The sequence below is a fragment of the Lotus japonicus genome, chromosome 6, assembly GCF_012489685.1.
Source record: "Lotus japonicus ecotype B-129 chromosome 6, LjGifu_v1.2".
In the NCBI taxonomy this organism is placed as follows: Eukaryota; Viridiplantae; Streptophyta; class Magnoliopsida; order Fabales; family Fabaceae; genus Lotus; species Lotus japonicus.
In genome coordinates this window covers 47,798,389-47,870,477 of record NC_080046.1, presented here as the reverse complement: position 1 = coordinate 47,870,477, position 72,089 = coordinate 47,798,389, and the positions used below count along the sequence as shown (strand labels likewise).

The window sequence follows — 72,089 nt, the reverse complement described above, 5'->3', positions numbered from 1 at the left end:
GGGATAAAATTGATACTGAAGTTTGCAGCATGATGTAGTTTTATTTTTATTAATTGATTTAAAAGCCATTTCTTAAACTTGTAATTGATTTACTTGCCTAATATTCAAACCCACTGGCAGTTAAATAAAAGAGGGACCAATCAACATGTGCACACGTAATCACAAACTAGAGAAAGGGAGAAGGTTACCTGGTTGAAAAATCTTTTGTGTTGTGCTTGCTTGATGGTTCCTTTGCTATATTCCTCTATTGGTATATATTTTGATCGTCCCTCTTCTTCTTGCCACTCACAAATTTTATGAATTACTTCTAAACCTGCCTGTACCACAAAGAAGCTCATCTATTTATGACCTAGAGTTTCTTGCTCACAACTCCTAATCTTTAACTAGAATATTCTTTGGAACCAATCTTAGAGACAAAGAAATACTTGACCTAGAATCACCTAATTTACTTTTGGTATTTTATTATTATTATTTTATTTAATTAATTAGGAATTTTATAAATTCTGAAAAACTTTAATTTATTATTATTATTATTATTATTATTATTATTTTGGACTAACTTTAATATTATTAAGGTATGACAAAATTAGGTGTTCACAGTATTGAACTTCTCTTAATCATTGAAAAGGTATTAAATTTCTTTGTTTTCCCCACTTTCATGGTACCTAAACCAAGCTATTTATTGTTACCATAATTAAGTGAATTTTTTAAATTGTAGTTTTTCAAATGCTACTGTTTAGTGACACACTATGTGTATGACAAGTTTATGCGATTCAACAATTTATGGTTCAAGCATCTGCTAGAAAATATAGAGTCGCAAAGCACAAATATAAGATTACTTGAATGAACATCTCAAAAATTGAAGAGGTTACAAGTGACACTACTCTTATAGCAAAATATGATTTTGTACAATTTAATATAGTTGACATCATTTTCATGTAATCGATCATCTCTGAAGAAACCAAGGTTTATAGTGATAATTTAATATAGACTTATACTATTAACTTCAAATTATTTTAAATAAATTTATTATTATTTATTTCGTATGAGTTATGAACCTCAAAAAGACAAACTTAATATTTAAAAGCAAAATGTTTGGGAGACAAAGATGCATAAGAAATGACAGAGGACAAGGGATGTGTGATACCTTTGGATGAAGCCTTGAAGGAAGAATTGATGGCAGCTAAAGAAGGTGGAACAGTAAGCTGGTAGTCATGGAGATGAGCTGGTACACAACGAGAGCGAATGGAGTGTCGTGTGACAATTTCTGGAGCTGGTAACACCTAAGGAACTGGAGGTTGAGGTGTAGGAATTTGTCCTGTGGGTAATAAGGTGAAGTCTATGTCCTTAGTGCCCATAGAAGTAGGCAATGAAGGATTATCAGAAGGATCAAGGTTATGAGAAGTAACCTTAAATGGAAACTCGGTTTCATGAAAAACAACATGCCTTGAGAGAAGGACCTCTCTAGACTTCATATCAAACAACAAATAGTCTTTGGTACCATGCTTATAACCAATGAACACACATCGACGAGCTCTCGGATCTAGCTTTGTGCGATGGCGTGAAAGAGTAGAAGCATAGCACAAGGACCCAAAAATTTTAAGAAAACTGAAATCAGGCAGCTTATTGTACAGAAGTTCATAAGGTGTTTTGTTACCTAAAGTTGGAGTAGGTAACCTATTGATGAGGAAAGTAGCATGAGCTACTGCATGTGACCAGAAAACTTTAGGCAAATTGGCTTGGAAAAGCAAAGACCTAGTGACATTCAATAAATGTTGATGTTTTCGTTCAACAACCGAGTTTTGTTGCGGGGTTTCAACACAAACTCGTTGATGTAAGATACCTTTTGTAGAGTAAAACTTGGTTAAAAAGAATTCAGGTCCATTATCTGATCTAACTACTTTAACAAGGCTACCAAATTGGGTTTCAACCATGGCACATAAATGAGGGATAAGATCTTGAACCTCTGATTTATTTTTCAGTAGAAATAGCCATGTAAATTTGGAATAGTCATCAACAATAGTGAGAAAAAAACGATGACCATGCATTGCAGAAACAGAACAAGGACCCCAAATGTCAAGGTGAAGTAATTCAAACACTTTATTTGATTTACTTTCACTATCAGGAAAAGACAATTTCTTTTGCTTAGCTACATGGCAGGTATCACAAAAGTGATCCTTATTACATGAGATGTAAGGGAAAATTTTACCTAACTGACTAAGCCTATCAAAGGATGGATGGCCTAGACGCAAATGCCACAAACTTGGACATTTTGCTGTAGAAGCAGAAAAACAAGATGAAACACGAGCTGATGAAAACAAATGAGGTGTTGACAGGACTGGACTTGTGAGGTAATAGAGACCTTCAACCTCCTTAGCTGCACCAATCATCCTCGAGGCTTTGGTATCCTGTATCAAACACATTTTAGGGAGAAAGGTGAGTCTACAAGCAAGAGTGTTAACAAGCTTGGTCATTGATATCAAATTGAAGCGAAACTCTGGAAGATAAAGAACATCAACCAGATAAAAACAATCTGTAAAAACAACAGTGCCAGAAAAATGTGCAGTGAGTGAATTGCCATTGGGTGAATTCACAAGAACAGGACTGATGCGCTTATAAGAAACAAAAACTGATAAAGTGCAAGATATGTGATATGTTGCTCCTGTATCAATGATCCATTGGAGAGGTTTGAATTTACCGTTCTTGGTTGGAACATTCACAATATTGTGTTGAGCAACAACTGAGGTCTTTGTTGTAGGAGCAAAATTGACTTTGGCAGTGCGTTGATGTTCCTAATTTTGAGCAGGCAAGAGAGAAATCAGGCTGTTGTATTGTGCTTCTGTGAGAGTGAATCGAGAATGATCACCATGAGTTGAATTAGCATCCTCATCCTCTGTGCTCGCTCCTGAATCCGCACCCATAGCCAAATTGACCTGCTTCTGGTTTCCCTGAGAATTGGCATTCTTGGACTTGAAGCTTTGTGGATAATCGTGTTTCTTGTAACACACATCCACAATATGTCCAATCTTTCCACAATAGGAACAAACTCTGCGTGCCTGGTGACGATAACCATTGGAGCTCGAACTAGACTCTCCATGCGGATAACGATTGCCAGAAGAATTTCCAGAGTGATAGCTACTGGTTTTACCTCCATTTGCATTCTGTTGATGCTTCTGAGAATCTGAAGCTCCATTTGCATTCGCCATAAGAACTTTGGGAACATGCTCCACTGCGAATTGCCGTTCTTGCTGTGCCGCCAATTGAAACACACGATTGATGCTAGGAAGAGGATCCATGAGCATAATCTGTGACCTAACGCCTGAGAATTGTTCACTGAGGCCTCGATGGAATCGAATTACATGATCGGAATTACGCTCCTCTTGGATCTTGACCAAAGCATCACATGTGCAAGAAGGTAGAGGTTTCAGCACCTCCAATTCATCGATCAAGATTTTCATCGTAGTGAAATACTTTGTCACTGATAGATCTCCTTGCTTCAAACTGTAGATCTCTTCTTGAAGCTCTGAGATTCATAAGAGATCTGCTTGAGATAAACGCTCCTTCAACTCTTTCCAAACTTCGATCCCTCGTTCACGCCATAGGATCGATTGTGCGATTTCAGTGTTCATGGAACGAATCAACCATCCCAGAACCATGGTGTTGCATCGCTGCCAGAAATGATAGATCGGATGATCTGCTGCAGGTTCAGGCAAAGAACCATCAACCAAACCGAGCTTGTTCTTTGTGAGCAAGCTCATCTTCATCGATCTGGACCAGTTATGATAGTTGCCTTCGGACAACGGTGGTGAAACGAGCACCATCGACGGGTTCTCGTTCGGATGCACATACAGAGGGCAAGAAGTGACCAAGACATCTTCAACAGAGTAAAGATAAGGTGCATGCCGCCATGGCTGAATTGAATCACGAGCTCACGGAAGATTCGAGAACTAGAGGGGAAATCTCGAGGTAGGAGAAGACTCGTGAATCAAGAAGAAAACGGAAGAGAAATCAGAGTGCACAACAGAGAGCTCTGATACCATATTGAGAATTGAGAGAATTTGATGATTGTATTGAATGAAAAGTGAGAAAATGAATTGGTGGTTACATCACTCTCAGTTTTGAGTTTTTATACTAAGCTAATTAGCCTAATACTAATCTAACTGACTAACAAACTGATCTAACAGACTCTGTAACTAACCTAACTGACTAACAAACTAACAGACTTAACAAACTAACAGACTTAACAAACTAATGGTTATCCTGTATTACTTCCATTACAATCAGTTGACAAATTAATTAAAGGATGGATGAAAAATATGATGAAGATAATAGGTGTGTGTAGTGCAATACTGAAATGTGATTCTGCGTTTTAAAGTTTTGAGAATGTCGTTAACAATTATGGTATAAAATTGATACTGAAGTTTGCAGCATGATGTCGCTTTATTTTTATTAATTTGATTTAAAAGCCATTTCTTAAACTTGTAATTGATTTACTTGCCTAATATTCAAACCCACTGGCAGTTAAATAAAAGAGGGACCAATCAACATGTGCACGTAATCACAAACTAGAGAAAGGGAGAAGGTTACCTGGTTGAAAAATCGTTTGTGTTGTGCTTGCTTGATGGTTCCTTTGCTATATTCCTCTATTGGTATATATTTTGATCGTCCCTCTTCTTCTTGCCACTCTCAAATTTTATGAATTACTTCTGAACCTGCCTCTACCACAAAGAGGCTCATCTATTTATGACCTAGGGTTTCTTGCTCACAACTCCTGATCTTTAACTAGAATATTCTTTGGAACCAATCTTAGGGACAAAGAAATACTTGACCTAGAATCACCTAATTTACTTTTGATATTTTAATAATATTTTTTTATTTAATTAATTAGGAATTTTATAAATTCTGAAAAAATTTAATTTATTAATATTATTATTATTATTATTTTGGACTAAATTTAATATTATTAAGGTAGGACAAAATTAGGTGTTCACAGTATTGAACTTCTCTTAATCGTTGAAAAGGTATTAAATTTCTTTGTTTTCCCCACTTTCAAGGTACCTAAACCAAGCTATTTATTACCATAATTAAGTGAATTTTTTAAATTGTAGTTTTTCAAATGCTACTGTTTAGTGACACAGTATGTGTATGACAAGTTTATGCGATTCAACAATTTATGGTTCAAGCATATGCTAGAAAATATAGAGTCGCAAAGCGCAAATATAAGATTACTTGAATGAACATCTCAAAAACTGAAGAGGTTACAAGTGACACTACTCCTATTGCAAAATATGATTTTGTACAATTTAATATAGTTGACATCATTTTCATGTAATCGATCATCTCTGAAGAAACCAAGGTTTATAGTGATAATTTAATATGGACTTATACTATTAACTTCAAATTATTTTAAATAAATTTATTATTATTTATTTCGTATGAGTTATGAAATTCAAAAAAACAAACTTAATATTTAATAAGATCTTACAAAAAAATATTACTTCTATTTGTAAAGCACAATAAAATTGTTATATCAAATGAATAAATCCAATCATCAATTAGATAAACAAGGACAAACAACATAAATAAATAAAAAATACACTCATAAAAAAATCTACGACAAAAAAAAAACACAATTTAAAACATAAATTAACACTTAGACAAAATAACCTATTTATCAGAAAAATAAAATTGATTTTTCTCCTTTTCATACGAATAAATAATTTTAAAATAACCATAAAAAAACACAATACAAAATAAGAAAGAAGGCACCCGCGCAACGCACGGGTAAAAAATATTAGTGCTTTTATACAATATGAGTCTACGCACCCAACTATGTAATTGCTTAACTAACTGATTAACTAAGTGTTGGCCTGAAATTTCACACAGACGAAAATTCAGAAAAGACTCGCGTGAGCGTCGGAAAATAGCCATGACGAGAGCTGAAGGAAAGTTGAAAAAATGGCTAAGTATGGGGTCTCAAGGTTATCGACGGACAAATGTCAGGGTACGGATGAGCATGGGTGGTATATACCCACCACCCGCTACGCAGGGAAAAATTTATACCCTTCCCCGCTCCTACCCGCATGGATATCCATTAAGTGAGTTTTTACCGAATTTTAAAATATCCATAGACATTCATGGGCACCTGACACCCATGAACATATATGAATTTGCATATCAATATCAATATCAATATATATATTAGAAAAGAAGAACTTTTATCAGGCTGATTTAGTGACGTGTCATTCTCACGTTAATTCTCATAAAAAAATACATTTTTAAATTTCAGATTTGATTAGGATTTATGTTGTTTATTTCTTGATTTTATCTTAATTAATTTTTTGAGTATTAATTAATTTTTATAGTATTTTTATTGAATTTTTGGATTTTTAATTAATTCAGGATTTTATGAGTTTTTATTGTGATTTGCTAGATTTGATACTTTTTATCTATATATATTTAGTACATTTTTAAATTTTAGATTTGATCATGATTTAGGTTGTTTATTTTATGATTTTATCTTAATTTATCTTATTATTTATTTTTAGAGTATTAATTAATTTTTATGGTATTTTTATTGAATTTTAAATTTTTAATTAATTTAGGATTTTATGAGTTTTTATTGTGATTTGCTAGATTTTGTAGTTTTTATCTATCTTTATTTATTACCTTTTTAAATTTTAGATTTCTAAGATATTGCATCAGTCATCTCCTCCTATATATATAAATACATATTAGAAATGAATTAGATAACTTATATTTTGTTGACACGTGTTTCCTAATTCTAAAACAGTTATTGAAACCGAATTTTAAAAGATTTGCCATAATTATCTAAGATTTAAACAAACACGCATAATCACATTCATGATTAATTGATTTATCAAATGCAACGCACAGAAAAAAAACACCGGTAAACCTTTCAAAGAATCAGATAAATATGTGTGTGTGTGTGAGAGAGAGAGAGTATAGAAATGTCATGTCGAGATTAGATAACAATAATATTTATATATTTATATTTAAATTACAAGATTAAAAGCTCTCATGGGGACGAACATTTTACATAAAAATGCTTCTGCATAAACTTCAATGTAAAATTAATTTTAATAAGATTTCATAGGTTTAAAATTTAATTTAATTTTAATTTTTTATACATATTAGTCCATTTTCAATTTTTGTGCAAATTGTAGAGATAAAATTTTCCTACGGGAACGAACAGTTTAACAAGAAAATACTTTGATGTTAAACCTAATAGAAAATTAATTTTTATATAATTTAAGTATATTTTTTATAATTTTCAAAATTATTTTATGGTTAAAATATATAAAAAAAATGTTTGAAATTTTGGAGATTGTGTGATATTCGTTGTGGTTTTGTTTTGTTGAGTGGTCATAGTTTTTAGACTCTTAATTCTAGAAAGTAAAAAGAATGACAAATATTGGTTTTAGTATATCAATTTTGTTATCTTTCAAAAAAATATTGTTAAGAATCATTGATACATACCTCAATTATAATATCAAAATTTAGCGTGCAACGCACGGGTAATAAACATTAATACTTATTTAATGGGGAGGAAATTTTACATGAAATACATCTAGATAAAAAATTAATATAAAAATAATTTTTAATAAGATTTCATCTATTTATAATATAGTTTCACGCTAATTTTGTACTACAGAACAATATAATCAACTTTTATTTCTTATACAAATTACAAGGGAAAAACTCTCTTGCGGGGAGGAAAATTATAAAAAAAAAAACCTTTTCCGGTGGGAGAACTGCCCATTCCAGATTTTCAATACCTATCTCAATAAATGAAGTCTCCACTTGCAACCTCCGTCAGGGATCACCTAAAGCTGAATTACTACAAAAGGCGAGTCTCATTATATGGGATGAGGCACCAATGATGAACAAACAATGGTTTTGAAGCGTTGGACAGGTCTTTAAATGACGTTATGAAAACCAGAGCAAAATTGGGTCGTGACCGGCCTTTCGGGGGTAAGGTTGTGGTATTTGGAGGAGACTTTAGGAAAATTCTCCCGGTTATTTCAAAGGGAACCGGAGCTGATATTGTGGGGTCGATCGTCAACTCATCCTACTTATGGAAATATTGCAAGGTAATGAAACCGGTTGTTAACATGAGATTACAGAGTGCTTCATCCTCAACGTGTGCTGCAGAAATAAGAGAGTTCGCTGAGTGGATTCTTAAGGTGGGCGACAGAACAGTCAACACCATCGACGAGGCTGAAACCACGATTGAGATTCCGTCAGATTTTTTCATTGGATAAGGTCCTGATCCTCTTCTTGAATTGGTTGATTTTACTTATCCGGTCATAGTGGTGAACTTAAAAACTGATTCATACTTCCAAGAAAGAGCGATTCTCGCCCCGACCCTCGAGAGTGTCGAGCAAGTCAACAACTTTATGCTGTCAAAGCTTTCTGGCGTCGAAGAGAGTACTTGAGCTACAATACCCCATGTAGATCGGATGAAGAGTCCGATGTTGACATGGAGTGGTTCACCTCTGAGTTTTTAAACGACGTTCAGTGCTCGGGAGTTCCAAACCATAGACAGATATTGAAAGTTGGAGTTCCAATCATGCTTTTTCGAAACATAGACCAAGCGGTTGGTTTGTGTAATGGAACCCGGTTGAGAGTCACTCATCTTACTCAATATATAATGGTTGCAACTGTTTTATCAGGAATCAGGTTGGGTAAAACAGAGTACATTCCAAGGATAACCTTAACGCCTTCTGACTCTGGTCTTCCCTTCAAATCCTCTCAAAGGCAATTTCCGGTGACTTTATGCTTTGCAATGACCATAAACAAGAGTCAAGGTCAGTCTCTTTCTTATGTGGGTTTGTATGTTCCGACTTCCGAGGCCTGTGTTTACTCATGGACAGTTGTATGTCGCTCTCTCAAGGGTGAAATATAGAAAATGACAGAAGGTGCTCATGGTGGATGAAAAAATGATAATTTCAAAAACCACGCGCAATGTTGTCTACCAAGAAGTCTTTGAGAACATATGAGTGGGGAACCTACAAATTTTTTAATATATATCAAACTTTGTCCATAGTTGACTTCATATATATACAATGAGATCATACATTATGGTTTATCTTTCACAATCCTGGTTTTTGCTGCTAACACATTCATTTATTTACGATAAATATATTTATAATTCCTTATAACTATGATTTGTGCTATTGATATTGTCTTCATGGGATATTACCTATGATTTAATTTAGGGTGTTCATCTCAATCAGGCTTAAAAGAGAAGTCTTTATGTCCATTATGCTTACCATTTCAGACTTTCTGCATAGTTGACTTCCTCCAACTATGCGAGAAAATACTTATCATCATTCCTTGGTTGTGTTTATTTAGGTACATTATGCTTACCATTTCAGACACTTCTATTTCCTCTTTTGTTTAATATAATTTTAATAATCGAGGTATAGATTGACGTATCAAATACAATACACATATTCTCCATGCAACGCACGGGTAAAAAACACTAGTATTTGTTCAATTGAAAATAATATTAAAAATAAATTTAAGATTGGATTTTACAATTGATAACCCGGGAATAGAAGAGTAATTTTGTGGGTCTTTTAATTTATTTTATGCGTTTTAATTAGTTTTTATGGTATTTTTATATAATTTTCGTATTTTTATTTAATTTAGAATTTTATGAGTTTTTAATTTGATTTGCTAGATTTTGATAGTTTTTATCTATCTTTAATTAGGACTTTTTAAATTTTAGATTTGATTAGGATTTAGGTTTTTAATTTTTGAATTTTTATCTTATTTTTATTTAACGGTTTTTTTATAAGTAAAACTGTATTAGATAAGAGTAAAAGGGACACTCCAACAAAAAAAAACAAAAGAGCAACAAGATACAAATAAAAGCATATTCCAGACAAGGAACAAACAGATTCAACAAAAGAAAAGCTAACAATAACACTTAATTCCCACAAGCTAATGCACTCCCAACATAGTTGAAAGGCCCGAAGAATGTAGTTGTGAGTGTGTGCTCAATCCTGTATCACGTAAGATTTGCTTTGATGCGGTTTAGTCTGATATGTTGAAGGTTGCAGGAGCTGCAATGGATGAGCTGCAGGAGGCGCGACGGTGGTAATTAGCTAGGAATAGTGAAGGAGGCGTTGTTGCGGCCATGTGTGCTAAGGTGCTGGTTCAACAAGGTGCTGCTATAGTAGAGGCTCTCGGGATCCTATATATATGGCATGAGTTTGGCCCTTCAATCGCTGATCATGGAGGCTTGTGTTGAATCTAATTGTGATAAAAATTTAAGTTGTTGGGTAAAAATACATGAATTCTACTTAAATTCAATTTTTTATTACAATAATGTGAGTGTCACACAAGTAGCATCAAACTCCATGTCACTTATAGTAAATTTTTTTTTTGGGTGACATATGAAAAGCTTATAGTAGAGTCTTTAATACATATCATGAATTAATTATTCTAAAACTTTAAGGTCGTTAATAAAGAGACATGTATGGTCACTAACAAAGTATGGTCACTAACTCATATCATATCATGTTAACTTTCTTATATATATCCTACTGTCCAATAATATGTCATCTTTCATGAGTTGAGTTAAGTGATACGAGATTCTTACCTTAAGTTCTTAAAATAACCATTAGTTTAAGTTGGTTTCAGAAGTGAGATCTCCACGAATTAAGGCTGTGTCTGGTTATGGAAAGAAAATGAGAGGAAAGAAAAGTAGAAGGAAGGAAATTATTTCCTTTATTATAGAGGTGGGGGGGGGGGGGGACTTTCCCTGCTTGTACTTGAACTGCATAGTGCTGTCAAATCCAACCGTCATGTTTCTTTCCATATTCTACCTCTCAATTATCACCACCAATCTGATTCCATGCTCACGACTCCTAATAATTTTTCTCAGGAAAAGAACCTGAACTTTCCTGGTTTCTTTCTGAACAATATATGGTATATTTTTGTAGAGTAGAAAGCCATTAAGTTCCTAAATACAGGATTAGAGGGTCACTGATTTTCATGCGAGAGATTAAGATGATCACATTTCTCATTAGGGACAATTTTTTATTTTTTATAATTCAAGGATAAAAATGATAGTTTTCATTTTTCAGATACTAAAGTAGTTGACTCTATATATCTTCGAGGATTGAAATGACCAATTACCAAGACCTCTCCGTCACAGTTACAAGCAACCATGCATACTCAAACCCAATCCCACAAGAGAAAGATCCCGAACATAAGCATTAAAATTTATTTTAATCCATTTTGGGGAAGGGCAACATCAAGCCGAACCTGCAACCAAGGAAATACACGAGGACTAGAACCTAGAGTACGAGGCAAGGAGCGAATGGTAGCAGCCCGCATGAATACCTTAACACAAGAAAGGGCACCACTGTTAAAATCAAGGTATTACGAGCCTCCCAAATAACATATAACAACATCATAAACTTTTAATTGATGACATCGAATAATTATATTGTATGTATTAAAGATTGCAATCGGATACATATCCATTATGTTACCCAACCAAACCCACCACCTCATGTGCCAAAGTCAAACGGTTATTCTTCCTTTTTTCGCTCCCTCTTTTTTTAGAAATGAGGTGGGGCGGACTTGGAAAGTATGAAAGAGGTCTGAAAGAGAGGTGACCCTTATGCTCCTTCAGTACACTTTTTGAGCTTTTCTCGAGACAAGCTACTTATCTTCCCTCGAGCCCATAAGAGAAGAACTGCTCTTAAAAATTAATAAATATAATAATAAATTGTGTATGTGAAATCTTTTTAACTTGATATTAGACATTTATTTAAATTAAAATTATTGGTATTGAATTTTGTATTTAGGTTGGTGTTTTTTTAAAGGTGGTTCTTATTGTTCTCATTCAATTAATTGTTGTGCATGTTTTCATTAAAAATATATAAAAATTAAAATCTTACAAGTTCAAACTAATACATTTACTATCAGTTTTACTCTAGTTCATGTTATGGTGTGAGGTTATCCTTCATGGCTATAGTATGAGAGAGACATGACTATGGATATGTCTTTTTATAACCATATTAAATTAGTAGACCACATTAGTGAAGAATAACACATCTTTCACTTAAAATCTTAAGGTAATTTATGTATGAGTTTTTTCACTTATAAACTATTGAATACTTCTTTTTATCTAATATATGACATCTTTATTATTTATTTTTCACTTGAAGAACTCCCAAAAGGTCGATCGATCATCACCAACCTTAAAGTTAATTGATTTTCCATCGAATGACTCGGTTCCTGTTTCAACTCATCCACCTTTACAACTATACTAATTATTCAACAATTTTTGAAGTAAGGAAAGTTGTGAAAAACACCAACAAAGAAAATGGCAATATAGTAGAAGGAGAGATGGGTCCCAGAGGTGAAGATCTAACCAAAACAGAATTATGTAATTTAAGCCATCCAGATTGGTTGTATATGGGCTGTTTTCCCTTCTCACTCGATCTATACCCCACACCCATCTCTTTCTTGAAGTGGCAAGTTAGACAAAGACTGATACCTACCCTCACAAAGTTGCATAATTATTTGTGTGAAAAGATTGTGTTTATCTCATATTATATTCAGAAACTGAATGCAAAAATCATTTCCTGGTCTCTATAATCACTATATGAATCAGAACTAGATCTTCATACCCCACATAGCTAAATTAACCAACTGAAATATAAAAAAGTAATCATTGGAAAGTTTCACTTAATCATTGGCTTTCTATCTCTCTAATTATAGTTATGTTGTTGAATCAATCACAATGATTGACTTTTGCAATGAGTAAGAAACATAGAATATTTCGTTTAGCGCTTAAACGTTAAATGTTATCAACTTATTTATGCTTCTTTTTTCCCTAATTCTAAAATTCGGAAGCTTATACTGCAAACCAAATTTTAGAATCAGACGTATAATTTAGGTATTACAATGTCAGATTCTAAAATATAGATGCTTAGAGTTCATATTTAATTATAGGATCATAAAAGTCTAAGTCAGCTATTGTCACAGCTGGATTCTAAAATCTAAATATACTGCATGACTATCACATTTTAATTTTCAAATAGATGAAACTTCGCCTATGGCGAGAACTTTGCAAAGACGCTACATGCATGGGGAAATAAAAATAAAACAACCAAAGATTATAGAAAAATTGGAGCTCACCTTACTTGTTCAATGGAATGCAATGCAATTAGATATGTTGAGAAAGATGAAGAGAGGAATGTGAGAGATGGTGAGGATGAGTGAGAGATAGAAGGTGAGGAAGATGAAGATGATGGTCTTCTAGAAGAGGAAGAGAGGGGTGGTAAGGGAAGGGTTTAGGAGTATTTTTGGGTTTTTGAAATATTGGGAGTGATGTGTTTGGGGTGGGGTGGTATATTTATCAATCTCCTTTTTAATATAGGGCACAAGCCCAATGGACTGAAGCTTATTTAATCCTTAGCTTCCGTTGTTTTTCTTGTTCCAATCTTCCGCTTCCTTTTTCTGTTTTTTGTTGATAGTACACCATGGTACAGAAAACCTTTTTTGGTGGATATTACTCCAATCTTTATCCATTTGGGACCTTTTTAAAGTTGAGGTCTGCCTTTAAAAAAGAGAGAGTTGAGGTCTGCGACCAAAAAGAAAAATTGAGGTTAAACTAGCACTTCAACGTGTTAATAATGCTTCAATTACACATGGATAAACTTGACCAAAAAACAAACACATAGTTAAAGAACAATAGGAGTAAAAAGTCATGAGCTATTTTTTTTCAAAAGAATCTCATCATAGTTAAGTATCATTTGGCTCATCCTTGTGCGGACTTAGTTAGTGACATCCAATATCTGGCTGATTTGAATTGTGAGGTGTTTTTCCACTGAACTTATCATGGAGCTAATCGTTGCGCTGACCTTCTAGCCAGACTTAGATACGGCTCGGAACAGGAATTTGATAAGGATCATATCCCTTCATCTATGTTCCATTTGTTAAGGGATAATATCATAGCTGTTTCTTTCCAATAATGTTTCCTTAGTTTTGTTTCTGGTTCTATTGGGTTCCCCAACACAAAAGAAAAGTAGTAATACATCATTAAATTAGAATAACTTTCCTAATGTTATCCTCAAATAATATTGCCTTGTAACATATAAAAATATACAATATAGCATAAAAATAACACAGCTGAAGAAGTAAAGTAAAACCAGGAGCGCAATCAACAACACAAGAATATAACGTGGAAACTCCAAAACCGGAGAAAAACCACGGCCGTTGTCAAAACCGACAACCAGAGAACAAACACTATGTGAAAATTGTTACAACACATAGACTTCACTCTCAACCACACCCCAAGACCTCAGTACACCCGCACTCTCCAAAGTAAATATTTGAACTACATCTCACAATGCTCTAAAACAAGAGCATAAGAGAAAAAGAAAACACAAATATAAACTTAAAGTGTTTTCAGGTGCTACATCTTTGGTGTTTTTGGTGTGTTGAAACAAGGAGCCTGAGATCCTTATATATAGTCTTGAACCCTCCCACCCCTCACTAATCTAAGTGATGTGAGACTTCTCCAAGATGCATAACTTGATCTTTTTTCTCCTTCATTAGCAATGTGAGACTTACATTGCAATCAACCCCAACAATCTCCACCTTGATTGTAATGGTCTCCAGTCTTCATTGTCTACACCGACAATCATTGTCTTCACCGACAAACATAATTTTCATTGTCTATATACCGACATATTAAATTATCATACTCCACCATAAAGAGTACACTGCACTTGGAACTAAACCATTCCAAGAATTTTCTTCACTTGGAACTAAACCATTCCAAGAATTCCACATGCCGAAACCTTGCTGAAAATTTATGGTGCAACTTCCATGTTGGCTTACTCCGGAAGTTCATCAGCCATCGACATAACCACGTACCTTGCATCAACGCCAACCAATGCCCGCACGCTATCACCACACACCTTGCATCTATATCCACCAATGCCCGTGTGCCACCTGAACAATTTCATGCCCAGAACGCCTTGTGTAATCATGATTGCATCAACTCCTCCATTACAGCATCATCACAGTGCAGACCGACTGTAAATCGTGCACCAGGTTGGTTCCCAGAAAAGAGAGGTGTCTTTCCAGAACCTCCCAAAACAACACTTCACAATGTCACACTTCTTCAGCACCTTCGCAATACCACACAAAGTAATATCCATCGAACCGGAAGCTCTGATACCACTGTTAGGAAATAACACAGCTGAAGAAGTAAAGTAAAACCAGGAGCGCAATCAACAACGCAAGAATATAACGTGGAAACTCCAAAACCGGAGAAAAACCACGGCCGTTGTCAAAACCGACAATCAGAGAACAAACACTATGTGAAAATTGTTACAACACATAGACTTCACTCTCAACCACACCCCAAGACCCCAGTACACCCGCACTCTCCAAAGTAAATATTTGAACTACATCTCACAATGCTCTAAAACAAGAGCATAAGAGAAAAAGAAAACACAAATATAAACTTAAAGTGTTTTCAGGTGCTACATCTTTGGTGTTTTTGGTGTGTTGAAACAAGGAGCCTGAGATCCCTATATATAGTCTTGAACCCTCCCACCCCTCACTAATCTAAGCGATGTGGGACTTCTCCAAGATGCATAACTTGATCTTTTTTCTCCTTCATTAGCAATGTGGGACTTACATTGCAATCAACCCCAACAAAATATACAATATTCCCTAAGCGATCATTCCGTAATTGTGTCTCAATTATAGAAGTACATTTCAGATCCCTCACATGTTATCACCAGTGATGAAATCGAGTTAAAGGATAATTTAACCTTTGAGGTTCCACCTAAGAAGATTGCGGATCGAAGCATCAGGCAGTTGAGGAACAAGCAAGTTTCGCTGGTAAAGGTGATGGAATCAGACCACGGGAGACGCCACGTGGGAGCTAGAGGATAAGATGAGGAATCAGTACCCTGAGTTGTTTTTGGACCCTTAGTTTCGAGGGCGAAACTCTTTTTAGGGGGTAGTAATGTGAGACCTCGAATTTAATTCAAAGGCATTAGAGTCTTTTGAGGGTTATTACTGTTATTAAATAAATAATATTTAAACTGTTCTCTAGAAGGGAAAATTGGTTGCTTGAAAGTGGAGTTTTTGGTCATTTATCATATATGATCGGTTTCATAGTGCTTCATGTTGTCAGTTGAGTTGTTAAATGGAAACAGAATTCATTTTATTATGTTTTAATTTGTTTTAAACAAAAAAATGAAGCGAGGGATTGGTTTCAGAGAAGAGTGATAAAGTGGTTTTAAATTTGAAAGTTGGTTCCAGATTAGAATGAGGGTAAACCAAATGACTAGATACATTGCTATTGGAATAAAATTTAAACTTAACATAAAAGAAGGGAGACAACCATGTTGTTGCTGCAGAAAAGGGTGATGTTAAGAGGTTGTTTCTTTTAGTTGTCTTTCAGTAGCTTATATATAGCATTTTTCTCCTTGAGATTAATTCAACGACCATCTCTCCTTCTTTCTGAAAATTTGGTCCAGAGTGTACATGCGATCCTACCTCCGAAAGTGAGGGTGGTGCCGGTCTAGAGTTTGTGTCTATCTATGTGATTAAATTCTGTACTGCTATTTGAATTGTTACTGTCGTATCTATACGTGCTAGAACCTTTATATTCTAAATCAATTTGATATATATATGGTTATGCTATCTCACCTTTTGTTTTAATTGTAACCTTACTGCTTATGTCCAGAACGTGAACTTTTATTTACTGGGTAGAAAACTCGAGATATATGTCACAAATTCCTTAGTTTTGTTTGTCTTATGTGCTTTGCTTGAATGAAATCATTCTACTAGGACCGCGAGTACAACTTAGAAAGAACCGTGTGTGAACATGCTTAAATTTTGAGTGTTATTATTCTATTGGTCATGATCTGTTCTATTTAAGAATATTCTTAATGATAGTGAGATAGGTTGCAAGGTTTGATATTTGTTGCTCTCAGGTTAAATCAAATCGAGGCTAGGCCTCTTTCTTTTTTTTTGGTGAAATTTTAAGTTATGAGTGCCACTCCCCCTCAAGTATTACCATGCCTGATAACACCTCATTTTCTAATTATTTCTCAAGTTTGATACTGTTTCTGTTATTGGTTCCCTCTTACCATCTATCTGTGTTAGATTAAATTTACTGAATCTTGCTAAATGAATTATTTTTTATCGTGTTTACCTATTGCCTCTCAATTGACTGTGTTGTTCTCTCCCATAGTAAATTGGTGATATATTGGATCTTACTGTCAATACTCTATTTGGTTTCTAATGCTTGGAAAGAGGGCAGTTGTATACTAGGGTTGATTACAGGACGTGTTGACGTCCTGATTGAAGTGACAAGGTAATGACAGTTGTCTCATTGATTGTCCCGCCCTCAGTGGCGTTTGAACCGGTTGTTGGTAGCTGCATTTAGTTCTTAGGAATTAAACCTCTATTTGATATTCGACTAACTTTATACCTGACTTACCTTGTAGACCTATGTTCTGGCTTGAATTTATTGCTTAATCTTGCATGGACACTAACCCTTTCTTATTTGATATTTGTTATTTGGGCGCCTTTTCGCCATTAGATCAAGATGTTGCACCGCGTGAAGTATAATCTTTTTCACAAGGACTTGCCTGACGCGTGGGAGGTGGACCACGACACGTGCAAGGCAACCTACCGTGGTTCGTTTGCAGTCACTACTACATTCGCTGATGTACGTCGTGCTTCAGACTATCACATCGTGGAGTTGGAGTTCTCCTTGACCCCACCAGATGAGTCTGAGGAGGAAGTACATGTCGAGCAAATGGTGGAGACATCAGAGGAGGAGGAGCCAGAGGAAGACCTGGAAGAGGAGACCATCCCTGAGATGGTGGAAAGGATGATCAACGAGAAGATGGAGCCCTTCGGGGAGCAGTGTAACTTCGTCAGAATTAAAAACCCTGTTGGTGTCCGTGACGATGTTTCTTTATTTTCCACATTGTTAGTTGCTTTTCATTAGCACGGGGTGTGCGCTAGAATTAATAGTTGGAGTTTTATTGGTTTTAGTTTAAGCACTATTTTATTGGTGAAACCGAACGAAAAATTATAAAATAAACAGAAACTTCTCAATAATTTTCCAAAATACTTCTAGACTTATTATTCAATGAAAATGAAATGTTTCACCAATAAAATAGTGGTTAAACTAAAACTAATAAAACTCCAACGATTATTTCTAGCGCACATCCCGTGCTAAGGAAAAACAACTAACTATAAGGAAAATAAAGAAAAGATAAACGCCACGGACACCAACGGGGTTCTTTAATTCTGATGAGAAGCCAGAATCTCCGGGAAGAAGTTGTGCAACTTCTCCCCAAACGACTCTATCTTCTCGTTGATCATCCTTTCCACCATCTCAGGGATGGTTTCCTTCTCCGGTTCCTCCTCCTCTGATGTCTCCACCATTTGCTCGACAGGTGCTTCCTCTTGAGGCTCATCTGGTGGGGGCAAGGAGATCTCTTATTCCCCGATGTGATAGTCCGACGAGCGACGTCCATCAGCAAAAATAGTAGTGACTGCAAACAAACCACGGTATGTTGCCTTGCGCGTGTCGTGGTCCACCTCCCACGCGTCTGGCGAGTCCTTGTGAAAAAAATTATACTTCACGCGGTGCAACATCGTCTTTATCTATGGCGATAGACGCGCAAATAACAAATATCAAACAAGAAAGGGTTAGTGCCCATGCAAGATTAAACAATAATTTCAAGTCAAAACCTAGGTCTACCAAGTAAGTCATGTAGCCAAACTCAAGTGAATTAAATTCACGACAAAAGTTAGTCAAGTAGAGGTTCAATTCCTAAATACTATATGCAACTACCAACAACCGGTTTCAAACGCCACAAGAGGGGCGGGACAATCAATGGGACAATTTCATAACGTCATGGCCACTTTAATCAGGACGTCAACACATCTCATAATCAACCCTAATATGCATCTGCCCTCTGTCCAATTATCAACAACCAAATACAGTATGTCTTCCAATCACAAGATAAGATCCAATTAACTATGGCAGAGAACAATATAGACGGTTTAGAGGCAGGGATATCAGAAGACAGTGAAAATACATGAAACAACAATTCAAAGGTTAAACCACACTCTCAGACAAGTATATACCTTCATCTATCTGTATCACTTATTTTTCATATAGAAGGCATAGGCCCACGGACAGCATACATAAAGGAAAGATTCTCATGCAACACTGATCAAACTACAGCCTTATATTCCTCTCCAAATGAAACAAATACATTACAAGTTATTAATTATCAAAGTGATTCCATTTTAGAAAAGATTCAAAAACTGTTGCAGGTCTAACCTTATCAAGGCAAACTACAAGCACACAAAACAGATAGGGACACAACTAGCACAAGAAGAAAAAGACTACTTCAGCAAGGATTTCAAACTATTATACACAGTGTCATGTATATGCTCAAACGAAATTAATTATATTAATATAAGAGGTTATAGAATTTTCTCAAGGCAGCAACAAACACAAGGCAGGCATGTTACCCAATCTCATAACAGTTCACGTATTTTAGACATGAAAACAGTACAGGTTCCAGTTCCACCATAGTCCTAAGGTATAGTAGCCTGATTAAAATTCTGTGAGTGTTTGAGAGAAAAAGAAAGATTATTAGCACATGGAAAGGCATGGCATCAATTGTTCAGGTCACAGTACAAAAATTAAAATACACAGATACATGACACTCTAAACCGGCACTACCCTTACCTTCGGAGGTAGTATCCATGTGCACTCTGAATCGAATTCTCTAGAGGAAAGCAGAAACAACCAATGAATTTCTCCAAAAGAATGCGTGCTATTTATAAAATAAAACCACTCCTCTCAGCACCATTTTCTCCTCACAGTTCAGTAACGACACGCATGTATGTACCTGGTCATTGTGGCTTACTCTCCCTCTCTACACTGAAAACAAACTTTCAAATTTAAAACAACTCCTTTTTAATTTATCGATAACCGATTTTTAAACCACTTGAAGCATTTAAACTATTTATATCTGCTAAGCAACCAAAACCCACGTTTTATGTAACCCAAAAAAAACCACGTTTTAAACATATTAATATATATTTTCCCTTACTTATCCCTAAATAGAATAATCCAAAAGTAAATCTCCATCAAAAGACTCTAATGCCCTTAATTAAATTCGGGGTGTCACAGCATCTATATACTTTAGAAAAGAGGAAGGTTGTGAGCCCCACCTTCATGATTTGGCACTCCAAGAATGGCTCTCACCCACCTCCCCTCTTTACTTGACAAGTGTCACCGTCTTATTGTTTTGGACCAATATAGTATAAGCCCATTTTGATTTCAGTTTTTTTATGGAGGCCCATTATTCAAAGTCATTCAAGTTTTTGAAACTGAATTTTCATTATGTTTTTAAAACGGATATTTTTTTGTATAAACCATTTATTAGGAGCAAAAAATTCCATTATAGGTTTTTAAAACATTCCTTATTTAAAATCTCCAACAATTTTGCGGTTATGGATTTTTAAAAGAAATGGAGGAATTAATTCAATTAGCTCTATTTTTAACAATTTTCCGTTTTTTTATTTGAAATAAATCAAGCAAAGATCAAAATTTGAAAAAAAAATGTATTAATTCAGATTTTTTATAAAATATAAAAACCACGAAAATTGGTGTTTAATTAAGGAAAAAAAGTCAGGCCATTCATTAAAAAGGTTTAACTCAAATTGCAAAAAAATAGTGTTAATTTTGCTTAAAAAAAGTCAAGAATTAAAATGGTGTTATTTTTGTTGAGGAAGTCACGGTTGAATTTCATTCAAGCATTAACACCATGTTAATGCTGTTTGCAAAACAAGTCAAACCTAATGAACTTAGTGTTATTTACCATAAAGGTTGCACGACGATTTTAACATATTAATTAATTTCCTATTTAACTGTATTAAGACCATTTTAATTGTATATCCTATTTTCCTATAATAGGAAATTCTTATGAGTAATTCACGTGCAGCCTTCAAATTTGGTCCATGTTAATTAATTTTTATACAGAACATTGAGCTGAAATCTCACATATGCAGAATTTGATTCCAAGTTTGTGTAAAACAAAAAATCAACAATATGGGTTCCTAGGAAAAGAGGCCTTTCTCTTGGTCGATTGCAATTTATTGCTCCTGGAATGGGAGAAAATTACTACATGCGGGTTTTATTAACTAGGCAAAAAGATTGTGACAGTTTTAAAAGCATAAGAACTGTTAAGGGTGTTGTTTATCCCACATTCTGCGATGCATGCGAAGCGATGGGATTAATGGAGGATGACCGGGAGTATGTTGATGGAATTTCAATTGCAAGTGAACTTGGTTCCGGATCTCAGCTAAGGAAATTATTTACTAGAATGCTGATGACAAATATTTACTTTTTTCTCCCTTATGAATTAGTATGCGTTTATTTTTTCACATGTATAATTGTCCATGGCTATTACTATTTATTTCCATATGTTAATTGAACCCAACAATATTTACCGTATTTTAAAAAGTACGCCACAACCTAAGAGATTGGACAGCTACTATATCATAATTATATACCATATCTATTTTCTAATTTTTATAGAGATATTTTGTTCTTATACTCAAATTAACCTATAATTAGTTTTCCCAATAGAAAAAAACAAAGATTCACCTACAAATCTCACTGTTATTTGTTGCAGGTTAAAAAAAAATCTATATCAGAGATTCTATTGTCTAAATAAATGTGTCCAGTTTTTTTTTAAAGTTTTATACCTGAGTATCACGTTTAAAATAATACAATTTTTTTAAAAATATTTCAAATTTGACATTATCAAAATATGGCGAGTCTTATTAGAAGGAAAAATTTAAGTTGTGTAAATTCATTTTCTTTCTCAAAATGGAAAAATTAAAACTCAATATTTCTCATTTAATTTAATTTTCTTATTTGATTTATTTTGCTTATTTCATTTAATTTCCTTCAGATCTTCGTATAGAGGATGAAGGATTACAGAACTTATGTATGATTGAGATTGAAAAAATATTGCAAGGCAATGAAAGGTTACTCAAGGAATTTCCATGTTTACCATACCCTAAATTTTCAGAAATTCATAATTTTGAAGATAGATTCGTTGCAGATGAGTTGAATTATAATAGGGCTGAAATGGTAAAGATTCGTGATGAATTGGTCAGTTCTCTTACTTCAGAGCAAGAGATTTTTTATAAGAATGTTTTGGACGATGTTTTGTCTGATAACAATTGATTCCTTTTTCTATATGGTTTTGGAGGAACTAGAAAAACATTTGTTGGGAATATATTATATGTTGCTTTGCGTTCAAGGGGTCTTATCGTCTTAAATGTCGCATCTAGCGGAATTGCATCGCTATTGTTACCTGGAGATAGAACTGCTCATTCAAGGTTTTCTATTCCTATTTCAATAAATGAGATATCAACCTGTAATCTTCGTCAAAGTTCCCCAAAAGCTGAATTATTGAAAAAAGCAAGCCTAATTATTTGGGATGAGGCACCTATGTTAAACAAACATTGTTTTGAAGCTTTAGACAGATCTCTAAATGACATTATGAAGACTCAGTCTACCTATGGTTATGACATTCCATTCGGAGGTAAAGTTGTGGTACTGGGAGGCGACTTTAGACAAATACTTCCAGTTATTTCCAAAGGAAGCCGTTCTGAAATTGTCGGTTCAGCTATCAATTCTTCATATCTGTGGAAGCATTGCAAGGTAATGAAGTTGACTGTTAATATGAGATTGCAAAATGCTACGTCAACTTCTTCAGCAGCAGAAATAAAAGAGTTTGCAGATTGGTTGCTTCAAGTGGGAGATGGTACAGTTAAAACGATTGATGAGGAAGAAACACTTATTGAGATTCCTCCAGATCTTCTTATTGAACAGTGTAAGGAACCGTTGCTTGAATTAGTTAATTTTGCATATCCGAAACTTGCACATAATTTGCAAAAAAGTTCATTCTTTCAAGAAAGAGCGATCCTTGCACCAACACTTGAAAGTTTAGAGGAAATCAACAACTTTATGTTAGCAATGATTCCTGGTGATGAAACAGAATATTTGAGCTGTGATACTCCGTGCAAGTCAGACGAAGATTCAGGTGACAATGCGGAATGATTTACATCTGAATTCTTAAATGATTTCAAATGCTCTGAAATACCAAACCATGCAATTAAACTGAAAGTTGGTGTCCCTATCATGCTCATTCGAAACATAGACCAAGCTGCAGGGTTGTGTAATGGCACTCGAATGATAATCAACGCATTGACTAAATATATAATTGTTGCTACTGTTTTAAATGGAAACAAGATGGGTGAAACAACATTTATTCCAAGGATGAGCTTAACTCCATCTAATTCTGACATTTCATTCAAATTCCAGCGCAGACAATTCTCTGTTACTTTATGTTTTGTGATGACTATAAATAAAAGTCAGGGACAATCTTTATCTCATGTTGGACTGTATTTGTCAAGGCCTGTCTTTACTCACGGGCAGCTATATGTTGCACTTTCTAGAGTTAAATCTAGAAAAATGTTGAAGATGTTCATCATTGATGACGAAGGAGTTGTATCTAACACTACACGCAACGTAGTGTATCAAGAAGTCTTCGATAATATTTGACATGTAAGTGCTGATTATCTTACAATTAATTTGAATTTAAATTTTAGAAATAGGAAAACTGATATGGTTATTCTCTTTATTGTTGGCAGCATAAAAATATATCAAGCAGTTTATTGATCATCTAATTTGAAGGTTTATTGACGTTTCTATAAGGTTAGTTTATCATTTTCAAATTATACATTGTTTATATTTGTATTGGTTACTATTACACTTATAATTTTTTTTTCCTTTCAAGGTTCTATAGCTCAAATATGCTTATTGACAACAAGCACGATTATGAAGTTTATATCATTAATCATGGACTACAATTTTGAATAAGGGTTCATGTTGCTGTCATTGTTATGTTTATCTTATTTTAATTTCAATGTAATGCATTACTTAAAAAGTTGTTTTTTATTACTATTCAAGTGTTGACATAGTCAGGTATCTACAACCTCATCAAATTAATCTATTTACTGTGCTATATTCATCTACATGTTTGTAACATATGTTCGGTTCCATATCTTTTATACTTATTGAAAAGAGCCTAAACTAAGTTAAAACACATTACTACTTATTCATCTTTACAATAAATTTAATCGCCGTGCAACGCACGGGTAAAGAACACTAGTAAAAGAGAATTTACTTTCAGACAATCAAAGACCATGTACCAAAAAAGACAATCAAAGACCAAACTAGCTATATTAACTACATCAAATTTACTGTGCTGCACGGTTCCTAATAATTTTTTTCAAAACAAGATGGTTGTGCCAACTATTGTAGCTTATGGCCCAACCATTAGGATTGCTCGCAATGGACTATTTTGAGATTATTTGGTGGGAGTTATGATCTATACACACCTCTTCACTTCTTTATTTTCCACTTTCATTTCTATCTATTTTTCTTTTCTCTATCAATCAAAGCACCTATTGCATCTTTATTTCTCTCTTCTTTCTTCATATCTCTCTTCCTCCACCTCTCCTCACGCGTTTATACTAATGGTCAGTATGCATGGATGTCAGCCATAGAATACATTGGAAAATAAAAAAATACACTAACATAATTGATCCACCCAGGGGCGTATCTAGGTGAGGGCTGGCAGGGGCCTTCGCCCCCCCCCCAAATTTTGAAATGTTTACCGACTATAGGTATTTTTCTGAGCTAGAAAGAAGGAATTTGTCGTTCCAACTGAGACATTATCACTCCGATGTTTTCCGATATTCTAATTCAGGGAAAATTTCCAGTTTATCCGAGTTTTACCAGAAGTTAGTTGAAACTGGAAAAGAACAATATTTCTACTTGTTAATAGATTGATACGTCTTGTTTTAACACTCTCTATTTCAACAGCATCTACAGAGCGATCTTTTTCTGCAATGAAAGTTGTTAAGACTCGGCTTCGCAACAAAGTTGAAGATCAATGATCTTCTCAAAATTGAAGATCAATGATCAACAAAATTGAAGATCAATTTCTCTCTATATCGAGAGAGAAATTGCTGAAAAAATCTCCATTGATACAATAATAGATAAATTTAGTACCATGAAATAACGAAAAATTGTATTTAAATAATTTTTTATTATTTAAAGTCTATATAATATTCAATGAATATTTTTTTAGTCTTATATTCCCCCCCCCCAACAAGAAAATCGTGGATACGCCCCTGGATCCACCTATGCTTTTTTTTAACGAGTTAGATAATTATCTTTTAGTTAGCTAACATGTGTTCCTTATTTGCAAAGCAAGAGCACCGATGGTGCCTTTTTCCTCTGGCGCGCTCCCAACAAATGCAAAGAGGTTTTGAAGCCATCTTGCGAGTTCGGCGACATGTATTAGGTGTGGATCGAGCGTTGGTGGAGGACGCAGAGCATATTCTCCATCGCTGTCCCAGCACGGTGTGGGTCTGGAGCAGATTTGCAAGGGTTGTAGCAGGCGTGCTAGCGAGCGCATCCTTTCGGATGTGTATTTTTTCTCAATTGCAGGTCCAAGATAATGCTATGTTTTGTGCTATAGCCTGGAATCTTTGGAAGTGGAGAAACAGCTTCGTTTTTAATCAACTTCTGTGGCAATCAAGGGATGTTATGCAGAGGATTCATCTCGATGTAGCGAAGTTCCAATGATGGGGAACAGCCTCTGTTAATATGAGAATGTCCAAACTGTTTCGCATGATGAGATAATTGAAACAGCTTGTGGATTGTTATAGAGGGATTGGAGTGTCATGATCAATCATGTACTGCGAACAGAATAAGCTCGCCGACGCTTTAGCCAAGATCGTCGTTCGTGAAGGGTGGGACCGAAAGATTTGGAAGGTTCCTCCATCTGAAGTTGTTCCCCTGCTTTGCCAGGTTAGTTTTTAGCTTCTTGTGTTTTTGTTTTCCCCCTTGTACCCAAATAAAAAAGGATAATGATTAAATTGTTCTATTTATTAGCATTAATTTTTTTATTTAATTCCACCACAAGTTGATTCTAAGCTACAATGGCAGGAAAACGCTCTTCTCTTCCATTAAATATACAACGATATTGATAATCATCTTTATTAATTAGGGATAATGGTCATATTAGTCCCTCTATTTGTAAGGCAATTTAATTTTTGTTTTTAGTTAAGACAAATTGTATTAGAGAAGTATTAGGGATACTTCAACCCTAAAAAGTCAAGGTACAAAGTTAATAGTGAGAAAGGAAAAAAAAAGGAAAGAAAAGCCCAACCCAAAACAGAGGAACCGGGCACTACCCAGGGACAAAGAACAAAACGCCATGAGAGAATTTCTCTTCGGAAAATATTTTGGTCCCCATCCCTCCGATTGCACCTAGTTTGAAATTGATCTTCTTCGGAGGGCGACTCCGACAAGGAGGCTGAGTGGCATGCCAGCGCTAACTTGGCGTGCCATGTGTAATTTTTAATTATACTTTATTTTCCACGTTTATAATCTATAATTAAATTAATTTAAATTTAAAAATATTGATAAAATAAGTAGTGGGGGAAATAAACATACATATAAATAAGTAGTGAGAGCAAATAATTCTCCTACATATAGTAGTAAGAAAATATTTTTTTTATAAAATAAATAATACAAACAACACATAGTATTAAGGATCGGAAACATCAAAAAAATTGTGGGGGCAATTTACCCCATACTCTATAAGGTGCATCTGCCCCTGGTTTCAACCGTCCTTATATAAAATGTTTCCTCTTTGATGTTAATTAGAGCTGTCAAAATCGTAATTGTATAATTTTTTTGTAACTAATGTGAATTACAAGGGTTCAAACCGTCATTTTGTACATTTATAGACATAAATTGAGGTCGTTTTAGCCGTCATAATCTGCAGGAGTCATACTATTGGGAAGACCTTTGACCTTCACAATATTCGAGTTGAAATTGCGATAGCAATTTAACGTACTAAAAAAATATTGAACCTCATTTTCCCTTTATTTATAGTTACGTTTTAAAATATGAATTCATCAATACTTACAAAAGAAACACTTTTTTGCATAAAATTATATTTTATACTATATTCTATTTTCGAAACCAAAAAGTGGCAACTCCGACAAGTTTCACCTCATCTTTCTATGCTTATCTGTAAATGTTTTTTCTTTCATACTATAATTAGTAGGTAGACTATGACATATTTATATTTTCTGATTTTTAGTGATTTAAATATTAAATAATTTCATACTTTTGAAAATAATTAATTATTAATATTAAATTTAATAGTTATTAATGACATTAGAATAATTAACAAAAGTCAATTTTGATTTTTTTTAAAAATAACTATTGTATTAATTTAACATTTAATAATTTTTAATGATATTAGAATAATTAATAAAAGTAAGTTGTGACTTTTCTACCATTAAGATGTATGTTAACAAAGTCTTTTTTTTAATGATTATTACTATTTTTTATATTATAAAATAAAAAAATTGAATGTAATATCTTACGTTTAAAATGATATCAACCATGTCATAAAAAAATTGATTGAATAGTATTAAAGAATTAATTTAGAAATTAACTCAAAAAATTGTATTTTATATTTTCTTATATACATTTAGAAGATTAAAATGGTTTTGGTATATTGATTCAAAACATAAAAAATTAGGAAAAAATGAATTAGAATGTAACTAGGTTTAGAAAAAAAAAACTTAAACACGTGGTATACACATTTAAAAAAGAAAAACATGGAGGAAATATAAATAGATCTGATGTATGCTGACAAAATACTCTTATTCCCTTCGTACATGATACGAGATCAATACTAGTTTATATTAATTATATATTTATGCTGTCAAATTTATAATCTTAAGAATACCCTAAAATAAAAAAGGAGTATAAATGTTTCATAGTAAGAAATTCGATTTATATATATATGAGATATTAACCAATTGCTTGAGTTATTTACTTTTAACTAGTGCTATATGTGAGTAAAAAAACTATTGCTATATGTATATTTTATAACTTTTTAGCTTATATACGCCATGTCAATTTGGCCCCGTTCTAGTTTTTTTTTTATAAGCCAAAACTTGCATTAAATTGAGTACAAGGGGTACTCAACCCAAATATAAAGAAACAAACAAGAAAAAGCAAAAACCAAACCAAAGACAAACTAGAGCTAAAACAGTGTTAGCCCCGTTCGTTGGTTTGTTTTTGCAACCTGCTATGGGATTTTTTGTTTTTCCTGCTGCTCGTTGGTTTGTTTGGCCACTGTTTTAGCCCCGTTCTAGTTAAACTCTTTTTTAAACTATTATTATTGGGCTTCTTCATATTTATGCGGTTGGGCTTGTCTCTTAAAAATTGACTCAATATGTTCCGGTCTAGAACTCCGGTCAGGGCTAAGCAATTAGTAAACGACAGTAGAATATGACAAAGTAGCAAAATGAGTAAAAAGTGTTGGATCCCCCACCGCATGGGCGATGTCCTCTTTATATATCATGATGTTTTGACCCGTTCGGGTCATGGGTCGCCTGACCCAATAGTACAAATTCGGTAAGCCCATTCGACTACAAAGGTTGTAAGCCCAATAACGGTACACAAACCCACAAGACACCTAATCTTAAAAGCCATTTTGAGATGTAGTGTGTCTTTGACGTAAGCCCACAATACAATACTCAAAGCCCCTCAAGGTACAAAGACAATAACACTAAAATTACACTAAATTTAGATAATTGTTACATGTAAAGAAAAAATAGCTTATAACAAATGAAGAAAGCTTCGCCCTTGTCATTATTTGTACGCCCCTGTCATTTGCTGATGCTTTCTTGCCTGCTTTCTTCTCTACGATTCTGACCATAGTCTATGCCTGTCGCTTCAGTGTCATGTCCCTATCATAATCACAAACCAGATATGCAAATATTTCGAAACTGGAATTTACCTTCCCTAACACGTGATGGCACAAAACCTGACGACTCTCACAATTCCTTTCCACTCAGCATTTAATACTCACTATCTTAACCCTTTCAAACAGCATTCGTAAAAAAGTAATTATTACATTCAAACCTAAAGAAACGCGACTGTTTACTTCCACGAGACGTTTCACCAACGAAATTTTACCGGTCCAGCAAAGGACACATCTCCTCTCTTAAAGCCTAAAAATTTATGTGAAACCACGCGACTACTCCTAGTTATGACTATAAAAGCACCACCTCTCCTCATTTCTTACCACTTTCAATCTCCCCAGTAATTTCCTCACAAAATTCCAACGAGTGCTTGCTGCCTACTTTTGGAAAACAGAAGAACCTCTGAGAATTTTACAAGAGTACCCCGCGTCTTCTTCAAAGCTCTACTCTTTTTCTCCTGGTAAATCCTCGTCCTCTTCAACTATTTGTTTATCAACTTTAATGTTCACATCCCATCTTCTCATATTTCTACTCTTGGATTCAAAATCACATCAAATTTTTTCCACACAAACTCTTTTACCCAGAATTCTGAGACCTAACTGCCTAACATACCCATAAAACGGCTCATTCACAAACTTCTCCACCCTGATAACCCCCTTTTCCTTTTAATTTCAGGTAGATTCTCAAAAATGGTTGCAAAAAATTCTCGTAAGGCACCTAAGAACCGTAAAAACCCCACGGCTGTTGATTCCCTATGGGTTTCACGGAAAATCACAACTAGATTCAGTGATTTCCGTACCATTCCTAAAGTAATGGACCTGCTAACCAAATACACTTTTAGGGCTGACGGAAATGATGCTCACTTAGACATAATCGCATGTGCCCCTGATGAACCTTGTTGTTTTGGAAAACCTGACTCTAGTGGAAGAAACCACACATATTTTTTCCAAACCATATTTCTTGACCTCGAATACAAACTTCCCCTTTCAGACTTCACCTGTTCCAGCCTATCCCTAATGAATATCGCCCCAACTCAGCTATCTGCGAATGGCTGGGCTTATCTTAGGGCTTTTGAGTTTAGGGCTTCTCCTTTTTTGAAACCTCTGGGATGAAAGTGAAGGGTGAGTACATTTCTCTATCTTCCGCTAGAGGAAGTGGGCTTTTCACTCTGTTTAGGAGCAACTACAAACACTGGAAAGCGAAATTTTTCAAGTTGAGGGAATCTGAGAAAAGTAAAGACGTTTTCTACTATGATGACGGCACTCCTCGGTTCCCATTTTACTGGACTGATAAGCCCGAACTTATTTACAAAGTACCTGAATCTTCCTTAACTATTGATGAAAAACATGAAGTTGATTTCTTGTCAACAATTAATTTAAACCTCTATGACTTTTATGAAGCGTTTAAAAAGAGAGACTTAGCCAGATTTGTTGGTAAGAATCTCCTTTTATATCTCTCCCCCCATTTCTTTCGCCCCAAAGATTTATGACTTTCTACTTCTTAATTTCATTGCAGCTAGGATGGCACGCCTCTCTGAAGATGACATTCTCCGCTTCCGTCGTGAACAGCAGGCGTTGAAGAACAAGCCCTCTCCCGCCAAGACTTTGACTGAACCTGAAGGAAACCATTCTGAAACTGACAAGAATCCCGCCCAGAAAAGAAGAAAAAGAAATCTAGATTCTGAGAAGCCCACGGAGAAGACTAGCATTCAGTCTTCAATGAAAAAGTTTGTAGCCAAAGGTGCCAACCAATATGGATCTTCCAGCGCCCCGTCCCCTTCATGGAAGTATGAACTTAAAGAGTTTGATGACATGACTGCAGAAGAAGTCACTTCTTTATGGGATTCCCGTATCAATTTCAACACCCTGGTGGACACGAACCTTGTGTTCGAGGCTGACAGAGAGAAAATAAGAAAAATTGGGCTTCAGGAAGCCTGTCAAGCTGTTATGACCAAGAGCTTGGAAATTGCTGCGATTTCAAAAATGATAGAGCTTGAATCCAGTGGCTTCGATGGGCTTTCTACGGCCAAGAAGCTTGAAGACAAGGAAAAAGAGAACGCCAAATTGAAATCGACCATGAAGCTGTTGGAAAAATCTAACAAAGTCAACGAGAAAAAAGCCGCGGACCTGGCTTTGAAACTTGAAAAATTGAAGAAGACTTTAGAAGAAAACCAAGCCTTGATGAAGGCGAAAGAAGAAGAGAATAAGAAGATGAAGGAAGAGGCAAATCTTTTCACCTCTGAGAATACAAATTTGAAGGAATCTGTTGCCAACCTTTCCACCAAAACCACCTCCTTGAAGGCCTCCATCCTCTCCCAACTTGAAGCTGGCTTTAACAAGGCCAAAGAGCAAATTCTGTTCCTCAATCCGAACCTGCCTATCAACACTGATGGTATTGATCCTTATGCCAGGATCATTGACGGAAATTTGGTTCTGCCCAACTTTGAGGAAGAAGAAGAAGAAGAAGAAGAAGAAGAAGAAGAAGAAGAAGAAGAAAGAAATGACAACAAAGGTGAAGATGCCAATGACAAGGAGGGTGAAGGAGAAAACCACTAACTCTTCGCCAGAAAAATAGAGAATGATGTTTTGTTTCCTACTTGGTCTTATACCAAGTGGATGATTTAGCTTCTTGCTTTCCTACTTTTCAATTATCTCCGGTCTGTTTAAGGCGTACCACCTCCCCTTTATTTTAATACAAGCGTTCTTATGTTGAAAATCTCATTGTTATTGCTAAACCTTAACTCTCCATCGCCCTTCCTCACCTAGACTCATCACTTTTTCTTGTGATAATGATTAACTCCAAAGCTATTTTGCTTTTTTTTTAAACCTTAAACAATATATCAATAATATGAACAAACGAAAAATCTCTAAGCAACATATCAATAATATGAACAAATGAAAATAATTCACAGCATAGATACCTTTCACCCGGATTCTTTTTAATCACAGAACGATGGGTTCATTCAAGCTTTTCACGCAAAAGAAACTTTCACAGTTTTAACAACTATTCTTTGAATTCATAAGGCCTTTGCAATTTTGAATTGAATCAAAATAAAGGGATCAGAAGCGCAAATTGTTCTGATACAGAAATTTGCTCGCTTGGAGGCTTTGTGCTTAAGTTGGACAAGCTTAATCCAAGTTAAGGCTTTGCTTATGAATTCGTGGCCAAATGCTCTAGTTTTAAGAGACTTACTCTTTCTCAATTGTCTAGAATCGCCCAATTGATAGACCTAAGTTGAAAAGTAACTTAAATGCTAACAAAGCACTCAAGAAATTTTTAAAGGTTATGCCTCGTTAAAAACTCTCCCGCCCGGGGTAGAGAAAAGAGTGCATACTTGTTTTTTCATTAAAATTTAACATCATGCCTCATTAAAAACTCTCCCTAATAGGTAGAGAAAAGAGTGCATGCTACTGAGTCTTACTAAACAACCACATAGTCTTGACACTTAAAGAAGTACAGGAACCACCAAACAAATAAACACGACGTAGTCTTTGAACAGAATAAAACACACTGAAGCGAAATTTTTCAGAACACAACTTTAACTGTAGTAGTAGCGCAAGTGTTGTGCGTTCCATGCTCTTGGAACCCTGCGCCCAGATAACTTCTCCAAGTGGTAAGCCCCTTGTCCCAAATCACGCAGCACTCTATATGGACCTTCCCAGTTAGGTGTCAGCTTTGAATCAGTTGAACTCTTTGCCTTTCTGCGCAATACCAAATCGCCCACTTTCATGCTCCTAGGAACCACTCGAGTATTATAACGCCTTTCTGACCTTTGTTTGACTGTAGCCTCCCTTAAACGAACTTCCGCCTTCACCTCATCTGCCAAATTCAAATCCACTAGAACATTTTCTCGATTTTGGTTCTCTTCATATGTTGCCACTCGAAAAGTCATGTCTTGTATTTCCACTGGAATCATCGCGTCAACTCCGTAAGCAAGCTTGAAAGGTGTTTCTCCAATAGTGGATTGGGGTGTTGTGTTGTAAGCCCAAACCACTGTGATCAACTCATCAGCCCATAATCCCTTTGCTTCGCCCAATCTCTTCTTCACACCATTCAAAATCACCTTGTTTGCTGCTTCAACCTGCCCATTAGATTGTGGGTGTTCCACTGAGGTGAACCTGTTCTCAATCCCCATCTCTGCACAAAAATCTCTGACCTTCCTTCTTGTAAACTGCGTTCCATTATCAGAAACAATGGTTGCTGGCACTCCAAACCTGCATATTATCTTCCTCCAATAAAATTTCTTAACCTTTTCAGCTGTGATCTTTGCCATTGACTCTGCTTCAATCCATTTCGTGAAATAATCCACTACCACTAGAACAAACTTGACATGTGCCCCCGCTGGAGTGAATGGACCCAAAATATCTACGCCCCACACTGCAAATGGCCATGAAGAACTCATTGAACTTAAAACTTCAGGAGGCGCCTTATGAAGATCAGCAAAAACTTGACACTTTTCACATTTCTTAACATATTCCATACAATCACCCTTTAAAGTTGGCCAATAAAATCCTGCCCTCAACACCTTCGAAGCCAAAGATCTTCCCCCTATATGACTGGCACAGACTCCCTCATGTACCTCAAACATAATTCTTTCTGCATCCTCTTTACTAACACATCTTAGCAGTGGAACTCCAACGCCCCTTTTGTAAAGTTGTCCACCCATCATTGTGTAGCAACTCGCTTCTCGAATCTGATCCTTTGAAAATAGAGCTAAGTCTGATCCATCCACTTCCAGACACATTCGAATTCTATCTATCCAATCTATAGTTGCTCCGCCTGTTGCCATCACTACATCATCCTCCTTCACACTTGGACCCTTCAAAGTCTCTTGAATCACAGACTTGTTGTTACCTGGTTTCTTTGTGCTTGCTAATTTAGATAATATGTCAGCCCTTGTATTTTCCTCTCTTGGAACATGATTTACCTGAAACTTGTCCATCTGCTTCAACAATTCTTGAACCTTTACCAAATACTTAGCCAACTGAACATCCTTCGCCTGATAATCTCCCTTTATCTGATTTGCCACAAGCTGAGAATTAGTTTTTATTACAATACAACGTACATTCATCTCCAAGGCAAGTCTCACCCCTGCTATTATTGCTTCATATTCCGCTTGATTGTTGCTCGCCTTGAAGTCAAACTTGAGAGATTGCTCAATAATTACTCCGCCCGGTCCCTCCAAAACTATACCAGCTCCACTTTCTTTTAAATTTGATGAACCATCAACAGACAAAAACCATCCCACTTCTTTTGATACTCTTTCTTCTGGAGACATCTCATTCACAAAATCTATTAAGCCATGCGCCTTTATTTGTCCCTTCTTCTCAAACACTATACCAAATTCTGACAATTCGACAGCCCAAGAAACCATACGCCCTGCTAAATCAGGCTTTTGAAGTACTTGACGTAGGGGAAAGTCAGTTTTGACTTTGATTTGAAAACCTTGAAAATAAGGCCTCAATTTTCGGGCGGTGATAATCAAAGCTAGTGCAGCTTTTTCTATTTTTTGATACCTTGACTCAGCCCCTTGTAAAGCATGGCTCACAAAATATATAATTCTCAACTCCTCTTTACATTCTTGCAATAAGACAGAACTCACAGCGTTATCTGATATGGAAATGAAAATTGACAACGGAATACCTGGAATTGGTTTTGACAATATGGGAGGCTTAGCCAGATGCTCCTTTAGAGTTTGAAAAGCCTGGTCACACTCATCTGTCCATTGAAAAGCTTTGTTCTTCCTCAAACACTGAAAGAACGGAGCCGCCTTACTCCCTGAGCATGGTAAAAATCGTGACAAAGCCGCAATTCTTCCTGTTAGCTTCTGTACCTCTTTCACTGATGTTGGGCTCTGCATGTCTAAAATTGCTTTGCACTTATCGGGATTAACTTCAATTCCTCTTCTAGTAATCATAAAGCCCAAAAATTTTCCACTTTGAATTCCAAAAGAGCATTTTTCCGGATTCAAACGCATGTTATGCTTCCTGATTTCTCCAAAAGCCTCAGCCAAGTCCATACAATGACCGCCCATTTCCTCTGATTTGACCACCATATCATCCACATAGATTTCCATATTACGCCCTACTTGCTTTTCAAAGACTCTGTCCATCAACCGCTGATAAGTTGCTCGTGCATTCTTAAGCCCAAACGGCATGGTTTGATAGCAATAATTTGCTTGGTTTGTCATAAATGTTGTTTTCTCTTCATCTGGCGCGTACATTCGAATTTGATGATAGCTCGAATACGCGTCCATCAAACTCAACATTCCAAATCCCGAAGCCCGGTCTACCAATTTATCTATGTTTGGCAGTGGATATGAATCCTTTGGACAATGCTTGTTTAAATATGTATAATCTGTGCACATTCGCCACTTTCCATTACTCTTCTTGACCATGACAACATTAGCCAACCAAGTTGGATACTTCACTTCCCTTATAAAACCTGCATCAAGTAACTTGTTAGTTTCTGTTTTCACTGCCAGTTCTTTCTCTTCGCCCATTTTACACTTCAACTGGACGATTGGCTCCACACCAGGATTCAATGCCAATTTGTGGCAAATGAACTCTAGATCGATTCCTGGAAGATCTCGTGAACTCCAAGCAAATAAGTCCATATTCTCAGCTAACAGTTGCACCAGTCTGCTTTCCTGGATTGGAGTTAAGTTTACCCCGACTTTCATATTCCTTTCGCCCACTTTCACTGTCTTTGTTTCCTCTTCTGGAGTCATCTTGAAATCAGAAAAGCCCTCTCTCGGGTCCAAACTAACCTCATCTTGATCAACATCAACCCCAAAAACTCTATGTCCCTCCTTCACTGCTCTCTTTCCCATGTGACCATACTGCTTGAAACTGTCGGAATAGCATTTCCTAGCAACCACCTGATCAGCCTTCAAAGTTCCAACTCCGCCCTTGTCCAATGGATACTTAACTGTTAAATGTCTTGTTGAAATAATCGCCCCAAGTTTGTTGAGCGATGGTCTTCCAATAAGCACATTATACGGCGATGTACACTGTACCACAAGAAACTTAATGGCAAAGGCTTTCTTGTTTTTACCTTCACCAAACACGGTATTTAGCTCCACATACCCTCTAACAAATACTTTCTCACCTGAGAAGCCAACTAACGCCCCATCATATGGTAATAAATCAGTTTCTGTAAGCCCTAACTTTTCAAATGCATCGCCATATATCAAATCCGCAGAACTTCCCTGATCCAACAGTACCCTCTCAATTTCGTAATCAGCAACTTTTAGCATCACCACAATGGGATCATCTTCATGAGGCTGAACTCCCTCAAAATCTCTAACAGTAAATGTAAATCGGGCTGATTGATTCCCCAGCTTCCCCAATCATTAGCATATACAGCATTAATGGAATGAACATACATTTTTCTTGAAGAATTAGTCATACCACCTCCTTGAAATCCTCCAAATATGGAATGAATGCGCCCTTTAGTTTCACCTCCAACTTGCTTCTTTGGTTCAGACTCTTCGATCTCTTTCCCTGTGTCATCACGCTTCGTTGAGGTTCCAGCTCCCTCTGACTCCTTTCGCCCATCCAGTTGACGCATGTAGCCTGCCTTTATCAAAGCCCCAATCTCTTTCTTTAGGGTAAAACAATCATCTGTATTGTGTCCCGCAATTCGGTGATACTCACACCACTTACTTCTGTCCACGTTGCCTGGTGGGCGTTTTGGTTTTTTAGGAAAACGAATTGTGTTAGCCTCCAAACACATGTGCAATGCTTCAGTTAAATTAACCGCAAGTGGGGTCGACCTGTCTTGTTGGTTTCTGGTCCACGTCATCGACTGTCCATAACCAAGATTTCCATAAGGCTGAGCACGATTTCAAAAATTAGAGCGGTTATCAAAACGACTTGAATTATTGTAACTTCTCTCTCCTTTTGTAACTGCTCCGCCCGAACGTTGATCGTTAACCGCCGCCTTTTTCGAATCTGACTGTTGTTGTTGGCCAGTAACCGCCTCACTCTTGCGATTTCTCTTTATGCGATCACTTTGCTCCTCCCTAATGAAACCTTGTACCCTACTTCGCAACTCCGCCATTGTCTCCACGGGCTTTCGACTCAAACTACTGTTCAGACTTCCTGATTGAAGGCCCAATTCAAAAGCAGCAATACAAATTTCTGGCATTTTATCCTCCAAGTGCACTGATAGTTGATTGAAACGCCCCATAAAAGATTGTAGACTTTCATTATGCCTCTGTTGCAAATTAAATAAAGTTGTTGGGGTCACTTTCTGGGCGCGACTAGTTGAGAATTGGGACAGAAATTTCGCCGATAAATCCATGAACCCTGCGATTGAACGCGGTGGAAGCGTTGTAAACCAAGTCATTGCTGACTTTTTGAGAGTTGAAGGAAGCATTTTACACTTCAGAGCATCTGAAGCGCCCACAATAACCATTTTGGTGTTGAAATACACCAAATGATCCTTTGGGTCAGAATCTCCGTAATAAGAATCAAGAACCAAAGTCTTCAAGTTATCTGGAACGGTTGTGTTTGCAATGTCTTCTGTGAACGGTTGAAAATCTACCACCATCTCTGCCATTCTACGATCGCCCTCATGCAAGCCCCGATCTTGATTGATCTCAGCAAGTTGAGTTTGCAGTTGTTGATTGTGTTGACGAAGATCAGTTAGATCCGCCATGATCTATTGCAAAATGTCGAGCGGAACATTTTCATGGTTAACATGATTGTCCCTTCCGTTTGCTCTAGATCGATTCACCATTTTTAGTGAGTTTGAAGCCTAGGATTGAATTCCTGGGTCCCACGGTGGGCGCCAATGTTCCGGTCTAGAACTCCGGTCAGGGCTAAGCAATTAGTAAACGACAGTAGAATATGACAAAGTAGCAAAATGAGTAAAAAGTGTTGGATCCCCCACCGCATGGGCGGTGTCCTCTTTATATATCATGATGTTTTGACCTGTTCGGGTCATGGGTCGCCTGGCCCAATAGTACAAATTCGGTAAGCCCATTAGACTACAAAGGTTGTAAGCCCAATAACGATACACAATAAAAAATGAGGATAAAACTAAGTAGCATAAAACAAAATTCGTCTTAACTCATTCTATAATTGTCCTTATAATGATAAGGTTAACAATGCATATGGAACCCTAATAACCGCTCATTTGAAGGGACCGTTGGTTGCCATTTTCCTTAGGGCCTAGGGGGAACGTGAATTACTTGTAGAAGACACATTTAAAAAATGAGGATGGTAGGTTGGTGGTCACTTTTCTAAGGGGACCATGTAGGAGGTATGTTGAAAAAATGTGATTGGTGGGCTAATAAGTTTGGAAACTAATTAATATTCATAATCCCTCTACCCACAATTCATCATATCTTATACTATATACTATTTCTGAAACCAAAAAGTGATAACTTCGATAAGTATCACCCCCTCATTTTATGTCTTTCTTTATAAGTTTTTTCTCTTATACTATAATTAGTAAGTAGATAGTGTCATATCTATATTTTCTGATTTTTTAGTAATTTAAATATTAAATAATTCCATATTTTTGAAAATAATTAATGTATTAATATTGCATTTAATAGTTATTAATTAATGACATTGGAATAATTAACAAAAGTCAATTGTGATTTTTTTCAAAAATAACTATTATATTAATTTGACATTTAATGGCTTTTAATAATATTAGAATAATTAATAAAAATCAATTGTGACTTTTCTACTATTAAGATGTATGCTGACAAAGTCTTTTTCTTAATAATCAGGGTTATTTTTTATATAACAAATAATTAAAAAAATTGAATGTAATATCTTACGTTCAAAATAATATCAAATGTGCCATAAACAAATTGATATCAAATAGCTTTAAAGGATTGATTCGGAAATTAACTCCAAAAAATTTGCATTTTTATGTTTTTGTATATAATTCTAGAAGATTAAAATGATTTTGGTATATTTGACTCAAAACATAACAAATTAGAAAATAAAGGAATTAGAATGTAACTAGGATTAGGAAAAAAACTTAAATAGGTGATATACGTATTTAAAAAATAAAAATTCGAAAATGTTTGATGTATATCGACAAAATACTCTTATTTCATCCGTGAATGATGCGGGACCAATACTAGTTAATAAAGAGATATGAATAAAGTGAGCGTAATAAATAAGGGAAATTAAACTTAGAATAAGTTTCTTATATTTAATATAAAGAACTTATATAAGTTTTTGTCGGTAAATAAATATACAAAAATTAAATAAAATTATAAGCAAGAAAAATAAAAAGATATGATCCATGCAGTTCAACAAAGAATAGATAAAGATTCCATCTGTTAGACGCGAGACTTTAGACGCGCTCTTATGGATCTATAATTGGCACTGGTTTTATTTTGAGAATTAAGGAGGGGGTGGGAATGGTAGGCTTTTCCTTGTATTTCTTTGTTGGGAAGAGATCACACATGAGACTGATTTCTCTACATCATGTTCTTGTATTTATTTTATAATTATACTAGTATTTTTTACCCGTGCGATGTAAGGGGGTATTCATTTTTGTTTGTCGTTTGTAATTTTTAAAAAACTTGTGTTAATTTTATTTGTTTATTCAAATAATTATAAAAGACACTATCAAAAGTCTAACATAGAAAGAAAATAACAATTTTGAGCTGTTTATAAGTAAAATGATTCATACACCTAATATTTTAAGGTTTTAGGTTAAAGATGAGGTGTTCAACACACTTGTGTTTGTTGTTTACCCCAATGTGATGATGTGATGATCCCTCATAATTTTAAACATATTTTTTGCCCTAACGTCACCATGATACTAATGTTGTCAGCTCAAATAGTATTGTGTCCCAATGAGAGTATTTGAAATCAACGAAAAAACAAATGAATATTAAGTTGAGTAATGTCTCATTTACGACCTGAATATTTGAATGAATTTTATTGTCAAAATGAACCTCATAACTGTAGTAGAAATGAATTTTAAAAAAGAAGAAGAAATTGGGTCATTTATAAGCTATGAGGCAAATAGAGTAGGATATCGGTTACACACCTTAATTGTGATAAAGAAAATAATGTAGGATATAAGTTACAAAGATTACTCTTTTACTAGATATTTATGACTCCATAATGATGATACTGTTTTGATCACAGTAATTAAATTGGGGTGATTTACAACAAAAAACGATTTTATTTTTCATGTTTTTTATATCTTTCATTTAATAATTAATCCTTTTTTAGCAAAATTAATTAATTCATTTAACGTTTGAAAATGTGAAGTTTTTTATAATATGCGAAGTGATTAACATTTAAGAAAAGAAAATGAGTCCCTAATGATAACTCAAGTGGTAAGAGCTGCGGGGCATATGAGTAGGGGAGAGGAAGGTCTAGAGATCGATCCCGAGAGGGTGTAATTTATCTTTCCGGTGTACCAAAAAGAAAGGAAAGAATCCGAATAGAAAAGATTGGTGAACATAAAAACAATATAATCCATTATTGGACACCTACATTTGTGATGGTTTTAGAACGCCGAAAAGTGTATAAAAGGTTCAGAATCCAAACAGAACAAAAACATATAATAATTGCAAAAAAAAAGAAAATTCATAGTGAAACGCATCGAAATCAATGAAGCAACAAATCTATGAAATCAAATAAGAAAACTGGCAACAAAAAGTATGGACAAAGAGGTATTTATACCTATAATTTAAGCTTTATAGAAGATTAAAGGTTTAAAAAAAGTGAAGAATATTGAAGGTCTCTTCAAATGTTCTTAGGACCCCTATGTGAATACATTGATTTTTACGATTAAGTTTAGTAAATACATGGGAGAATGAGATTGCTATGAAACAGACGGTCGTGATTGAATATGGGAGAATAATTTCCATTTTTACCAAAATAATTATAGTCAAATTTTTAATGTAGTATGATAAATTGTTAAATTGTTATTTTACTCTTAAGGTTGCGAAAACTTCTTTATTATATCTAAAGAATGACCAAAATTCATTTACAACTCACTTATCTCCAATGTGATTGGATGATGGATTATTTAACCCAAATTTTCTCATGGGTCATTTAGACAACCTCTTATTATACACCTTCATTAAAAAATAACTATTAGAAGCACAAAAGACAACCACCAAAAGTCAAAGAGTTCATTATGGAACAAAAAAACAGTATGCCCAATGTCAATGTCATCTTAAAAATACTGAACCAAAATGACAACAAACCCAAAAAATATATCAAAAAAAAAAACATCAATGTATGGAAGATCCAAACACTAACTTTAGTGTCAGATGAAGTTCATGAACATTACCCTAGACCAAAAGCAAATTCCTTCTACAAAATTCAGCATTTTGCAGAATTCACAGAACATAATTACTTTGTGTGTCTCTCTCTCTCTATATATATATATATCCCCTTCATGGCTATATCCATTGCGAGCTTTCCCCTTATCACTCTTTTGCCTGTTGAAAAAATAAGATAACAAATCAATGATTTAATTTGCAGAACAATAAACATGAGAGGATATGGTTATAAACATAAATATAAACCCATTCTAAGATGCAGTCATAAATTTATAACTAATTGAAAGAAATAAACTATATATGTAATGGAGCTTGAATACCCAATAGATAATCTAATAACCCTTTGAAAATTAACGCCATTGAAAGAGAAGTGTCAAACCAAGCAAAATTGAGAACAATCAAAATAGGCTCTTAAATGTCCAATGTTTAAGGGAAATTGCTAAATGTCTAAGGGAAATGCCAGCTAAGAGACCTGCAAATCACCACTGATGGTTTCACCAAAACATTTTTTTATTCTGTTGCGTTCTCTGTGATCATCACTTTCCCATCAAGTTCTCAGAGAGGGAAGAGAGGCCATGGTTGCAGAGGTAATAACTCCTTACTTGACTTGTACTTCTAGCACAAACAACAAATACACCTTGCATTCCTTTTCCAATTTTTTATTTCTAGCAATCAACATATTTTGTCCCCTCCAATGCCCTTCTGAGTTGGTTTATAAGATTTTTTTCACTATTTTAATAGTGAAAGATTAAAACAATTTTTTGGGCATGTTTAATGCCATTGATCCATAAATGTCAATGTGCTTGGAATGCGAAATGTTTATATTGAATGCAAACTGAATCTATGTTGTGTCTCTGGTTTTACTTAGAGAATGTAAACTGAATCTCTGTTGTCCCTGGTTTTGCTCATATGCACTCTTGTTTCCCAAGTCGATTCCATGCATTGGATAAGAATTGCCCCATGCTTGTTCATTGTTTATACATTTTTAGTACAACAAAGAAATGTGTTTCACTAACTTAACTCCATTATCCTCATCACCACCCCGATGCTGGAATGGAAGAGATTTTTCTTCCCATGGCAGCATCCTTTCAAAGCCAAACAAAATCCAAGCACATGTGCAAATGGCTAGCATGCCTATGGGGAAGGAGGCTGGGAAAACAACTTGGAACTTGGTCTGCAAATGCAAACAACTAATTTTTGTGGAATCAATTTGAACTTTTGAAAATAGCTTTTGATCCCTAAAGTTACTCCATCCTATTCTCAGGTGTTTCTGCTTAAATACATGAAAGTAAGCTGAAATAAACTACTACAACTAAATTATTTTGAAATCCCTATTATAAAGCATACTATCTATCCTTACAAACAACACTTTATTTCTTTTCATTTACATGAGAGATAAGATGTGTAGAATAAATGGAAACTCATACCAAAAGAAAACTTCAAATCTCATCACCCCCAATGCAATTGAGTAATTCAAAATAAAATCTAATTTTGAATGGTAGGACTTCCAATGATACATGTGAAGTCTAATGTGGACTAAGGTTTGTCACATATATGTCCATGCCTTCAATCCTTCCCACTGTTGTAGCAGAAGTTGCATCCAACCTGTAAAGAGAAAATGGAGGAAGCAAGAACAACCACTTCTATTTGAATCTTTTTCACCTTTCCTTTCAGACTTGAGGCATTCCTTGCAATTCATCACTGCATGCCAAGGAACTATACAATGTGCACTGAACAGCCCGTTGTAGGAGATGCACTTTCAACTTTCAATTGAGGGACCATACCCACTTTGGAACTTTTAGAAGTAGTTTATGTATCAACATTCAACAAAAGTACATGGCAGAGGCTGAAAAATAATGTTACAGTTGGAATTTCAGTTAATACAATGTATTAAAATTGGTCGTAACACATTAAGGATAGCTCTGTAAAAAATTTGTGTTTATTAAATAGAGAACTACCTTGATAATCACCACTGAGGTATAGGTGAAGCATGGTTACACAAAGTTAGGTGCTTCTTCTTAATTCTTCTTGCTGGTTGCCAATTGGGTCATACTGCCAAGTGAAAGGAAAAACAAATAAACTTATATAGAAGAAAAGGAATAAAGATAATTATTAAAGTTCATTGAGGTGATACCTAATCTTAAATATGAAAATAAAAGCCAAATCAAGCAAACCACGGCTTCCTTCGGTGAGAGCAGAGTCTGCAAGCATGATTAAATGCAAAGAAAAAATAAAAGCGTAATTCAGAAAGTGAGATGACATGTCGGGATCCAGAGAAAGAAGGGATAATACCTTGGTGGACTGTTGCCACCGTCGCTCTATCGCCCACTCTCCCTCTCTCTATGGGTAAGCAGAACGACAATTCATAACTTTTGGGTGCAGATCGTCGTTCTCATCGGAAGGAATCCCTTGAAGACCTAATCAAATAGGTTCTGAACGGAAAAATGAAAATGAATTGACAAAGAGCAGAACACATCATCGTTCAAACCTGTAGAAGAAATGCAGTATGAGTTCCAGTGTACGAAGGGAAAAGAAACACAGAGAGAGTTTGTAGCAAAAGCTATACGAATTAGTGAAGAGAAGAAACAGTTCTAACCTGATTGCCAAACCTCAGCAATCTTCTCCATCACGATCAGGGAAAAAAAAGAAGGGAACGATATCAGATCAGGAAAAAAAGGGAAACGATATCAGTTCTGAGTCCTACCATATCACAAACGAAATCAGATAATTTCTTTCTAAATTAACAGCACAACACCACCAGAGATGAAATACACACCTGGTCGCAGATGAAGCCCATGATGAAGGTTTTCCAGACGGCGGTGGAAGGGCGAGGGAGGGTGTCGAGGAGGTGCTGAAATCAGAGGCAGACACGGAAAAGCAGTGTGTCGAGAGAAGGTTTTAAACGACTTGAAACCTAGAAACGGCTGAGAGAAGGAGAAAAGGAAGAAGGTAAGGTGAAAGAGGAAGCGTCTGTTTACAGTTTTGAAACTGAAAAGCGTTTCACTAATTTAATAAATCCATTGAATGAAAGAAGGAATGAAATTGATATGAATGAACGGCTGAGATCAAACCTGAGTGAAATAAAATGACTTTTTTACAAAAATATCAATACCCAACTCTCATAGATATTGGAATAAATTGTTGAAGGACTTTTTTACCCCCAAGGCTGCAAAACTTTGCTTTTATATATATTATAGAAGATCGGGTTGAAGTATCATAATACCCTTATACTCATATCTAATAAATTTCTTAGCTTATAAAAAAAAATAGGAGACACGCTCTTGTCTACCTACATACACGGCAGCGCAATTAAGATTTTTATGAGATATTTTGGTTAGCATGAGACAAAAGGTACGAGCTGTCACAATTTGGATTAGGCACATTTTTTTCAGGATATGGAGTCATGATTGTGAAAGTTTAAGAAACCTAAAATGTAGTTGCATTTCTATCCAGCACATATTTTTTCAATACAATTTGAGTATATATGCTTTTAATTAATTAACGAATGTCTCTCATATTATTAGAGTGAGCGTGCTTTTAATAAATTTGAGTTGAAACACAAACACAACTTAACCTAAACAATCTTGACAAGTAAATGGGACCTATTATATCCATAAACAAGCATCTAAACCTAAAATAAAGATGTCAAAAAGGAAATTATTTCTGGAAAAATCCTTAATAATAGTCTATATATCACTGAAGATAATATACAAGGGAGTTAGCTAGATAAAGGATAAAGCTTAAGTGGTAGGTATTAATATTGAGATTAGTTTCTATGCACCGACAGTGTAAATAAGTTTTACACCATCATTCAATCACATCCCTCCATTTTGTTATTTCACAATTAATTTTAAATTTAATAATATCTTAAATAGAAAATGGAAGGTTGTGATTGAATGATGGTGTAAAACTTTTTACACTGTCGGTGCATAGAAATTAATCTCTTAATTATTTGTCATATTGCCCAATAAAATATTCACATTCTCGTTGAGGTACTGTGTTTAAGATGTGCAATATTTTTCATGATCTAAAATTTTCTAGAGTTTGTATTTGAGACTGATTGCCAGATTCTAGCTCATGCGCATGGAAATTAAGGATCAACCCTCCTTCCTATTTTCACGTTATTATATTGTGGGGATTAGTGTGTAATGCATTTCTTGAAGTTTTGGTAATCTATGTTAGGAGATGGTGTAATAAGTCAGCTGATTTCATGTCTGAACTTGCCTAACTTTATTCTGATAATGTTTGGATAGATGAGGAACCAACAAGGCTCGATGTTTCACTTATTAATGAGCTTTGTAATGTTCCAATTTCTCCTTGATGATATCAATATTTTACCTTAAAAAATACTATGGATAACTTGGTGCTTAAGTACTGTGCCTACTAGATCCACCCTTGCATGTAATAATAAATTTGAATTAATTATATGTATATTTAATACTAACACTTAATCATAAAGTGATAGTTAATTATTTTTTATTAAAAAACTATCCGGACCAATGAGATCAAGGAGATGGTAAGTGTGATCAAACTCTTCACAGGTGAGGGAGAGACGGTTATCTAACGGGAGATCAATGCGCCTCAATCGAAGATGAGGGTGTCGCACCGAAGCCACCGCTGTAGTGACTTTGATGCTTAAGTTGGTAGGGGAAGTGAGAAGGCGAAGCATAATAAAATGAGAATCAGAAGACCTTGTGGAACGTTGGATCTCTGCTTTCAAGTTGCGATCCTACCGTTGGGGTAAAATGGCATGCCTGGTAAACTCAGCGTGAGACGCGGGTCAACCACGGTGTTGCAGGCTTGCTTGTCGAGACGTCAAAAGGTATTGACATGCTTGAGCCAAAGTGGTTTTTCATGTCGTGGCATGCTCGAGTCGTTATAGACCGGTCGGCTAGAGGTGGTGAGTAGCACCTGTCCGTCTAAGTCGTTTGTGAGACCATAGTGCTTGTCCGCCAAGCCTCCGATTGGAAGAGAATGATGAATCACGTCCGAGAGATTCCCCATAAGTTGTCCCTCAACTCTGACATTGAGTTAGTCGATGCTGACTTACGAGGCGAGGGATCCACATAACACTATCTTGAATTCAAAGTTTTACTAGTGTTTTTTACCCGTGTGTTGTACGGGGAATATGTCAATTGTATTTGATACATCAATTAATACTTTGATTATTAAAAATGTAATAAACAACAAATGAAATTGAATAGTCTGAAATGATGAGCAAAGTGGACAAAAAGTCTTAAATTGAAAATTTTGTTGCATAGATTGAAATTCGTATCCCCGTAGGATAGCTCAAGTGGTAGGAGCCGTGGGGTATATGAGTTGGGTAGGGGGGAGGTTTTGGGACCTATTCCTAACTGGTGCAATTTATCTTTCCGATGAATAAAAAAATAGATTGAAATTCGTACAATGGATAACTAACAAAAAAAATGTTTAACCAAATCTCAAATTCTGCAAAACATATCAAGGGATGATTTAATGATGGCTAATAAACAATAGCTGATTTAATCTACAGTGAAAAAAAGAGAAAATATTCTTTATGAACGTGATTATGCGAGTTTGTTTTCACATAGAAAATATATGAAATGTTATTTTCTTATTATGTTTGACGGTAAAACATTTTCATGCTAAAATGTTATTTTCCGTAGGAGGTTTTTGTCCAAGAATTTGAACAAAATAAAATAAAAATAGACTATATTGTTATGTAGAACATGTTTAATATGAAGTTACACGGTAAAATAGTGACATCTTATTAAAATTTATTTTTCTGTTAATTTTACATGAATTTTCATGTAAAATTTTCCTCGCCGTAAGAACTCTTAATCCTATAGTTTAACTAAAACAAAAATACATTATATATGTATTAATGTTTTCTAATCTCCGCACGACACATTTTAATCATCAAATTATCATTCATCTATATTTATCTCATTTTAAAGCTTTCAAAAAGTTATGAAAAAAGTAATGACATTATATTAATTTTTTATTTACAACTCATAGAAATTAGATTTTCGACCTATGAGTTCAAACAATCACTTTTTATTCGTGCGTTAAACGGAGAACTTTCTATTGTGCTTAAGACATGTTCAATATCACACTTTAGCGATATTTTCAAATACTAAAGGACATACTTAATGAGAGATATATAATGTTACATGCGTCCCTCTAATTTAATTTCCCTCTATTTATAGTTCATCTCGTCCTAGTCCTAAGTAACTACTATAATAAATCTAATTAACCTCTCTGCGTGTCCATGGTAACTCTGTGGACCCTCAGCACCATATCAACTCCATTTTCCTGCAATTAACATTAAATAAAAATAATATAATTTAAGAAAAATAAGAAAAAAACAACCTAAATCCTAATCAAATCTAAAATTTTAAAAGGTACTAATTAAAGATAGATAAAAACTACCAAAATCTAGAAAATCACAATAAAAACTCATAAAACCATGGACTAAATAAAAAAATTGAAAATTTAATAAAAAAAACAATAAATTTAATTAATACTCTCAAAATAAATCAAAAATAAAATAAAAGACCCAAGATAAAATCAAGAAATAAATAACCTAAATCTTAATCAAATCTAAAATTTGAAAAAAGATGAAAAAAAGAGTTATCATAAACTACCTCTTTTCAACTTCGATCCCACCAAATTCTCACAGTTCTGTGAGCGTGATTTCTTCTTCTTCTCTCTATTCTCTGCAAGTGAATCAATTTCTCTAATTCATTCTCTCAGATTCAATTTCATCTGTGAAAAAGATGAAGAAGGAAATTGGACCAATGCCATTAGATCTAGGAAAACTTTCCAAGCTCGAACTCTTGATATCTCTGATATCTTCTTTAATGGGGAAAGAATTGCAAGAATGCCCAATAAGAAATACAATGTAAATTATAATAAAGAAAAAGGAGCAGGGGGATGGGAGATCAGTATGCATCCATAAATACTAAACAATAACATACGAATAAGGACTCCTGCATCATCTGATAAGAAATCTTGAAATCGAAGCTATAATTCTTTGGAAAATAGGTCATTCACTTGCAAGTTGCATTCTAAAAGAGGGGGGGATCCAGAAAGCAGTAGATATAATGTGCAGCCAAGTGCCCAGTGTAAGACCCTGATCTTAATAAAGTATGGTATGATTATTTGAGATGAATAATATATGTGAAGTTTAGTGAATTTTGTGATTTATTGTGAATTGCGTGATATTGATTTAAATCAATTTGTCGAATTTTAATTATTTAGTTGAATGATTAATTATTTAAATCAGAGTTGTGGGCTTAAGAAAATGAGAGGGAACTCTAATTGGGCTTAGGAATGTCGTGGGCTTGTGAGAGAGAGAGAAAAATAGGGTTTTGGAACCCTAATTCTTGTGTATGGCCGTTGGCCACCTCATGTGCATGGGGGAGGGTTTTGCTTGACTTTTATTTATGATTTATGGGTAATTAATGTGTTTAAATTGGTGTTGGGCTTGGGCTAGGAAATAAGGAAGAAGAAAAAAAAACCCTAGGCCTAGTAGTGTTGGAGTCGCCGGTTTTGCTTTGGTGAGAGGAGGAAAACCTTTTTTTTTCACAAGCTGAATTAGAAGTGCCTTTCATGCACTCTTTCACGTAAAACATCAGAAGAAAAGAAAATAAAAGAAAGAAGAGAGAAAGAGAAGTCGTGAGAGAGAGGGAGAGAACGCGAGAGAGGGAAAAAAGAAGGGAAGGAGTCGCGAGAGAGAGAGAGAGAGGGCTCGAGTGGGGAGAGAAAGAAAGAGGTTTGGACAGCAGCTTGTTTGGATCTCTTTTAGCATCAAAAACCTTTCCTTTTCATCAAGTTTGATCAAGGTAAGGGCTGGTTTAGGAAAAGGGTAGATGATATAGGTTTTGCCATGAAAATTCTTTGAGAAAAGTTGAGTTCTTGCATGATTTGCATGAGGTTTCTTGAAGCTGTTTGTTGCTGTACCTTTTTTCCATGAAAACCATGATTCTTAACCCTTATTTGATGTACCTTGTATGACTCTATGATTTTATGTATCAATCCCATGATTAGTTGCTAAATTTGACTTGATTTTCACATGTTTTAACATGAAAGTTGATGAATGTTCAGATCTGGAATTTTGGTGAATATACTTGATATTGATGGCTGGACTTAGGCTTGTGGTGGTGAAACAAAAGAAAGAAAGAAAATATAAAACCCTAGAGCTTTTTGGGTTCGGCCGAACCCTATTTTTTGGGTTTTGGTGCGTTTCTTTCTTTCGTTTCATGCACAAGTTCACTTGATGTTTTGCTTGATGAAATTGCCATGAATTATATGTTGAAAAGCATGTGAATGTGATTTTGAGTATTGATGCAACATGGATATTACCTGACTGAGATATTGTTACAAAGGTCGCTTATCCAGCTGTAATTCCTACTAGTGTTGTGTATGATTATGCCGTTGATATTTCATTATTCGACGTGGAAATTGTTAAGACTCTAGGTTGACATATTAGAGCCATGAACAAAGAGAATTGAGAACTTAATCGCTTGCAAGTAAAATGAGAACTAAATGGAACATAGGTCTAGTTGTGACTATGGACCATGAGAACGATGGTGCCGTTAGAGACAAACGGTTACTTGCACGCGAGGGTGTTTGTGGGTTGTACTGTGTGTCCCCACGTGATGAGGTTGACTGCGGTCTTCTCGAGATTATGGGTTGTACTGTGTGTCCCCATGTGACTTGGGTTGTACTGTGTGTCCCCTTGTGATTGTGCATCTGCGGATGTTCGAGATTGGCCAAGGTGTTGTGGTGGTTGTGTGATGTGAGGATCGTTAGTTTAACAGAACATCTAGGTGACTAACTGTTATATAAAACTATGGTTAAGACTGCGAGATATTATGTGATGTGATTATTAAATTCTTACGTGTTGCATGAACCTGACCCTTTCTTGTTTGTTTTGTGTTGTTTTGGGGGGGGGGAGGGTAGATGGTTCTAACGAAGACGTCAACGTCGACCCATTCTTGGGAGCTGACCCTATATAATGAAAAGGAAGATCGGGCTTGGATGGCCGACACATCCGAAGTCCGACGCATTTATGTCGGCGATGCGAAGCTCACAGGTCTAGGCGTACACGGAGACGTTGTGGAATCGCAACGCATGGTGGGTGGAGTGATCACAATGCCATACACACCTCCACGATTCTGTTTCCCAAAGGACGAAGGCTCATGGGTGTCTTCAGCGGAGGTTGACCCCTCAGAGGAAGCGGCGGTCGAGTCACAACAACCGGAAGTGAAGACTACAGTTCCTACACAAACCCAAGTTGAGGTCCCGAAGGACGAGGGCAATCCAGGGTTGAGTGGGCGTGTACCTGAAGTACCGACTTGGTGGGGCGAGGACGAGGCTTGCTGTGTGTGGGGTCCTATTGAGGTTCCGCCACTTGACTCGCTTCCCGAGAAGCGTCGTAAGCTCAGGGGTTCCTTTGAAGACGTGATCTACATAGTGGATAGTGAAGATGAAGCCTAAGAGCATTTTTACATTGGGGGCTCGAGAGTATTCGCATTGAACTTTTTAGATTTCAGTTTTGATTAAACTACCTTTATGATTTTATCATTTTATTTCAGATGTAATGGTTTCACAACTTTTGTACTCGATTTGATTAATTTCACAAATAGGTGTCAGTACTGTTTCCTTTTTAATTAAATGCAAGTATTATTATTCAGTTATTCGGTTCATGGTATTTAGACGTTTCCAATTAAACGCGAGTACAGTTTATTAAAGACTAAGGTTTAAGAGTTTTTTGTAAAATGAATCTTTGCCATTAATTGAAGATTAATAATTGAATCGACGAAAATTCTTTACCAAAATTGGTTACTTGATTACTGTGTGACACTCGAGAAATCGGAACGTTACACTCAGAGGTCATTTCAGAACTAATATATTGAGGGAAGAAAAACAAACCACAAAATTAGTTACTATACTTGGAACGAAATAAATGTAATAAACAAACTCAATGGTAACTTCTTATTATCCTACACAATGATTAGTAATTCTGTATATTTAATATTCCACAAAAATGTGCAACTTCTTTCTAAAAAAAATTCCCTTTTTTCCTGGTGGATTAGGTTAGATAATAGAAAGCCTACAAGATTCTCTTTTATGTTTAAAAACTGATCTAAACAGTGTCACAGATAATGAAACAAATTATGCAAGATTGATACTCTTGGATAATGATAACAAAAAATAACAAAGCAGTGAAGAATTTTTGTTGTATATATGTTTTTTTTTTCACGGATTTGTTTTTCTTTTAAAAAAAATGTACATATATGCTTTTTTTAATATCAAATGAGAATTAATTTGTGAGTGACACCTCATTAAGTTGGTCTGAGAATTAATCTGGGAGTGACACCTCATCAAATTGGCCGAGAATTAATCTAGGAGTGACACCTCATGAAATTGACCTGATGTAAGTTCTTCTTTTCTAATATATATTGATATTGATTTAAAATGAATTAAATATGTATCACTTAAATCAAGTATTAGTTGACAAATATATTAAATTAAGATATTCTTAGGAAAAAAAATCAGTAAAAAAATGTTTTTTTATGTCTTCGCAATTCACATCGACCCACCTGTTTGAATTTTAGAGGCATACATTGACCACGCAACATGGCTTGGTCGGTGATGATGCCTACGTTTATTGTTGCCTCCTTCATCTCCTTTTCAACAGATAAGCAACGTGATAGAATGGGTATAAATTCTTTTAACTTATCAAAGAAAAATTGCTTTAAATTTTCAAATATAGCTTTTTTATAGTTTTCATCGTAAAATTATTCTTCTATTTTATTTTTTAATTCTTAATTTATATTCCACAATCCACATATATTTTTAAAATGCAATACAATATCTATCTTTCTTTTGGTACATCGGAAAATAGCAATACAGTATCTATCATGCCACGTTTATCATATTTACTTATTTAGTTTGTTCTGTTTCATCTATCAATTTGGCGTATTATATCAAAAGATTTGCCTAGAATAATTAGAAATTGTAGAACAAGAACAGGAGAATCGAACATACAAGAGAAAGAACAAAATTGATCAAAGTACTCGGTTTCTCCATGACATATTTTCATATATGGTATTCAATAGCGAAATGATTCCATTCAATTTGTGGCCATCTGATATTCCACATGCTCTTATTCTTATTACTCAAATAAAGATAATTGACAGTGTCAATTAATAGCTATTATTTGATTGATTTTTTTTTCAAATGTATTATTCAACATAACGTATGGTATTAATAGTTATTTCTAATAATAATGTTGATTCTTTTTGAAAGTATTAGTGTTGATTAAAATAAATAAGGAAATAGCATCTATATATATATTAAAGCAGTAACTTTTCAAGATGTCATTATAAAAAACCTCAGCTGCAGAATATTTTATACAAGTAATATTTTATTCCCCTAATTTTGAACCACAGCTTGCCACGTGTCCCTGAGCCATTATTTATGAATATTTTATTCAATCACTCTTCTCTCTTCTCTCTGCCATTAACTACCTTTTTTCTTTTCTCTCCCCCACTATCTCCTTTCATTAAATCCATCACAGCACTCTTCAACTGAGAGTCATGCTTCTCTCTCTTTCCATTAACCCATGATTTCAAATTTATCCTGATTTCAATTAAAATCTTTAATGAGGCTTGCTATATCCTTCGAACTCAACATGTGAATTATGCTCCAAAATTATTACTTTCTCGGTTTACTATGCAATTAATACCATCAATCAATTCTCCTTTTGACTCTTTTTTCATATGTTCCAAACTACCCGTGTAACCTCATAATATTATCAATTGATTCATTTATTTTTTTTGAAATCTTTATATTTGTTAAATGAGTGTATTTGTACAAAACATTATACTTGAGTTTCACAATTTATATTTTTAAAATCTGTTCATTCTTATTATGATTGTTTTTATTCTTAATATCTCAATTTTTTCATAATCAAAATATTAATATAATATCAATTTTCGCCGTGCAGCGCACAGGGAAAAACAATAGTCTGTTATGAAGTCTGATTGAGACAAAATTAAAAAGGAAATGCTTTGAATGACATTATCTAGCACTCATCCACTAAGAGCATCTTCAATGTAAGGTTCTTAGTTCTTATTTTGGAGTTAAGAACTAAGAACTAAGAACTTTACCATTGGAGGTGCTGACATAGACTCCTTAGTTCTTAAAAATAAGAACTCAGTTCTTATATAAGGAGTTTTGCTTTTTGAGTTCTTAGCTTAAAATATTAATTATTTCTCTCTCATCCAAATTACTTTATGAGTTTTGTTTTATCACTTTATGAAAATAAAAAATATAAATAATGTGGTTGGTGGGACCAAATGAATAGTTGTAAGAACTAAGAACTCATGGTTGGAGCAAAATTGTTGCATAGTTGCTTAAACACATGTGGCAATACGGGCCCACATGAATAGTGCTAAAAACTAAGAAATAAGAACTAGCATTGGAGATGCTCTAAGAGAATCTCCAATGCAAGGTTCTGAGTTCTTATTTTTGAGTTAAGAACTAAGAACTGAGTTCTTAACCACTGGAGGGGATGACGTGAAGTTCTTAATTCTTAAAATAAGAACTATGTTCTTATATATAATAACATACAAGTGATTTGTGGAAGTTTTCACGTGAAATTTACAAATTAAAAAATTGACCAGGAGTTGCCACCTCACCAAATCAGTCTTATAGAAGTTCTTCTTTTCTAATATATACTAATGCGTTTTGAACACACTTTTTAATAAATTTTATGTGATAGAAAAGAAAATATTCACATGTCAATTTGTTAGATAGCAAATTTCACGTGTCAATTTGTTAGAGAGCCTCTCTTCTATTGTGTTATTTTATCTTGAAACCGAATTTTAAAAGATTTTTGCCCTAATTAATTATCTAAGATTTACCTAGATTACTCTTTACTAAATTTATTTCCAAAACAAATCTTGAAACTGTTTTCATTATCTCTTCAAATTAGGAAAAGTCTCAAGGCTAATTTACTGCATATATTTACATGAATCCCCTGATTTCTCCTTCTATTCTTTCTCATGATCTACAATATAAAAATAAAATATGTAGTGCTGATATTTTTTTTTTTTTGAAAGAAACATAAACTCATATAAATCAAGCTGGCCTAGAAGCCAAAATGTCATCCAACAACAACGGGAAATAAACTCGGCGGACCATCCTCAACCCAAACCTCATTGGTTAAGGTAGAAGCGTTCCGCGCTAAAAAGTCAGCCGCACAATTGCCCTCACGGGGAACAAAAGAAAGATCAACAAAGTCGAAAAAATTACAAAAATGAAAGCAATCCTGAATAAAAGTAAAAAGATAAGAGTCACCCGACCCCTTCTTCCAAGCTTGGAATAAAGGAAGACAATCCGTCTCAAACACAACTCTCTTCCCAACTGTATTGCCAAATCCATAGCCCAACGAAGCGAGAGTGCCTCTCCAACCGTCGGCGAAAGAACCATAGTGTTGATATTATAATCCATTAAAATTTTAAAAGATTTTCCCTAATTTGCGAATTGGGGGGAGAGAGAGAAGGACAATTAATTGGCAAAGAGGAAAAAGATATAGGAAAATTTAAAATGTCAGATGAAATAAAAGAGAGAGGAACGAAATTGGGGAGAAAAAAAGAGAGTTAAGGGAAAAGTAGTGGGAAAAGAGGAGAGCACATATTGGAAACAACTTTTAAAAAAAATTAAAACATAGATAACTCATAATTTAAAAACTAATAACTGAAAACGAACTCGCATAATCACGTTCATAATTAATTGGTGTATCAAATACAATAGACATATTCCACGTGCAACGCTCGGGAAAAAAACACTAGTATTGATAAATAAATAAAAAAGCATATTGATTTTATTTTTATTTTTGAAATTAAATAAAAAAACATATTTTCTCATATCCTTGAAATCTGATTGATTGGTTTACAGCGTTAGTGTATAAAAATTAAACTATTAAACCAATCATATAAAATCAATCAATATATACTACTCTCTCAGTTACAAAACTATTATAGTTGTAGCTTTTTGCTTTTGTTCCAAAACCATTGTTGTTTTACATATCCAAAACGCTTTATTTAATTCTCTTCCACTCATTTTTTTATAGGCAAATGTTAGTGGTTAGTTGTTAGTAAGTTAGAAAATCCCTTCAAATTTTCCTTCCAGGATTCGAACCCTGGACCTTCCCCTCACCAACCCTTATATCCCCTAGCTCTTACCACTTGAGCTAACCCTCGGGGGCATGCCCTCATTTAATATTGTATTTCCCAAGTATCACCTCTTATTTCCACCAATCACAATTCTCACCAATTAGTTGACCAATAAATTGTATTCTCTCTATTTCATATAACTCATATTAAATAGGCTTAATAGCACTTTTGGTCCTCCACGTTTGTCATATGTGCGAAAATCATCCCCTAAGTAAGAAAATAGCAAAAATAATCACTCACTTTGTCAAACGACAGCACTTTCGGTCCCTCATGACTATTCCGTTGACTTTCATCCAAATCTTAACAGTTTCTAGCAAAAAAAAATTAATAAAAAATAAAATAAAAATGTAAATACATAAAGTATGAATATTCATCTTCTTCATCTAAAAACACCAGAAAAACTCTATGCTTCTTTCCTCACTCTTAACACTAAAAAAAACCTCATAAAAGCTCTCTGCTTTCTTTCCTCAGAACATCACACCAACACTTCCAACCTTCTTCTTCCACACCCACCTTCCAGAAGAAAGCCAAAGCTCTGCTGCTGCCTCGTCTCTCCCCCACCGTCAACAACACAAATTCAGATCAGGGAGAAAAAGAAATCGAGAACAGGGAGGATGAGATCGAGAAAGAAGCAAGTCGAGGAGAGAGCCAAATCTGAAATTTCACCGATTCAGGCATCAGAAAATTAGGGATTTTGTTTGTCGTGTGGGTGAGAGTCAGATATGAAATTTCTGCAGTTTCATTCAAAAATCAACTCGGTTTGCATCTACATTTCAGTTCCCTCTTTATCGTGCAATTAACTCGGTTTGCATCAAATCTGAAACCAACATCTTCATCACGCCTCTGCCGTCAACGAGCCCGCTGTTCAGATGAAAATGGTTTCAAAAGTATTGCCATTTTTCGTTCTGAGATGGGAAGTGGCACCGAAGCCGGTGGTGACGCCGTAACTGTCAGTGTCATTGTTCTTGTTGTTCATCTTGATCTTGTGCAGCGATGGCAGCCACCTGAGAAATTGTGAGTGGTTGATTTAAAGCACCTCCTAAATTCTCCCTATTCTCAGTCCTGAATTGAGCAACAACATGATCTTTTTCTTATGATGGAGGGGAAAGATTGAGGGGGACTGTTTTGGTGGCCTGTTGTTGATGATGGGTTTGTTATTTTTCTGAAAAATAACTGAAGAAGATGAAGAACATGCTGACTATGATGAAGAACATCATAAATTTTCTGGGTTTTCATTTTTTATTAATTTTTCTGAGAAAACCGTTTAATATTTGACAGAAAACGTTAGTATTTTGACAGAATAGTGAGGAGAGACCAAAAGTGCTGCCGTTTGACAAAGTGAGAGATGTTTTTTGCTATTTTCTTACTTAGCGGACGGTTTTCGCACATATAGCTAACGTGAGGGACCAAAAGTGCTATTAAGCCTATTAAATAAGTGTGTTTCAGTCAAATTATAACATTAATTAATGAACTCTTAAACTTTGTGAAAAAACCTTAAACTACAATAGTTTTGGAACGGAGGGAGTAGAAAAGAACAACTTTCACCAGACCGATTTAGAGACGATAATACCCAATTCAATCTGCTCTCAGGTTAATTCTCATAAAAAAGTTTCAACGTGTCATTCCATTAGACAACTTCTGCTTTGTTGTGCATCATCCCTAATCTTCTTCCTTTATTTCTTCTTCTGTGAACCCTAAATTCTCTGTTGCCTAAAATTCGTTTTTGAAAAGAAAAAGAAGAAAACAAAATCCGTGTCTTCAAAACGCATATTGATAAATAAATAAATAAAAGCATATTGATTTTATTTTTATATTTTGGAACTTAAAACAGCTTATATTGATAACATTTCTTAATTCTTATTATCTCGTTCAAAAGCAAACATTTGTTATTATCGTTGTCATAAATATTTTCTTGATGTGATAAAGTGATTTTGACCGGTGAGGATCTCTGTAACCAGAAAAACAGGAAACTCCCTAATCACCTATCAAAATTACCAAAAAACCACACTACGAGTCGCTTAATCCTCGCGCGTGGTTTTCACGTTTTCATAAACGCGTCACGGAGGGGGTCAAGTATGGGTGGGGTGAATCATCACTCTATAAATCTGAGGCGAAAATCACTTCGTAAACTCACCAAAATCTCTTTCCTCTTTCTCGCTCTGTTCTAGAATTTTCCTTTTCCTTTTCCTCTATTTTCTCGGAGATTTTCTCAGTTGCCAAACACCGACAGAATCTTCTCTTTCCGATCGTGATCCCGCCGATTCGCAAATTCTCGCTCAGATTCTCCACACTGATTCCGCCTTCCAATTTCGCAAGCTGCATGAACTGGTGCGAGAAGCTGGATTCATCATCGAACTTGAATTTGAATCACAATCACTTGGCTGTTGTTGTTGTTACCTGTTTGTTGTTGAATTTTTTCCTCCATTTTTCGCTCCAAACCCAATCTCTCTCAAGTAACAATAATCGAGAATTTTATGGAGTCGAGAATTAAGAGAAATCCCCAATTAACCAGAGGTTTGCGTTTTCATCATGATTTATATTGATTTTTTTGATAAATTATTTGGTATGTGGAGTTTTCAGTTTTGTTTGTTAATTTAATATTATTATTGTTTATGATGATGAGGAGAAATGAAAACGAAGGTTTTGATTTTTTGGAAAAAATTAAGAGTAGTCACTGTGTGGACACGTGCAATGTAGTTGGTGGCTGGTGTGTGGTGTATTGATATTTTGTTGCCATTTTCTGACTAACCACTTAAAAGTGACTTAAGAGTCGTGTCCAATTCATGTTTCTATTATTTTAATCAAAATTACTTTTTTTTAAAGTAAAGTAGTAGTTTGCTTTTCTATTCATATAATTTGTTTAAGCAAGGTTAATTATAGTATTAAAGCTCCATAATCACATTTAGAATGAAGATTCATTCACACCCAAAATCAACATTCACTTTTATACTCTGTATGATTGCTCAAGTGGTAGGAGCTGATGACATATGAGTTGGGTAGGTCGATTCCTGACATGTGCCATTTATCTTTTCGATGTATTAAAAAAAATCAACATTCACTTTGAGAAGTGTGAGATATGATGAGTGTGGATGTATAATAGTTGTACACAAGCTTTGGTGTGAAGAATCTGTACCCTTTAAAAGTTCTTGATTGCTTCTGCTTTAATGACTTACTTGCATTGTTCTTTACCCATTTTGCTGTAGCTCCTTGCTATGGGAATGTTAGCAGGCAGCAGGAGAGGACACCATCCGTCATTGTCATTGGTGGAGGCATGGCTGGGATTGCGGCTGCTCGTGCGCTTCAAGATGCTTCATTTCAGGTATTTGAGCTAAATGTTATGAATTCGAAACTATTCTTATTGAACTTGTATGTTATACTGGTAAAAAACAATGATTTATGTTTCCTGAGGACTTAGCTTGTGCTCATGATATTTTACACTTCAATGTTAGGATTAGTTACTAGTTCGAATTTGATACAAGTTTACATTATTTTTACCCGTGAAAGGAATTGGCTGCATGAATTGTAACTCCTATCTTCTAATTGAGGTCTTTCAAGAAATGAATCTTATATTAGCAAAATGATGTAACCTAGCTCGGCGTCCCTGATGCAAATTGCATTCTATTAAGCACGACAATGTGTTACTTCTTAGATGAAGATTGAATCTATTTATTTTTGCAGCCTGTAGCTAATACCCATTTTTCTTCATGTGTTTTTATTCCTATAATGCAAATCATGAAGTGGCTAAATGGTTCTTTGTTTCGTAATTTTTGTTCAGGTTGTTCTATTAGAGTCAAGGGAAAGACTTGGTGGCCGAATTCACACCGATTACTCATTTGGCTTTCCTGTTGACCTGGGAGCATCATGGTAAGACTCTCTATGTTATGATGTGTATACATGTTGATGAGATCATGAGAATGCGAAATTTCTTCCATTTGTATTGTATTAAATTATATGCCAAACACTGTTCAGGTTGCATGGAGTTTCCAATGAGAATCCACTGGCTTCAGTGATTGGGAGGCTGGGGCTACCCCTTTATCGTACTAGTGGGGATAACTCCGTGCTCTATGACCATGATTTGGAAAGGTAAATACATAGATTTTGATGTTCTGCTAGTTAGCTTATTCTGTGACACTTGTAAATAATTTGATATACTTTCCAGCCATTTTGCTTGGTAGAAATATTTTGCATGCTTTTTCTTTTTAATTGACAATTCATCTACTTCTTGCAGCTATGCCCTTTTTGATATGGATGGGAATCAAGTTCCCCAAGAGTTGGTAACTAAAGTTGGTGAAATATTCGAGAATATTTTGCAGGAGGTAGGTTAATTATTTATCCTCACAGTTACTGGTTTACGTACAAAATGCATTTCCAAAGTAGAAAGCAAAGTTTTCAGCCGTAGGCCATTTCCAAAATATCTCTTGAATAATTGTCCATGACATAATGCAGACAGATAAAGTAAGAAAGGAATCTGATGAAGACATATCCATACATCGTGGTCTTTCTATTGTTTTTGAAAGGAAGCCTGAATTGAGGTCGCCATTATGCAAAAGCTAATTTCTTTGATGCCATATATTTTTTCTGAGGCATAGTTATGCAATATGACTTTCACTCTTGAATGCAGGTTGGAAGGGCTTTCCCATAAGGTGCTTCAGTGGTATCTATGCAGAATGGAGGGCTGGTTTGCTGCAGACTCTGATACAATTTCACTGAAAGGTTGGGATCAGGTAATTTGATGATACGGAGTTCAAGATATTTTGCTCGTGTTAGCTATTAAGCTCACCTCTACCCCCCTGTCTGCACATATTTTGCACACTTAATGGTCTATTCTCTTTGGTGTTAAATACAGGTGGCTCCTGCCTCCTGTAGTGAAAGAAATAATTTGTAAAGTCGTCTCATAGCCAGGTGCATGAGTCTTTAACATGCAGCCTTTCTATGACCGATAATCATGTATATATGAGTATGCATTTAATGAAATGCATAAAGACTAGTGCTGGTGATGCAAATGTATATATTTTTGTGCTACTATGCTTGTGATTTTTGAAGCCTTGAATAAATGAATAAGTTAATCTTTGTTAAATTGCATCACGTAGAGTCGAATGAATCCAGCCGCCTGACTCCTTTCTATTCAGATTTGAAACAAAATTCACATAATATAAACAGTGGTTATAATTTTCTTCCCCCAATATGCATTGGTGGTGCAGTTTTGTTGGGCGGCCGAGATGGGGTTGTGAGGGAATCCTGACATCAAGACTTGCATCATATTGCCTGGTTGTTTAGTGGTGAACTTATCTGTATGGCTGTAGGGTTAGCAGTCTATAGGGTATGTTTGGATGGATGGTTTTGGAGGGGATAGTGGAGGGAGGGTAAAGTTTCATTTTTGAACTAGTGAGTTATATTATAGTCATAAAATTGAACAATGAATAGGACATTAAATTATAGAATATTATTGAAAATGAAAAAAATTCCCTCATCCTTTCCATCCAAAATCCTCCATTAAAAAAGAATGCATGATGGATTTGATTTGATTTTTGTAAGCCAAGGCATTGCATTCAAAACAGCACAAGGGGTGCTAACCTGAATACAATGAGATGATGGATTTCATTAATAACATATTTGACCCTATAACTTCTTAATTAACATGTGTAAGCATTTTTCTTCTGAATAACTTTTTCCTTGGATGTCTTATCCTTCTTCTAATGTGTAGTTATGTGCTAACAGGAGGTACTGCTCGCTGGTGGTCATGGTCTGATGGTCAGGGGCTACTTGCCTGTCATAAATACCCTAGCCAAGGGTCTTGATATTCGCCTAGGGCACAGGTAGATATTAGTTTGAGTTGTTGTTTTTGAATTAAACTTACTGTAACCACTGTTATGTTGCTTAATTTAATTCACTGGCACCGACAATGCTCTCCTTTTCAGGGTCACAAAAATAGTTAGGCGACATAATGGAGTAAAGGTGACAGTGGAAAGTGGTAAAACATTTGTTGCTGATGCTGCTGTTGTTGCTGTCCCTCTTGGGGTGCTTAAAGCGGGGACCATAGTATTTGAGCCAAAGCTCCCGGAATGGAAGGAAGCAGCAATTGCTGATCTCGGGATCGGACTTGAGAATAAAATCGTTTTACACTTTGAAAATGTTTTTTGGCCTAATGTGGAGTTCTTGGGAGTAGTTGCAGATACATCTTATGGATGCAGCTACTTCCTTAATCTCCACAAGGCTGCAGGTCATCCTGTTCTTGTTTATATGCCTTCTGGACAGCTGGCCAAAGACATTCAGAAAATGGCTGATGAAGCAGCTGCTAACTTTGCTTTCTTACAGCTGAAGAAGATCCTTCCTGATGCTACATCACCGGTAACCATACTATTTTTACTTATTTAACTTTTTTAATTTTGCAAGTAAAATACATTGCATATGCTACAAAGTATGGTCTGTATATTTAAAGTGGCAATTTGTTTCCATTGTGCAGATTCAGTATCTTGTGTCTCGGTGGGGCTCAGATATAAATTCACTAGGTTCATATAGCTATGACGCAGTAGGTAAACCCCATGAACTGTATGAGAGGCTAAGGGTTCCAGTAGATAACTTGTTCTTTGCAGGGGAAGCAACAAGTATGAGCTATCCTGGTTCTGTTCATGGTGCATACTCCACTGGAATGATGGCTGCTGAAGATTGCAGGATGCGGGTGCTGGAGCGGTATGGGGAGCTAGATCTGTTGCATCCAGCGATGGGAGAGGAGGCTACCTTGTCCATCCCACTTCAGATCTCTCGTATGTAATGCTTACATCGTCGGATCACACTTCCTCTCCTAATGGATAGCATCCCATGTTTAACTCTTCATTAGGATCTGGTGTTTGTTTCGGCGATGGTCTGTATGTATTAGCGGTCGTATTAAGTCGTACACGTTCCTAGCTAATGTTATGAAGAACTAGTGATGTGAATATTCATACTTCTTGAGGGCGTTGGCACCTCTAGAGTTTGAATGATCTTCTCTGTAAATGTCAGTCTGAAGTCTATGAAAACATCCTGTAACAATTGGGGTGGTTTCCTATTAAACTTTCCCTATGTGGAAATTGATCAAATGATTAATGTCTTTTTTTACGACAAGTTTATGTCTATTCTATGTCATGTTTGACAGATTGACCTGTAGTGTTTGTTTGTTAAGTATCAACAAAGTGATTTAAAATTGTGCTAAAAGTTATTTATTTTTATAAAGTCTAAGGTAGCGTTTGGTGACGGAACATGACAGAACGGAACGGGACAGAACAGGATGGAACAGGACAATAAGTAATTAAGTGAAGAGAAACCAATCTATGAACTAACATTAAAATGGTCCGAAGCACATCTAAGTAGCACTTTTGTGAGCCTTTAAGGCTGAAGAAAACAGAAAGGAAAATCCTATTCGTTGGCAATCAATTGAGTAAGGGTCTCATCTTCTGCAGATCTTTTGATACGAGCAACAGCTTTGTCAACCTACAATTGCATCACAAATTGGTTTAAACTTTACATGTGCTGTGAGAATCATTTAAGGTAGTTAAGATCATATGCACTCCAGAGTTATTTTTATTACCTCTGCATTCCAATTTGTTCTAGCAGTCAGAATTATTAGAGTTGCTGTTTGTACAAGAACTCCAAGGATCATGCCCCACCAAATGCCCTGTAACAGTCACAAGGCATTAATATTAATCTGATTTGAACTTAAGAAATAGAGCTAGGGAGGGAAATGTTTCAAACTTACAGCTACTCCTAAAGTTGTTTTAAAGCCAAGAACACATCCAACGGTAAGACCGATGACATAGTAAGAAGCCAAGTTTACATAAGCCACTACTGCTTGCCACCCACTTCCAATTGCAACTCCTGAAATTTCCCAAATAAAATGTGACCTAAGTGTTGTTCATAAGCAAAAAATGTTGTTCATGTCATGCTTATAGATTTTGTTACCCGAAAGTATTGGTTGAATGCCATTTAGAAAAACAGAGATGGCAAGCAATGGAGTCAAACTAGATACATCCTCAATGACTGCAGAGTCAGTAGTGAAAAGCTTGCTCAAACTAACACGGAAAATCAAAATGATTGCACAGAAAACTATACTGATAAGAATGCTGGTTCCGTTCACTACAAAGACAGAAAATCTTGCAACTCTTGGATGAGCTGCTCCTAATTCATTGCTAACTCGAACACTGCAATCACACAACCAGCAACTAACATGTTTGTATGGGGGGATTGTTTTAATGGATACTCTTATTGTCTTGTTACTAACCTGGCTGCTGCACTTAGGCCCAACATAAATTGCATGTCCCAGTTCAAATAGTTCATACTGAAAGTACATTGAGATGGAAGGCATGGAAATTATGGTTAGATAACAAGATGATAATTAGCTTTACCAAGAAAGGTTATACTCAAAGATAACTAATAACATACCAAATGGAAATAGTGTCCAGTGCGATTGTAGGATTGGATAGTAACCCAGATATAAGTACTAGTCCTTGATTGTACCATATCTCCAAACTACATTAAAATGAGTTTTCAGCTTGTTAAAGAAAAAAGAAAATGTGAACTTAAGATATACACTTTTATAATTGATGTTTGGGGTGTGTGTGTTTGGATCTAACACATATTTTTCATGGGATACAATCCCGTTCGAGCTCTGAATATTTACATTCTAGTAGGGCTAGCTCTCACAACAGAGCTTTCTTTCCAAAAACAGAAGACTTGAACCTGAGATATTTCTCAAGGAGAATCAAGCATGTATGTTGATTAATGTGTGTGTGTGTGTGTGTGCGTGTTTGTATATGCAAGAGAGTAAGAATTAGGAAGACTTTTGGTTTGTACCATAACATCACAGCAGAAGCCATTGTGAGCTTGAAATAAGGCCAAATTCCTTTGAAGGCTTTTATAGTGAAGCCAGTCCAAGTTTGCTTACATCTTGGGCTAAAAATGATGTAGGAACCATTTAAAATGACAAGAAGCCACCAAGAAAAGCTAAGAGTAAAGGCAGCACCAAGAAGTCCATAGTCCAAAACATAGACAACTAGCCAGCTGAGAAGCACATGCAGAAGGAAGACCCCAACTGACATATATGCCAGAGGATTTACAATGTTCTGTGCTTGGAGGAACCTCTGCATTGGGCAGCAGAGTGCAAATGCATAGAGTTGAAGAATGATTCCATGAGCAAAAATTTGGCCTTGTTCAGCTATGCTATCTGACTGCCCTATGGCTTTTAGAAAGGGCCCTGAGAACCAATAGAGAAATGTGAGAATCACTGCAGCTCCCAAGTGTAAGATGATTGCTCTTTGCAATATCATGCCCATTGCGGAATATTTTTTTGCCCCATATGCTTGCCCACACACAGTTTGCACTGCACTTGCCATCCCCAACTGTTTAAGGAGAATTCAGTAGTCAAATTCACAAATTTAAAATCAAGTTGAAGACAAAAAAAAAACTACCCTCAGTGAATATAAATGAAAACAATGTACTTGAATTCACTAAAAAATAAAAATCATATTTACCGTCTTAGTGCACATTTGGGAATTCTCTTATAATTCATTCAAAAACCAAAACAACTATGGGGAGAAGCTTACATGACTACATGAGTAGCTTCTGCGTGTCAAAATTGTTTCCAAGCAAAATAAGTTAATGCAAACATGCTATTAGACTATTCCACTCTAAAATTGAACCTATACACATCAATTTCTTCAACTTCTGATCTATACTGAATTGTATCTTATACTAATACCAATCCACATTTACTACATGTATCTCATTCAAATAAAGGTATTGCTTCTATACTTCTTGAAAGTTGTGTAAGAGACAACATTTTTAGTGAAAACAATTTATAGATATCCTCACAAGGCAAATATCCAATAGATGTTCAGAGTGAGAAATGATGAGAAGAGAGAAGTAGTGGATGTGATATGTAGTCAAAGAGAGAAATAGAGAGAAAAATGATGTGTCTGTTGGGTGTCTGCACTATTTATATGCCTCAGTATTGTTATTGGTAATAAATTAAAAGAAGCATACCATAATCCCATAAGCAAGACCCTGAATTCCAACTGCAGCTATAGATGCCCCAGCAAGCTCAAGAGACCCCAGATGGCCAGTAAACATGAGTGTCACAAAACTCAGCATGTAATTGAAAATTGAGACAACAATGGAAGCCCCAGAGAGGATCCAAAGGAGCCTTGATTCCCAAGCAACAAGCCGAGGCCACCATCTCAACTCAATTGGTCCATTTTCCAAAAACTCTTCTATGGTGTCCGGTGACAAGTCTGGGATGCTAGAGTGTGAGTCAAGCCTGAGGAGTAACGGTTGGTATCCGTTTTCCAAGCTCATTGTTCCTTGCATTCAAACATGTTTCACTTTCAGTGTATTATATATGTGAAATATTAGTGACACCGATTCTCTAACTAACATTCTAGTTTCATGTTGGTGGTATCCACCAGTTTTGTTCTGTTCCAGTAGATGAAGGACAAGTAGATAAAACTAACACACCTCCAACAACACAGCGTACAAATTTTCAGTTTCATTTTTTGAAAAGGGTGATTTCAAAGTTGCCGAAAAAACTTCGTTTATCGATTTTTATGTAAGGGCAAAAACAAAATTTCATTTTATTATGATTAATTTTTTACATGGGTTAGAAAATGAGAAGTTATCCCATTAATAAAATATAAAAAAATAGGTGGCTGAAATTTGGAATATGACAAGATGAAAAAGGTTTTTCCAGCTTAGGTTTTTCTCTATCTTGCAAGGTTAGTGCCATACATGATCCAATGAAAAAAGTGGATTGTAGGCTGTTTGGAAGAAAGATCAGTTTCCAACCTGAAGGATTTATTGACAAAAAAAAAAACTGAAGGATTCAAAGATAATGGATTGTCGTACTGATTCCATTATCAAGTCAACGCAGCCCTCTGTAGTTTGCCATTTTACGTCTTCATATTCTCAACTTTCCTGTTGCTATCTTCCAATTTCTTCATCGGGTTTTTCAATTTGCTCTTGGTGCTCTCCAATTCCTTCTTCATTTCTTCTAACTCCCTAACAGAGCATTCCAAACCAGCTTCGTCAGCCCATATGAAGAAGCCACAGTCATTTGGTAGTTGATGAAATCTGCATCGCCAGAAGTCTCTACTTGGGTTGCGTTGTGTGTGAGAAGTCAGGTATAGAGTTTTAATCCTTATTGTATCAAGTCGAAATGTTGTCAAGCCAACGTCGACTTGATAATTGTTCTCAAGTCCACGTTGACATGAGAATTGTTCTCAAGTCCACGTTGACATCAGGATTGTTCTCAAGTCACTGATGACTAAGAGACAACTTCAGGTATTCAGACTTGTAAATAAATAGTATGGTTATTTTATGAATAAAATCAGTTCGTCGTTGAATAAGCGTATTACAACCTCAAGATCGCACTTATGGGTGCGAAAAAACTCAAACAATAAGAAGTTGTTACAGGTCGCACTTTTGTGTGCGATATCAAAGTTTATTGAACGAACAACTAAAATAAAATGATATAAGTGTTAGTTTATGGAAATAATGGCAACATGGGAAATACAAGTCCAGGATCGCACGTATAAGTGCAAAACTCAGGTTTATTCAACGAATCAGTTAAAAAATTATACGGTGTTACTGCTCGCACTTGAATGAGCGTATTACAAGATCAAGACCGCACTTAAGTGAGGGTGGCATCAAAACATATTATGGGGTGACATCAAAACATATTATTAGGGTTAGGTTTAGGGTTTAGGGTTAGGGTTAAGGTTTAGGAATAAGGTCAGTGAGGGTGGTGCCAAAACTTATTATAGGGTGGTGTGGAAACTTAAGTGAGGGCGGTGTCAAAATTTGAGTGAGGGTCGTGCCAAAATCTAACTGAGGGTGGTGCCAAAACATATTAAGGCCAATTTCGAAATTTTACTTTCATGCTTCTATGATTTGATTCCTTCTCAATTATCACTTTATTTGCATTTTAATTTTGAACTGACAAGATCAAAAACAGCTAACAATTTGCTTCTGAACTGACAAGATCAAAAACAGCTAACGATTTGCTTTTAAATTTTGCAGATAATCCAAACAAGCAGCAAATAACATAAATTTTCATAAATTTTGCAGATAACCTCTTGCACATGTTACACTAATTAATATTTCCCTTTGAACAACAACTCAGCTACAACCAGCAAACACAGCATGAGTGACACAACAGCCCTCTGTAGTTTGTCATTTTTCGTGTTCATATTCTCTATTTCCTGTTTCTAACTTCCAATTTCTTCATCGGGTTTTTCAATTTGCTCTTGGTGCTCTCCAATTCCTTCTTCATTTCTTCTAACTCCCTAACAGAGCATTCCAAACCAGCTTCGTCAGCCCATATGAAGAAGCCACACTCATTTGGTAGTTGATGAAATCTGCATCGCCAGAAGTCTCTACTTGGGTTGCGTTGTGTGTGAGAAGTCAGGCATAGTGTTTTAATCCTTGATGTATCCTGTCGAAATGTGTCAAGTCAACGTCGACTTGATAATTGTTCTCAAGTCCACGTTGACATTAGAATTGTTCTCAAGTCCATGTTGACATGGGGATTGTTCTCAAGTCACCGATGACTAAGAGACAACTTCAGGTACTCAGACTTGTAAATAAATAGTATGGTTATTTTATGAATAAAATCAGTTCGCCGTTGAATAAGAGTATTACAACCTCAAGATCGCACTTATGGGTGCGAAACAACTCAAACAATAAGTTGTTACGGGTTGCACTTTTGTGTGCGATATCAAAGTTTATTGAACGAACAACTAAAATAAAATGATATAAGTGTTAGTTTTTGGAAATAATGGCAACATGGGAAATATAAGTCCAGGATCGCACGTATAAGTGCAAAACTCAGGTTTATTCAACGAATCAGTTAAAACAATTATACGGTGTTACTGCTCGCACTTGAATGAGCGTATTACAAGATCAAGACCGCACTTAAGTGAGGGTGGCATCAAAACATATTATGGGGTGCCAGCAAAACATATTATTAGGGTTAGGTTTAGGGTTTAGGGTTAGGGTTAGGGTTTAGGATTAAGGTTACTGAGGGTGGTGCCAAAACTTATTATAGGGTGGTGTGGAAACTTAAGTGAGGGCGGTGTCAAAATTTGAGTGAGGCTCGTGCCAAAAGCTAACTGAGGGTGGTGCCAAAACATCTTAAGGCCAATTTCGAAATTTCACTTTCATGCTTCTATGATTTGATTCCTTCTCAATTATCACTTTATTTGCATTTTAATTTTGAACTGACAAGATCAAAAACAGCTAACATTTTGCTTCTGAACTGACAAGATCAAAAACAGCTAACGATTTGCTTTTAAATTTTGCAGATAATCCAAACAAGCAGCAAATAACATAAATTTTGCAGATAACCTCTTGCACATGTTACACTAATTAATATTTCCCTTTAAACAACAACTAAGCTACAACCAGCAAACATAGCATGAGTGACACAACAACCCTCTGTAGTTTGCCATTTTTCGTGTTCATATTCTCAATTTTCTGTTTCAAACTTCCAATTTCTTCATCGGGTTTTTCAATTTGCTCTTGGTGCTCTCCAATTCCTTCTTCATTTCTTCTAACTCCCTAACAGAGCATTCAAAACCAGCTTCGTCAGCCCATATGAAGAAGCCACACTCATTTGGTAGTTGATGAAATCTGCATCGCGAGAAGTCTCTACTTAGGTTGCGTTGTGTGTGAGAAGTCAGGTATAGAGTTTTAATCCTTGTTGTATCCTGTCAAAATGTGTCAAGTCAACGTCGACTTGATAATTGTTCTCAAGTCCACGTTGACATGAGAATTGTTCTCAAGTCCACGTTGACATGGGGATTGTTCTCAAGTCTTCGATGACTAAGAGACAACTTCAGGTACTCAGACTTGTAAATAAAAAGTATGGTTATTTTATGAATAAAATCAGTTCGCCGTTGAATAAGCGTATTACAACCTCAAGATTGCACTTATGGGTGCGAAACAACTCAAACAATAAGAAGTTGTTACGGGTCGCACTTTTGTGTGCGATATCAAAGTTAATTGAACGAACAACTAGAATAAAATGATATAAGTGTTAGTTTTTGGAAATAATGGCAACATGGGAAATATAGGTCCAGGATCGCATGTATAAGTGCAAAACTCAGGTTTGTTCAACGAATCAGTTAAAACAATTATGCGGTGTTACTGCTCGCACTTGAATGAGCGTATTACAAGATCAAGACCGCACTTAAGTGAGGGTGGCATCAAAACATATTATGGGGTGCCATCAAAACATATTATTAGGGTTAGGTTTAGGGTTTAGGGTTAGGGTTAGGGTTTAGGATTAAGGTTAGTGAGGGTGGTGCCAAAACTTATTATAGGGTGGTGTGGAAACTTAAGTGAGGGCGGTGTCAAAATTTGAGTGAGGGTCGTGCCAAAAGCTAACTGAGGGTGGTGCCAAAACATATTAAGGCCAATTTCGAAATTTCACTTTCATGCTTCAATGATTTGATTCCTTCTCAAATATCACTTTATTTTCATTTTAATTTTGAACTGACAAGATAAAAAAGAACTAACAATTTGCTTCTGAACTGACAAGATCAAAAACAGCTAACGATTTGCTTTAAAATTTTGCAGATAATCCAAACAAGCAGCAAATAACCTAAATTTTCATAAATTTTTCAGATAACCTCTTGCACATGTTACACTAATTAATATTTCCCTTTGAACAACAACTCAGCTACAACCAGCAAACACAGCATGAGTGACACAACAGCCCTCTGTAGTTTGCCATTTTTCGTGTTCATATTCTCAATTTCCTTTTTCTAACTTCCAATTTCTTCATGAGGTTTTTCAATTTGCTCTTGGTGCTCTCCAATTCCATCTTCATTTCTTCTAACTCCCTAACAGAGCATTCCAAACCAGCTTCGTTAGCCCATATGAAGAAGCCACACTCATTTGGTAGTTGATGAAATCTGCATCGCGAGAAGTCTCTACTTAGGTTGCGTTGTGTGTGAGAAGTCAGGTATAGAGTTTTAATCCTTGTTGTATCCTGTCAAAATGTGTCAAGTCAACGTCGTCTTGATAATTGTTCTCAAGTCCACGTTGACATGAGAATTGTTCTCAAGTCCACGTTGACATGGGGATTGTTCTCAAGTCACCGATGACTAAGAGACAACTTCAGGTACTCAGTCTTGTAAATAAATAGTATGGTTATTTTATGAATAAAATCAGTTCGCCGTTGAATAAGCGTATTACAACCTCAAGATCGCACTTATGGGTGCGAAACAACTCAAACAATAAGAAGTTGTTACGGGTCGCACTTTTGTGTGCGATATCAAAGTTTATTTAACGAAAAACTAAAATAAAATGATATAAGTGTTAGTTTTTGGAAATAATGACAACATGGAAAATATAAGTCCAGGATCGCACGTATAAGTGCAAAACTCAGGTTTGTTCAACGAATCAGTTAAAACAATTATACGGTGTTACTGCTCGCACTTGAATGAGCGTATTACAAGATCAAGACCGCACTTAAGTGAGGGTGGCATCAAAACATATTATGGGGTGCCAGCAAAACATATTATTAGGGTTAGGTTTAGGGTTTAGGGTTAGGGTTAGGGTTTAGGATTAAGGTTAGTGTGGGTGGTGCCAAAACTTATTATAGGGTGGTGTAGAAACTTAAGTGAGGGCGGTGTCAAAATTTGAGTGAGGGTCGTGCCAAAAGCTAACTGAGGGTGGTGCCAAAACATATTAAGGCCAATTTCGAAATTTCACTTTCATGCTTCTATGATTTGATTCCTTCTCAATTATCACTTTGTTTGCATTTTAATTTTGAACTGACATGATCAAAAACAGCTAACAATTTGCTTCTAAACTGACAAGATCAAAAACAGCTAACGATTTGCTTTTAAATTTTGCAGATAATCCAAACAAGCAGCAAATAACATAAATTTTGCAGATAACCTCTTGCACATGTTACACTAATTAATATTTCCCTTTGAACAACAACTCAGCTACAACCAGCAAACACAGCATGAGTGACACAACATCCCTCTGTAGTTTGCCATTTTTCGTCTTCATATTCTCAATTTCTTGTTTCTAACTTCGAATTTCTTCATCGTGTTTTTCAATTTGCTCTTGGTGCTCTCCAATTCCTTCTTCATTTCTTCTAATTCCCTAACAGAGCATTCCAAACCAGCTTCGTCAGCCCATATGAAGAAGCCACACTTATTTGGTAGTTGATGAAATCTGCATCGCCAGAAGTCTCTACTTGGGTTGCGTTGTGTGTGAGAAGTCAGGTATAGAGTTTTAATCCTTATTGTATCAAGTCGAAATGTTTCAAGTCAACGTCGACTTGATAATTGTTCTCAAGTCCACGTTGACATGAGAATTGTTCTCAAGTCCACGTTGACATGGGGATTGTTCTCAAGTCACCGATGACTAAGAGACAACTTCAGGTACTCAGTCTTGTAAATAAATAGTATGGTTATTTTATGAATAAAATCAGTTCGCCGTTGAATAAGCGTATTACAACCTCAAGATCGCACTTATGGGTGCGAAACAACTCAAACAATAAGAAGTTGTTACGGGTCGCACTTTTGTGT

General features: G+C 35.5%; 3 protein-coding genes and 1 long non-coding RNA gene across 5 annotated transcripts; 2 read left to right on the top strand and 2 right to left on the bottom strand.

The window, feature by feature from the left end:
* Positions 1 to 30,109: 30,109 nt before the first annotated feature.
* On the top strand, positions 30,110 to 32,425 carry LOC130725449 (uncharacterized). The gene is made up of 3 exons (XM_057576675.1): positions 30,110 to 30,434; positions 30,517 to 31,430; positions 32,390 to 32,425. The coding sequence occupies exons 1-3, from the start codon at positions 30,110 to 30,112 to the stop codon at positions 32,423 to 32,425; spliced, it is 1,275 nt and encodes a 424-aa protein (XP_057432658.1).
* An 8,654-nt stretch (positions 32,426 to 41,079) lies between these two features.
* Positions 41,080 to 44,435, bottom strand: LOC130726980 (uncharacterized). Of its 2 annotated transcripts, XR_009015070.1 has the most exons (7): positions 44,061 to 44,433; positions 43,881 to 43,902; positions 43,577 to 43,772; positions 43,419 to 43,485; positions 43,243 to 43,336; positions 42,712 to 43,130; positions 41,080 to 41,443 (listed from the first exon to the last, which is right to left on the bottom strand). It is a non-coding gene; the product is annotated as an uncharacterized LOC130726980 (long non-coding RNA). The 2 variants fall into 2 exon arrangements; XR_009015069.1 differs by lacking the exon at positions 41,080 to 41,443 and having other exon boundaries at positions 42,514 to 43,130; positions 44,061 to 44,435.
* A 13,204-nt stretch (positions 44,436 to 57,639) lies between these two features.
* Positions 57,640 to 62,616, top strand: LOC130722377 (polyamine oxidase 2-like). Its single transcript, XM_057573083.1, has 10 exons — positions 57,640 to 58,029; positions 58,719 to 58,834; positions 59,291 to 59,379; positions 59,485 to 59,598; positions 59,744 to 59,831; positions 59,962 to 60,047; positions 60,137 to 60,239; positions 61,234 to 61,331; positions 61,434 to 61,863; positions 61,979 to 62,616. Exons 1-10 carry the CDS (start codon positions 57,990 to 57,992, stop codon positions 62,285 to 62,287), a joined length of 1,473 nt encoding a protein of 490 aa, XP_057429066.1. The 5' UTR covers positions 57,640 to 57,989; the 3' UTR covers positions 62,288 to 62,616.
* Positions 62,617 to 62,688: 72 nt separating this feature from the next.
* LOC130722375 (protein DETOXIFICATION 41-like) lies at positions 62,689 to 65,843 on the bottom strand. Its single transcript, XM_057573082.1, has 8 exons — positions 65,530 to 65,843; positions 64,342 to 64,886; positions 63,931 to 64,017; positions 63,770 to 63,826; positions 63,451 to 63,689; positions 63,248 to 63,366; positions 63,080 to 63,166; positions 62,689 to 62,982 (listed from the first exon to the last, which is right to left on the bottom strand). Exons 1-8 carry the CDS (start codon positions 65,839 to 65,841, stop codon positions 62,908 to 62,910), a joined length of 1,521 nt encoding a protein of 506 aa, XP_057429065.1. The 5' UTR covers positions 65,842 to 65,843; the 3' UTR covers positions 62,689 to 62,907.
* Positions 65,844 to 72,089: the final 6,246 nt, after the last annotated feature.

Coding starts and splice junctions, on each gene's coding strand:
- LOC130722375 (XM_057573082.1), bottom strand. CDS start 65,841: ATGAGCTTGGAAAACGGATACCAACCGTTACTCCTCAGGCTTGACTCA. Junction 64,018..64,341: donor GCTTCTGCTGTGATGTTATG/GTACAAACCAAA, acceptor ATTTTAATGTAG/TTTGGAGATATGGTACAATC. Junction 63,367..63,450: donor CATTCAACCAATACTTTCGG/GTAACAAAATCT, acceptor GGGAAATTTCAG/GAGTTGCAATTGGAAGTGGG.
- LOC130725449 (XM_057576675.1), top strand. CDS start 30,110: ATGAAAGTGAAGGGTGAGTACATTTCTCTATCTTCCGCTAGAGGAAGT. Junction 30,435..30,516: donor AGACTTAGCCAGATTTGTTG/GTAAGAATCTCC, acceptor ATTTCATTGCAG/CTAGGATGGCACGCCTCTCT. Junction 31,431..32,389: donor GGATCATTGACGGAAATTTG/GTTCTGCCCAAC, acceptor TCTCCCTAATAG/GTAGAGAAAAGAGTGCATGC.
- LOC130722377 (XM_057573083.1), top strand. CDS start 57,990: ATGGAGTCGAGAATTAAGAGAAATCCCCAATTAACCAGAG. Junction 58,030..58,718: donor AAATCCCCAATTAACCAGAG/GTTTGCGTTTTC, acceptor ATTTTGCTGTAG/CTCCTTGCTATGGGAATGTT. Junction 61,864..61,978: donor TTCCTGATGCTACATCACCG/GTAACCATACTA, acceptor TCCATTGTGCAG/ATTCAGTATCTTGTGTCTCG.